Source organism: Ictalurus punctatus, chromosome 12 (assembly GCF_001660625.3).
Source record: "Ictalurus punctatus breed USDA103 chromosome 12, Coco_2.0, whole genome shotgun sequence".
In the NCBI taxonomy this organism is placed as follows: Eukaryota; Metazoa; Chordata; class Actinopteri; order Siluriformes; family Ictaluridae; genus Ictalurus; species Ictalurus punctatus.
Genome location: NC_030427.2, coordinates 31,833,711 through 31,886,931, shown reverse-complemented (window position 1 = coordinate 31,886,931; position 53,221 = coordinate 31,833,711). Strand labels below are relative to the sequence as shown.

At 40.0% G+C, this 53,221-nt stretch overlaps 4 protein-coding genes across 18 annotated transcripts in view; 2 read left to right on the top strand and 2 right to left on the bottom strand.

Moving 5' to 3' along the window:
• Positions 1-2,444: 2,444 nt before the first annotated feature.
• LOC108272973 (uncharacterized) lies at positions 2,445-40,069 on the bottom strand. Of its 8 annotated transcripts, XM_053683934.1 has the most exons (22): positions 39,906-40,068; positions 36,733-36,794; positions 30,652-31,050; positions 27,855-29,493; positions 27,501-27,770; positions 24,332-24,772; positions 22,279-22,719; positions 20,229-20,669; positions 18,182-18,622; positions 15,458-15,898; positions 13,404-13,844; positions 11,889-12,335; positions 10,207-10,653; positions 8,729-9,175; positions 6,336-6,596; positions 5,953-6,204; positions 5,630-5,875; positions 4,619-4,876; positions 3,725-4,027; positions 3,142-3,411; positions 2,946-3,047; positions 2,445-2,816 (listed from the first exon to the last, which is right to left on the bottom strand). In XM_053683934.1, the coding sequence occupies exons 3-22, from the start codon at positions 31,001-31,003 to the stop codon at positions 2,750-2,752; spliced, it is 8,007 nt and encodes a 2,668-aa protein (XP_053539909.1). In that variant the 5' UTR covers positions 31,004-31,050; positions 36,733-36,794; positions 39,906-40,068; the 3' UTR covers positions 2,445-2,749. The 8 variants fall into 8 exon arrangements, with proteins under 8 accessions (XP_053539909.1, XP_053539908.1, XP_053539912.1 ...); XM_053683933.1 differs by lacking the exon at positions 36,733-36,794; XM_053683937.1 differs by lacking the exon at positions 36,733-36,794 and having other exon boundaries at positions 2,946-3,029.
• On the top strand, positions 31,021-34,012 carry LOC128634053 (uncharacterized). The gene is made up of 2 exons (XM_053683985.1): positions 31,021-31,078; positions 32,040-34,012. Exon 2 carries the CDS (start codon positions 32,605-32,607, stop codon positions 33,283-33,285), a length of 681 nt encoding a protein of 226 aa, XP_053539960.1. The 5' UTR covers positions 31,021-31,078; positions 32,040-32,604; the 3' UTR covers positions 33,286-34,012.
• Positions 40,070-41,872: 1,803 nt separating the features above from the next.
• tufm (Tu translation elongation factor, mitochondrial) lies at positions 41,873-46,617 on the top strand. Its single transcript, XM_053683956.1, has 10 exons — positions 41,873-41,962; positions 42,575-42,621; positions 42,784-42,922; positions 43,047-43,213; positions 43,550-43,819; positions 43,944-44,076; positions 44,551-44,655; positions 44,982-45,133; positions 45,331-45,450; positions 45,574-46,617. The coding sequence occupies exons 1-10, from the start codon at positions 41,926-41,928 to the stop codon at positions 45,742-45,744; spliced, it is 1,341 nt and encodes a 446-aa protein (XP_053539931.1). The 5' UTR covers positions 41,873-41,925; the 3' UTR covers positions 45,745-46,617.
• Positions 45,828-53,221, bottom strand: part of LOC108273013 (uncharacterized) — a 12,835-nt gene continuing 5,441 nt past the window's right edge. For all 8 annotated transcript variants that reach the window (XM_053683970.1, XM_053683973.1, XM_053683969.1 and 5 more), the window contains 7 exons: positions 52,342-52,421; positions 51,748-51,831; positions 51,497-51,586; positions 51,269-51,358; positions 51,108-51,161; positions 50,732-50,806; positions 45,828-49,885 (listed from right to left, as the gene is read on the bottom strand). In XM_053683970.1, the coding sequence (XP_053539945.1) occupies positions 49,836-49,885; positions 50,732-50,806; positions 51,108-51,161; positions 51,269-51,358; positions 51,497-51,586; positions 51,748-51,831; positions 52,342-52,421 (523 nt within the window). In that variant the 3' untranslated portion in view covers positions 45,828-49,835. The remainder of the gene's footprint in view (positions 49,886-50,731; positions 50,807-51,107; positions 51,162-51,268; positions 51,359-51,496; positions 51,587-51,747; positions 51,832-52,341; positions 52,422-53,221) is intronic.

Sequence of the window (53,221 nt, the reverse complement as noted above, 5' to 3'; positions counted from 1 at the left end):
CTCTGTATGTTTAGAGGGAAAACTGAGATATTTAAATGTAGTAATTTTTTTCAGCCCTTCTAAGTGCATTTGAGCAGGCAGGACTGAATTATTCTGTAGAGCAGAGGCATTAAACTGTGCGAAGGGATTGCGAGTGAGATGAAAAATACCACAAAGCAAATACGTAAAAGTCGGAATCAGACCTGACCACCTTCAAGCATTCTGACTCAACGGATACGAAATATCACTGAAGAACACACCAAAAAGATCATGAGCACACAAATGGTTCGGAATTGAACTTGATAAGGGATGGACCCACGATGTTCACAGACATCAGAGACGAGATGGTGTGGACGAGAAGAGGTGCACGCTGTGAGCTACAAACGAGATTGATTTTGGAGAAACCCTGCTCAAGCTCCACTGGAGATTGGTGTGGTGTTCACAGTAGCCAACAACTGCCTCAGTTCGTCTGGAACTTTATATTTGAGTCCCTGTTCTTCCTAAAAGCCTGATTGACTGTACTATGAAATTCTGGGCAGTCAGTCACTACTTTCAAAGCCCTGTGCAGGTTGACAACGTTTAGCCTCATAAGCGCTTCTAATTATATGTAATCCACCAATACTGCATACACATATCACGTAGGATTAAAATAGGATATAGTGTTTATTGGGCTATGACTGGGGCCCACTGGGCCGTGTTAAGTTCTTCGTCCGATACCAGTCACAGAACCAGAATTTGGACGCTGCAGTGACTGATTTCCTCTCATCCAAGCTCGTGAAGAAGTCACACCGACACCATTGTTCAGTGAAAGCTTCTTAGTGTAATGATACAGAAAGCATAGTATACATACAAAATATTGATAAAGACTGATAAATGTCCATTGGAGCAGGTAACAGATGAAATCAAAACATCTATTACGTAGGTTCGAGTGATATAAGAACTAAAGACGTCTAGTCTTCCAGATAATAAGAGGAAGAAGTACCAAAAGAGAGAGGGGGTGAAAGGGGGGGGGTGATTAGGAATGCTCAAAACAACACATACCAAGAACAGAAAACAATTTGGTTCCAGCACTTCATGACACAAACTAGAGAGCTTCATAATAGAGATACAGAGATCATGCCTGAAACTTATCACTAAGTGTCAGAATTCAGATCAATATCTCAAGAAATAATAATAATAATAATAATAATAATAATAATAATAATAATAATAATAATATCATATAAAATAGGTGAGGAGCTGAGAGAGAGTTGCCCCTCCCCCACAGGGAAAACAACTGAACATCTTTTCCTGCTGGAGCTCATTCTCTCTCTCACAGCTCCATCTGACTGGAGGAGCAGCAGTTCACAGCTGGACATCAACTCAAGGCAAGTAATGTTTTTTCTCCTTATCTTTACACATAGTTATAAATCTGTTCTGTAGTTTAATTAAATTAAATCGTTAAACAGAGCTTCAGCTATACAGTTTAAAGAGAAGACAGCTAACTAGCGGTTAGCCCTAAGATTAAATCTACCAAAAATTATTTAAACTGAGATGTAGTGAGTAGATACTTCTTTTGAGTAAAATCTAACATGTTAAAGTACAAGGCCAAAGGTTTACTTCTTCCTGTAGACCTTTTTGTTTGTATTTTTACACCCATTTCCCGCCAAAATGTTAGCTTTCTAGCTAACATGCTACTGAGCAGATTATTTTAGTTTAGCACAGCATGAATTTTATTTAACATGAGCTTAAAATAGACATTTTGTCTGTTTTAACGAGTTTCCTGAAAGTTTGTTGGCTTTAAATCACAGCATTTTATTTGAAGTTGTAAATAGCTGATATTTTTGTATGCTTTGTAAAGCTCTCAGTGAACATATATCCCATATATCCCAGTGAACACTAGCTTGCTGCTAGCTGAAGTTCAGTCAGTTAGTTACACAAGATGGTGGATAGTTACACAAGATGGTGCTGTCTGTCTTACCTCAGCGGCTACGAGCGCGCGCGTTACTGCTGCCGATTCAGAGCCGCTTTCTGAGAGAAGTGTTTTATGTGACGTGTTAAGAAGTTGTTTGTCATCAGAATGAGCGTTTTGGCCGTTTAACAGAGAAGGTTTTCTTACCAAATACATTAAATCAGCTCTTCACTTTATTGCTGCGTGCCTCAGTGTGTTAATTCTGAGAGGTATAATTCAGAAAAAATGTTTTTTATGTTTCCAGTCGATGCTAAGTGAGCTGAACTAAGACCTGAAGACACAGTTAAATAAAATACAATACTTTTGCTTGGGAAAGATTGATCTTTGTGTATTTTATATATATATATATATATATATATATATATATATATATATATATTATATATATATTGCTGTGTGCAATGTCAGTCGTGCATTTCTTTCTTTAGTTAATTTCTTTCTAATGAACTGACTGTATAATTATCAACATGTATATTTTAAAACATTAGATTAAGAAAGATGTTGAAGTAAGATATCGAGGTAAACATGTGTATTGTGAAGTCAAAATATCATTAATATTCAGAAAAAAAGAAACCACACACACTTTTCCTTTCCTTCTGACCCCTTCAAAAAAACACTGAAAATAAAATAGAAATTGGTACATACCACGTTAACAAGACATGAAATTTTAAAATAATTGAACTGACAAAAGTTCCAACAGAACCAAAAAATAAATGTTATAAAAAACTAATAGGAGAATAATGAGGACTATTTGTTTAATTCTTTCCTCGTTATACTGTTTAGGGAGAGGTGTGAAAACAGGACACTCATCCACAGTCATCACCAGATCTCGAAGCGCTTGTCTTTTCGGAAAGGCTCAATATCAGTAATTCTGTTGTTGTGGAGTCTGAAGACACAACAAAGATATTCAAACTTTCATTAAACAGGTCAGTCATTACATACACATTACTTCCATACCCATCTATATACATACAGTATATACAGTGTCTGTGTACAAACACATACACAAACCTACCGAACTGTCTGTATGTTCCTGTTAGTAGAAACGACCGTGTAGATTCTTCCAGCTAAACCGTCACCTATGTCATTGTGACTCAGGCTAAGGAAAAGAACAAACCTATAAATACAATGAGCACAGTGTAACTGCAGCTAACACACACACACACACACACACACACACACACACACACACACACACACAGCATACTCACTCCAGGACAGCTGCTTTATGCAGGTGTGGGAACAGCAGCTCTAGGCTGTGATCAGTGAGCTGGCAGTGGCTGAGGTCCAGTTCAGACAGACCTTCAGAAAATTCCAGAAACAATGCTAGTGATCTACAGGCATTGAGGTCCAGAGGGGTCTCACTGAGGTCCATCTCTTCATCCAGCGCCTGGGAGAGGGACATAGCATGCCTCACACAGTCTGACTCATTCACCACATGAAGACGGGCCAGGAACCGGAGCAACAAAGGTTTACTACAGCTGAGTAAGGATGAGAGAAAGAGAGACAGTTAAAACTTTTAATATACAGTCACACATATTCAAGTTAGTAATTAGTCTCAAGTAGTCTCTATGCAATAAAGTGTACAATTTCACTTTAGAGCTCAGTGGCATTAAAATACTGTATGACTTCTACTGGACTGGTTAAAAATAGAAAGTTGATCTTAAACTGTACAACTTGGACAACCTGCCTATGTGACTTAATTGAAAATGCATCTTCTAGCCTGTAGCCACAGTGTCTAGACACAGTAGTTTGTCATTCAGACTTGAGCATTATCCTGTATGTGTGTCTCACCACAGTTTCACACTATGTAGAATGAGGAAGAGCATGTCCACTCCAGTGTCCTCCATCTCACAGTGCACTAGAATGAGCTCTGTATGTTGGAGAGATTTCTGAATGGCAGTGCTGATGTCTCTGCAGTCCTCAGTGGTCAGATGCAGAGTGTTATCCTGTGTTTCTGTGGTCAGATCCAAACCAGTGCTACAAGAGAAGTCCAGTCTGCTCTGCAGAGCAGAGAAAACTGCTGCTACTGCCCCCTGCTGGATCTCAGAGATACTGCAGCAGTGGATCAACTTCAACAACAGGACCCTGTCAACACTGAGAGCAAGGAAAACAAGCATTTTCTTTGTTACACTTATGTATTTTTTAATTAGTGGTGCTTGAAAAGCACTACTATTGTTCTTCGGCATACTTATTATAAATATTATTCTTCTTCTGCCACTTTTTTTTCGGCGCGTAACTAGTCCCGCACCGTTTGTCGGAGATCGACGGGTGAGGTGTCAAATCGATCGGCTTATTGAGTAGAGGTGTGCTATGACTTTTGGTAGCGATTGTAATGTCGGCATTTCCGGTACGGAAGCTCAAAGTCAGAAAATTTCCCATAGACTTGCATTGAGTTTTGAAAGTATTGGCACTCTAAAGAGAAAGCTCTAAAAGTTTTGCCTCCGTACACATTCGGCTCTAAAATGTATTGGCACCTGATCTGTTCGGCACTCAGAAGTATTGGCACCCTATCTGTCCGGCTCTCGAAGGTATTGGCACCCTACGCGGGTCGGCTTTTGAAAGAATTGGCGCCCCGTCCCAGTTTCGCCGCGTCAAGCACCACTCACATTTTCTTCAGGAAATGTACCGGTCTAGTTATTACTGCAATTTCTATTACTCTAAAGTGGATTGTGAACACTGAGTTACCTGAGCTGAGAAACTCTGTTGAACAGAGGGAGAATCTTCACCAGCTCCCCCTCTGGTATGGAGGTCCACAGCAGGCTCAGAGAGACAGAAGTACAGTGTTGGAGGGTGAAGCACAGGGCAGTACAGTGGTAAGAGTCCAGCTCTGTATTGTTCAGGTTGATACAGCTGTGTGTTGAACTCAACAGACTGGACACACAGTGAGCAGAGCCAGTCTCATAGATCTCTCTGATGATTGACAGCACAACACTGGGGTTCAATCTGTAGAGGTTACAATCACATCCATACATAAATTTAACGATAAATATTATTCTTCTGTTAAACCAATACAGGAGAGGCAATTCTTTTTATTTATTCCTTTTCTTTCCACAAGGTTTATTAATTATTAATATTTAACGATATGAGCCTCTGAGTACTGAGTGTGGATATATTATTGTTCAACATTGAAGATATGTCCATTAAATAATGCATTAAGATAATAGTGTATCTGATTATCATAAATGTTTACGTGTGTCATTATTGGTGCATTAATATGTGGTACATTTCTATTCCAGAAACCACACATATAGTAAAAGGTGTCTTTGGAAGCAAGAGTGCCTGATCACATGATGTTTGACTAATAAAGATGATCAGACAGCCATAAGAGTTGCTTCATCTTGAATCAGGCTCACTTTACTCAAACCGGTGTTCATGTGGATGTGACTTCATCTATTCTTTTACATAGCTTTGAGTCTTTGGAACTTAACACAGACTCTGAAAGTGCATTACCAAGCAAAATTCACTATACCTTAGTATTACTGTTATAAAATTATAATTAGTTTCAGTTTCGGAAGGATGTTAATGAGTTATGTACAGTAGGTATCTAATATTGTTCAATAATACATTATTCAAAAGTAAGCAAAGAAACATTTTAGATGTAACCCACCTAATAGTCTTAAATTGCTACTCAACATTTAAAGATTAAGTATGAAAGCAGAAATTCTTTCAAAGGAGATTACATGTGTATCTTCTTACCGTTTAAACTGAATTTCAGACAGTAGAGGAAGAATCTGTCTGGCATGATTATATGTGATTTTGCTCTTTCTGATGTTCGCACTAATGCAGCAAACTCGCTGCTGGAGAAAATAGATAAGCTCCTCCCAACTGAGAGAACAGGAAGTCAGGTCTCCTCCCACCTTCTCCAGGAAAAAGCGGGTCAGTTCCCCATCCTGCACCTCACACAGCAGACTGGTAAACTGCTGGAGAGTCTCTTTCGATAATCTACACACATACATGATGTTTATAAATGAAAAATATTCACCATTTTTATATGATAAAGATGTTCACTGTAAACTGACCTGATCTTTAAATTCCCAGGATGACACATGAGGCTGATGAGAGAGTGAGCCTCCATCCTGCACTCAGTGAGATTCACACAGTGAACAGTCCAGATGTTCAGGAGAGAAGACAAACTGCTCAGAAATGTGAAGATCTCTTTCTTTGGGTTTATGCTGTTAAGCCTCAGACAGAGCTCCTCAATGACCAACGAGCCACCAGCTCTCACTGCTCCAAATGCTCGGACCATCCTCCCTACCACACGGTCACTCAGGCTGACAAGCGTTCACCAAACACATTCATTAAAGGGGATTTCATGGTCCAGCTCAATTTCACTCATGCATACTAAAGCTTAATGAAGTTATATAACCTGGTGTGAAAATTAAGAAACTGATTAATAACATACCAGAGTTTCTGTAGGTGTGTGATGTGTCTGAAGAGAAATCTGGCCCCTCGGAGAGAGATGGCTCGGGGTTTCAGAGTGAGTTTGACTTTGGAGTCTGAGAGACGTAGCACTTTCCTCACAGCCCTGCACTCACGAGTGGTTAAAACCCAGTCTATAACGAAGATGAAGTCCATCGCAGCAAAGAAAGCTCTCACCAACTTTGTATCTTCTGCGCAGTCAACAACTGCTTTACTTAAACGTGGAATGAACTCTTCTTCACATCTAAAACAGACAGGATTAATGTAAAACTATAAATAGGACATCTTCTAACTTATTGTTCTTAAAATTCCATAAATAACATGTTAGAGGTGATGCAGTGCTGCTATAAAGTTTGTGAACCTTTTACATTTTCTGCATTTCTGCATAAATTTGATCTGAAATGTGATCAGATCTTCATCTCAGTCAGAAAACTCAGTAAAGAGCACCCAATTAAATAAACAATGCAAAAACAGAATTTTTTATATTTATTTATTGAGCAAAATTATTAAACATTACATATCTGTGTCGGAAAATGTATGTGATCCTTTGCTTTCAGTAACAGGTGTGACCCTCTTGAGCAGCAATAACTTCAACCAATGGTTTCTGGTCATTGGTGATCAATCCTGCACAATAGGCTGGAAAAATTTTGGCCCATTCATCCTTACAAAACTACTTCAACTCAGTGATGCTGGTGGGTTTCCTTGCATGAACCGCTCTTTTTAGGTCCTTCCACACCACAAAATACGTTAATTCCAATTGCATGCTACATCAATCTAATTAGTATACACACAACATAATAACTACGAAAGCTTAAACTGTGCAAAGAAAGTCCGTTTTTATTCAAAATGAGTAAATGATTGAAACTTGCAAATAACAAACAAAGTTCACCTTAATAAAAAAGTATTTAAAATAAAATTCTAAGACTGCAGTGCAAATAAAAAAGTACACAAACATTGCAATTACTGGGCAAATTACCTTCCTCCTCCCATCAGCTCCCCGCTTCCCCAAAAAGAGCTCCTCATCCAAACATCACACTACTTACTTACTTACTTACTTACTTTCACTCACTCACTCACTCACTCACTCACATTCACACTCACTCTCTCTCTCTCTCTCTCTCTCTCTCTCTCTCTCTCTCACACAGCCACTGTCTGTCCAGAATTAAGAAGCACTTTTCAGAGGTGACAGTGACACTGCTGCTACATTGACACGTCTTCAAATCACAGCGCCCGCTTGGCACAAAATGCTGAATTAAACCAATAAGATACAATGCAGCAACCATTATTTCAACAAATCGATATCTTGTCAAAATTCAACACTTCCTTTTAGTCTTCTCTGCACCAGATTGATAGTGCCGTCTCTTCATTTTCAAACATTAACGCACACAACTGACACAAGCAATTAAATTTATCAAAGTTATTGTTACCAAACGTTACTGTCTGAACCCATGGCATGAGGCCCTCTGGTGGCCATGTGGCCCGATGTACCCACTTATGTCGGTTATTAGGTAGGGCTGGCCCTGGGTGTTACCATAGGGTTCTTTGTGATCTCCCATGATATTTTTCCCAGTGCCCCTGGAGTGATTTTCATTGAACAACCACTTTTGGGGAGAGTAACAGCAGTGCTGACTTCCCTCCACCTGCCTCAACTTTAAAGAACTTTCAAATTTATACTTAAAATCAAATAACATGCTGTAAGACTACAAAATATTTAACTTTTCAAGATGAATGAGAGAAAAATATTAGCAGATTGTTCAACTTAATTTTCCATAGTAATGAGCAACTTAGGACTGTTTCCATTAGGAAAAAAATATTTGGCTTCTGTTTATTAACATGTCTCAGTAAAAAACAAAAAGCATTAACAAGCAAGGGTCTATGGGATGAACTGTGAAGATGCAGCATTCAGATAAAACCTGAGGTGTGAGATTTAATATTGAAACATTTTGGTTCGGGGCAGGTGTCCCAGTAAAGTATTTTGTCTATAAACACAGGGACTTTGTAAACTTACTCTTTAAACCTGGCAAAAATAAATATAAACTATACAGTTAAATTTAATTTGCATTCACTTCAAGAATTGTTAAAAACAAAATTCATTTCATGCATTGTATAATTTTCATCTGCAGTCCCCCACGTAGCTAGGTAAGATAGCTAGCTAGCTAACAATGACAATTCAGATCAATAACAGGGGTTGAATCTCAGGTAATGCCGTATTCATGTGAAGGAACAGCATGTAGCAGCAAACTGATCACAAACAATAGTCCTGTATCCATTAAATGATCAGCAGGTGAACTTTCAGTGCTACATGTTTCCATCACTTGAGTTCATAGCCTGGATCTCATAACTGATATAAACTGATTTTTGACTTTGTAAACTTACTGTTTAAACCTGAGGTGTGAGATGTAGGGCAGACACTGAAGGAAACTCCTCACTTCACTCTCTTCATCTGAGCAGTCTCTCAGCTCCACTGGTTTCTTCTCTGTTTGGAGTTTCAGCAATTCTAGGAGGAGGGAGACTTTTCTCTCTGAGAGGTTTATGTACCAGACTGCAGGACCTGACTGGTAAACTGGCAGCAATGCTGGAAGGACTCTCCTGCCTGTTTCACTCTCATACTGCTTCACACGTGAGTACAGATCCAGCAGGAAATCACTCTGTTCTTCTTGGAATCCATGAAACTCTTCACCAAAAGGGAATGTGTTGTAGCTGCACACTGATGCCAGAAGCTCAGTAAAACTCTCTCCTTTATCAGATTTACAGTCGACTGCTGCGATGCTCAGATTCAGTAACAACTGGATGGATGCAGTGGATTCAGAGTCTGAATCAAACCTAGTTGTATAAAAATATTACATTCCTGAGCAACAATACCACAAATAAAAACATACAGACATTGAAAAAGTGCAAGGCCCACTTAAGTCTCATAGCAGACACCTTAGCAAGGACGTAATGATGATCGTCACCTGACCCAGTTCACTAGTGCATGTGCACCAATAAACAAAGTAGTAAATAATTTCACTTCAAATTCATATTCATTTTGTTTATGAATAATAAACAACCTGCTGATTTAGTCACATTAGTCATCCTAGTCTCTCCCTCCTCATCGTAACGGTAAACTCCCCAACAATTGTTCGTTCTCCCCCTGCTGGCCAGTCTGTGGTGCAGTAACATCACATCACATTTCACACACAGACAACACGAACCAGACAGCACTCTTTCATATCTAGCTGGTATACTCACAGGTGAGCGTTTACCTTGTGTTTTTATTTTTATTTTTCTTGACTCCTGATATAGAAAATGATGATCTACATAACGCAGTAACTTGGGTGACTGATGAAATGTTCTAGATATTTACACGTGGGTCAATCAGACCGGGACTGTTAGTGTCTAGTTACATCGGGGCTTAAGATCTATTAATTAAAAGAGCTAATATTCATTAGCTAGCTAAATCACATGGAAGTGTATTTAGCATAGAGACGTTTTTGTATTAAAGGCACTGCTGATTTGGCAAAAATAAATATAAACTATACAGTTAAATTTAATTTGCATTCACTTCAAGAATTGTTAAAAACAAAATTCATTTCATGCATTGTATAATTTTCATCTGCAGTCCCCCACGTAGCTAGGTAAGATAGCTAGCTAGCTAACAATGACAATTCAGATCAATAACAGGGGTTGAATCTCAGGTAATGCCGTATTCATGTGAAGGAACAGCATGTAGCAGCAAACTGATCACAAACAATAGTCCTGTATCCATTAAATGATCAGCAGGTGAACTTTCAGTGCTACATGTTTCCATCACTTGAGTTCATAGCCTGGATCTCATAACTGATATAAACTGATTTTTGACTTTGTAAACTTACCGTTTAAACCTGAGGTGTGAGATGTAGGGCAGACACTGAAGGAAACTCCTCACTTCACTCTCTTCATCTGAGCAGTCTCTCAGCTCCACTGGTTTCTTCTCTGTTTGGAGTTTCAGCACTTCTAGGAGGAGGGAGACTTTTCTCTCTGAGAGGTTTATGGACCAGACTGCAGGACCTGACTGGTAAACTGGCAGCAATGCTGGAAGGACTCTCCTGCCTGTTTCACTCTCATACTGCTTCACACGTGAGTACAGATCCAGCAGGAAATCACTCTGTTCTTCTTGTAATCCATGACACTCTTCATCAAAAGGGAATGTGTTGTAGCTGCACACTGATGCCAGAAGCTCAGTAAAACTTTCTCCTTTATCTGATTTACAGTCGACTGCTGCGATGCTCAGATTCAGTAACAACTGGATGGATGCAGTGGATTCAGAGTCTGAATAAAACCTAGTTGTATAAAAATATTACATTCCTGAGCAACAATACCACAAATAAAAACATACAGACATTGAAAAAGTGCAAGGCCCACTTAAGTCTCATAGCAGTCACCTTAGCAAGGACGTAATGATGATCGTCACCTGACCCAGTTCACTAGTGCATGTGCACCGATAAACAAAGTAGTAAATCATTTCACTTCAAATTCATATTGATTTTGTTTATGAATAATAAACAACCTGCTGATTTAGTCACATTAGTCATCCTAGTCTCTCCCTCCTCATCGTAACAGTAAACTCCCTAACAATTGTTAGTTCTCCCCCTGCTGGCCAGTCTGTGGTGCAGTAACATCACATCACATTTCACACACAGACAACACGAACCAGACAGCACTCTTTCATATCTAGCTGGTATACTCACAGGTGAGCGTTTACCTTGTGTTTTTATTTTTATTTTTCTTGACTTCTGATATAGAAAATGATTATCTACATAACGCAGTAACTTGGGTGACTGATGAAATGCTCTAGATATTTACACGTGGGTCAATCAGACTGGGACTGTTAGTGTCTAGTTACATCGGGGCTTAAGATCTATTAATTAAAATGCTAATCTACATTAGCTAGCTAAACAACATAGAAGTGTATTTAGCATAGAGAAGTTTTTGTATTAAAGGCACTGCTGATTTGGTAAAAATAAATATAAACTATACAATTAAATTTAATTTGCATTCACTTTAATAACTGTTAAAAACAAAATACTTAAATTAAAAACAAACAAAAAAAGCCAACAATATGCCTTTAACTTGTCTAACATTAGCCAGCTAATAACCAGTGTTAGCAGGTTCAGGGTAAGGTAGGTAGCTAACAATGACAATTCAGATCAATAACAGGGGTTGAATCTCAGGTAATGCCGTATTCATGTGAAGGAACAGCATGTAGCAGCAAACTGATCACAAATAATAGTCCTGTATCCATTAAATGATCAGCAGGTGAACTTTCAGTGCTATATGTTTCCATCACTTGAGTTCATAGCCTGGATCTCATAACTGATATAAACTGATTTCTTTATTTTAATGATTCTGTGTGTGTGATATAAATTACTGTTATGATTTATGTTAAGGCTCCAACATAGGATTCCAACCTCTAGAAAAAGTCTTTAAATACTGATTTAATATTGAACATTTTGGTTCGGGGCAGGTGTCCCAGTAAAGTATTTTGTCTATAAACACAGGGACGTTGTAAACTTACACATTAAAGCTGAGGTGTGAGATGTAGGGCAGACACTGAAGGAAACTCCTCACTTCACTCTCTTCATCTGAGCAGTGTCTCAGGTCCACTGGTTTCTTCTTTTTTTGGAGTTTCAGCACTTCTAGGAGGAGGGAGACTTTTCTCTCTGAGAGGTTTATGGACCAGACTGCAGGACCTGACTGGTAAACTGGCAGCAATGCTGGAAGGACTCTCCTGCCTGTTTCACTCTCATACTGCTTCACACGTGAGTACAGATCCAGCAGGAAATCACTCTGTCTTTCTTGTAATCCATGACACTCTTCACCAAAAGGGAATGTGTTGTAGCTGCACACTGATGCCAGAAGCTCAGTAAAACTCTCTCCTTTATCTGATTTACAGTCGACTGCTGCGATGCTCAGATTCAGTAACAACTGGATGGATGCAGTGGATTCAGAGTCTGAATAAAACCTGTTTGTAAGAAAATATTACATTCCTGAGCAACAATACCACAAATAAAAACATACAGACATTGAAAAAGAACAAGGCCCACTTAAGTCTCATAGCAGACACCTTAGCAAGGACGTAATGATGATCGTCACCTGACCCAGTTCACTAGTGCATGTGCACCAATAAACAAAGTAGTAAATAATTTCACTTCAAATTCATATTCATTTTGTTTATGAATAATAAACAACCTGCTGATTTAGTCACATTAGTCATCCTAGTCTCTCCCTCCTCATCGTAACGGTAAACTCCCCAACAATTGTTAGTTCTCCCCCTGCTGGCCAGTCTGTGGTGCAGTAACATCACATCACATTTCACACACAGACAACACGAACCAGACAGCACTCTTTCATATCTAGCTGGTATACTCACAGGTGAGCGTTTACCTTGTGTTTTTATTTTTATTTTTCTTGACTTCTGATATAGAAAATGATGATCTACATAACGCAGTAACTTGGGTGACTGATGAAATGCTCTAGATATTTACACGTGGGTCAATCAGACCGGGACTGTTAGTGTCTAGTTACATCGGGGCTTAAGATCTATTAATTAAAATGCTAATCTACATTAGCTAGCTAAACAAAATAGAAGTGTATTTAGCATAGAGAAGTTTTTGTATTAAAGGCACTGCTGATTTGGTAAAAATAAATATAAACTATACAGTTAGATTTAATTTGCATTCACTTTAATAACTGTTAAAAACAAAATACTTAAATTAAAAACAAACAAAAAAAGCCAACAATATGCCTTTAACTTGTCTAACATTAGCTTGCTTATAACCAGTGTTAGCAGGTTCAGGGTAAGGTAGGTAGCTAACAATCACAATTCAGATCAATAACAGGGGTTGAATCTCAGGTAATGCCGTATTCATGTGAAGGAACAGCATGTAGCAGCAAACTGATCACAAACAATAGTCCTGTATCCATTAAATGATCAGCAGGTGAACTTTCAGTGCTACATGTTTCCATCACTTCAGTTCATAGCCTGGATCTCATAACTGATATAAACTGATTTTTGACTTTGTAAACTTACTGTTTAAACCTGAGGTGTGAGATGTAGGGCAGACACTGAAGGAAACTCCTCACTTCACTCTCTTCATCTGAGCAGTCTCTCAGGTCCACTGGTTTCTTCTCTGTTTGGAGTTTCAACACTTCTAGGAGGAGGGAAACTTTTCTCTTTGAGAGGTTTATGGACCAGACTGTAGGACCTGACTGGTAAACTGGCAGCAATGCTGGAAGGACTCTCCTGCCTGTTTCACTCTCATACTGCTTCACACGTGAGTACAGATCCAGCAGGAAATCACTCAGTATGTCATAATAATAATAATAGTCTCTATATTCAGTAAATGTGATCACTTTCTCCACTGTCTGCAGGATGTTTTGTGGTTGGTGTAGAGCTGCTTGCAGACACAAATCCAGTAGAAATGTTCTATATCTCTTTTCTGGTTCTTTCTCTCCCTGTTTAGAGTCAAACCTGGAGAAAAGTGAAAGACTCACATTATTACAGTACACAACATGGAGAACATCAGACACACAGAGATTGTAGTCTCTATCTTAAAGTCTCTGAAATGTTAGAAACTAACTGTGATGAGTCACTAAAGTTTCTTTTTCTAGTTGAGTAAAAATATTAAGGATCTATTGCTAGAACACAGAGGGTCTCTTAGAGACACTAAAAGAAACCCTGCTTGGAAAGTAATAATGTAAAGCACTTAAGCAAGTCTGAAGTCACTGCCTTTAAACACAAACACTTGTCTTTAGGGTAGAAAAAAATCCACTTTGTTTATTTTAGCAAGCTGCACTGTGTCCCAGGACTTACAGGTTCAGATCAAATGATAAAAACAAGTTCATAAAAATTACAATAAACAATTGAACAATAAATGGAATTAAATCAAGGACATTTATGGAAGAAAAATCTTAAATTTCAGAATAAAATATCAACTTAAAAATTACTTTGTTCAGTTTCATAACCAAGCATATTTATTGTCTGGGATTTTAATTTAAAATCAAAACTAAACTAAATCCTAAAACCGTGCTTTAATCAGCTGTGACGCACAGAGCACTAAAGTACGTCTGAGGAAACTGCAGAAACTTGCACGTTAAACCTTGATGTACGGAACATCTACATATCCCAGCCCCAGGGATGTGCACAGACATATTGGGGGGCAGGGGCTCATGCACCGATAAACAAAGTAGTAAATCATTTCACTTCAAATTCATATTGATTTTGTTTATGAATAATAAACAACCTGCTGATTTAGTCACATTAGTCATCCTAGTCTCTCCCTCCTCATCGTAACGGTAAACTCCCCAACAATTGTTAGTTCTCCCCCTGCTGGCCAGTCTGTGGTGCAGTAACATCACATCACATTTCACACACAGACAACACGAACCAGACAGCACTCTTTCATATCTAGCTGGTATACTCACAGGTGAGCGTTTACCTTGTGTTTTTATTTTTATTTTTCTTGACTTCTGATATAGAAAATGATGATCTACATAACGCAGTAACTTGGGTGACTGATGAAATGCTCTAGATATTTACACGTGGGTCAATCAGACCGGGACTGTTAGTGTCTAGTTACATCGGGGCTTAAGATCTATTAATTAAAATGCTAATCTACATTAGCTAGCTAAACAAAATAGAAGTGTATTTAGCATAGAGAAGTTTTTGTATTAAAGGCACTGCTGATTTGGTAAAAATAAATATAAACTATACAGTTAGATTTAATTTGCATTCACTTTAATAACTGTTAAAAACAAAATACTTAAATTAAAAACAAACAAAAAAAGCCAACAATATGCCTTTAACTTGTCTAACATTAGCTTGCTTATAACCAGTGTTAGCAGGTTCAGGGTAAGGTAGGTAGCTAACAATCACAATTCAGATCAATAACAGGGGTTGAATCTCAGGTAATGCCGTATTCATGTGAAGGAACAGCATGTAGCAGCAAACTGATCACAAACAATAGTCCTGTATCCATTAAATGATCAGCAGGTGAACTTTCAGTGCTACATGTTTCCATCACTTGAGTTCATAGCCTGGATCTCATAACTGATATAAACTGATTTTTGACTTTGTAAACTTACTGTTTAAACCTGAGGTGTGAGATGTAGGGCAGACACTGAAGGAAACTCCTCACTTCACTCTCTTCATCTGAGCAGTCTCTCAGCACCACTGGTTTCTTCTTTGTTTGGAGTTTCAACACTTCTAGGAGGAGGGAGACTTTTCTCTCTGAGAGGTTTATGGACCAGACTGTAGGAACTGACTGGTAAACTGGCAGCAATGCTGGAAGGACTCTCCTGCCTGTTTCACTCTCATACTGCTTCACACGTGAGTACAGATCCAGCAGGAAATCACTCAGTATGTCATAATAATAATAATAGTCTCTATATTCAGTAAATGTGATCACTTTCTCCACTGTCTGCAGGATGTTTTGTGGTTGGTGTAGAGCTGCTTGCAGACACAAATCCAGTAGAAATGTTCTATATCTCTTTTCTGGTTCTTTCTCTCCCTGTTTAGAGTCAAACCTGGAGAAAAGTGAAAGACTCACATTATTACAGTACACAACATGGAGAACATCAGACACACAGAGATTGTAGTCTCTATCTTAAAGTCTCTGAAATGTTAGAAACTAACTGTGATGAGTCACTAAAGTTTCTTCTTCTAGTTGAGTAAAAATATTAAGGAGCTATTGCTAGAACACAGAGGGTCTCTTAGAGACACTAAAAGAAACCCTGCTTGGAAAGTAATAATGTAAAGCACTTAAGCAAGTCTGAAGTCACTGCCTTTAAACACAAACACTTGTCTTTAGGGTAGAAAAAAATCCACTTTGTTTATTTTAGCAAGCTGCACTGTGTCCCAGGACTTACAGGTTCAGATCAAATGATAAAAACAAGTTCATAAAAATTACAATAAACAATTGAACAATAAATGGAATTAAATCAAGGACATTTATGGAAGAAAAATCTTAAATTTCAGAATAAAATATCAACTTAAAAATTACTTTGTTCAGTTTCATAACCAAGCATATTTATTGTCTGGGATTTTAATTTAAAATCAAAACTAAACTAAATCCTAAAACCGTGCTTTAATCAGCTGTGACGCACAGAGCACTAAAGTACGTCTGAGGAAACTGCAGAAACTTGCACGTTAAACCTTGATGTACGGAACATCTACATATCCCAGCCCCAGGGATGTGCACAGACATATTGGGGGGCAGGGGCTCAAGCAGAAAAAAGGGCACTTCTCATAATTATTTATTTTAAAATCTTTTTTATACAAAACATTAAATATATAAACACCACTCTGACTTCCTTACCAACTTATTTTAATTCCCTCACACACACCCAGTTGTTTCAGACTCAACAGATTTCTACAAAATAATCAGTTCACTCAGAGACCATGGTCTTCTTTAATATTCACTCTCTCACACACACACACACACACACACACACACACACACACACACACACACACACACAATAACTGATGGTGACAAGGACTTAGTTTCACATTTGATGGAGGGCTGTCTGTATCATGTAAAGATCTCTCAGCATATAACAACCTAACAGATCTGATAGTTGTTAAATAAGGAGCGTACGATCAAAATGAAGAAGTTACGGTTTAAGGCAGGACACTTTTTTCATGTAGTGGTCAATTTTGAGATTTCGGTCTATTTTGCTTCCATGTCTTGTTTTATTCTAATGGAAAGAAAACTTCCAAAATACACATTTAGATGGTGTTTATTCTAACTATTATCCTCTGTCTGTTTGCATCTGTAGATTTCTTCTAAATTAACCAAAACAAACTAATCTGCATATTTAAACATAACTTTTCAGGGGAAAAGTCTCCTGATGCAAGTCATTAACTGGGGAAGTTCTGTAGTGATGTGCTTTAGTTATTTTGTTTATCCTATTCACCTGTGCTTTGTTAAATGTATACAAATTAGCGCATTTGAATTAGTTAACACCTGAGTTGAATATTAATGTGGCGATTGTGATGAAGTTATTAGACAAATTTTACTGTATTCACCTGTAGTGTGTCCATTAAGTACAGTACATTAGCCTGCATGACCATGATCTATTGCCTTAGCTAAACTTTAGCTAACTTATTACATTAACTAGTAGCTCATGAGTCATGCATGTTAGCAAGACACAAGGTAACTATATTGGTCTTTTGGCTAATTGGCTGTAAAGTGGAGGCACTGGTAGCTTAATCTTTTGTTCATCACCACTCACATCGACAAAGCCAAGAAAAACACAATCGGGATAGGAGCTGGGAGGAGCTGCTGCTTGCCTGTCTGTCTGTGTGTCTGCCTGTCTGTGTGCTTGTCTGTTCAGTAAATATATCTGTTTGACAGGGAAGCTGTGCATAAAGAGGACTATATTATACGTACACACACAGAGAGAGAGAGAGAGATTCATTTATTTTAAATAAAATAAATAAAAAGCACCCCAGAAAAAAGGGCTCTTTCTCTTGAGGAAGAAAAAGGGCAGGTGCTCAAGCCCCCTTTGATGTCTGTGTATGCACGTGCCTGCCCAGCCATCTGACCCCGGCGAGCCTGTCGCCAACCCATCACCTGCTTCCTGCCAGTAGGCCCCATGTCTGCTCCCCAGCTCCTCTGGAAGGAACCAGCTCCAAAGATAATACCTTCCTCAGGACTTTGGATCATGTGTTGACAGTTTGCCTAGGGGGTGGAGGGCATGGAGGTGGCTACAATAATGTTTCAATTAATATTGAAACATTTTAGTTCGGGGCAGGTGTCCCAGTAAAGTATTTTGTCTATAAACACAGCGACTTTGTAAACTTACTTATTAAACATGAGGTGTGAGATGTAGGGCAGACACTGAAGGAAACTCCTCACTTCACTCTCTTCATCTGAGCAGTGTCTCAGGTCCACTGGTTTCTTCTCTGTTTGGAGTTTCAACACTTCTAGGAGGAGGGAGACTTTTCTCTCTGAGAGGTTTATGGACCAGACTGCAGGAACTGACTGGTAAACTGGCAGCAATGCTGGAAGGACTCTCCTGCCTGTTTCACTCTCATACTGCTTCACACGTGAGTACAGATCCAGCAGGAAATCACTCAGTATGTCATAATAATAATAATAGTCTCCATATTCAGTAAATGTGATCACTTTCTGCACTGTCTGCAGGATGTTATGTGGTTGGTGTAGAGCTGCTTGCAGACACAAATCCAGTAGAAATGTTCTACATCTCTTTTCTGGTTCTTTCTCTCCCTGTTTAGAGTCAAACCTGGAGAAAAGTGAAAGACTCACATTATTACAGTACACAATATAGAGAACATCAGACACACACACACACACACACACACACACACACACACACACACACACACACACACACACACACTTTCTCCTGGACTCATGTATTTGATAAATTTTTTATATATATTTACATTTATGGCATTTGACAGATGTGCACAGAGACGCACAGAAGTGTTCTGTAGTCTCTGTCTTAAAGCCTCTGAAATGTTAGAAACTGTAACTGTGACAAGTCACTAAAGTATATTTTCTCGTTGAGTAAAAATATTAAGGAGCTGTTACGAGAACACAGAGGGTGTCTTAGGGACACTAAAAGAAAGCCTACAGTACTTGGCTAGTAGTAATGTTTATGCTCCATCATGTGTTTTCTTCCTGATATTGAAGGAAACACAGATATTTACTCAATGATAGACAATCATCTCTGTACCATTACTGCATAAATATCATATATTGTGAGCAGGGCCGTTATCTGGACTGGTCATCATCCGGGGTTGAGCCCAGAGTCCTAATAGACTTCTGAATAGACTGTTTGCATCCATTTCAGGACACAGAACTTACTCATAGGGGTGTAACGATGCATCGTGATGCGAAAATGTGACGATGTGTATCGCTGAAATGTTCAAATCACATCATGGAAATCAGCTTTCTATTAATTACACATCTAACACATTTGACTGTTTGAACAGCAGAGGTCCTAATCTGCACAACTCATAGAGTTCAATTATATAGCGAGCACGCTGGTCACATTATCACATTCTTTACTGGAGAGTCTGCACCATTAATCAGGAAATAGACTTTGGAGCTGTATTTATGGTTAAACTGATGCCTTGGGCTCTGTAACGGAGCTCATTGTGTTTCAGTCGATCAGAGACTGTGTCAGAGTCTTTATTTATTCAGTCAAATTTTGGGGAGAATTTATAAATGTATTGCTTTATATTAAGATATGGTGAATCTATAGTACATTTTCTTTACAATATTAAACCTCTGTTTATAGCCATTTTTTGTTTTATTCAGACAATCATGCACATTTTGCATTGTTTATGATCCAGACATAAAAAAAATGTTTTTTTTCAGTCGTCATTTTTCTTCTTTCAAATTTTGGTCATAATATTTTGAGAACTGAATTGAATCATGAAACTAGCACCACGAATGGAATTGAATCGTGATCATTACACCCCAGTTTAATAACAATGAATGGAAGTATATATTTGGCCTTTTTTTTTCTTTTTGCATTCCCTTTGTTCACTTTGCCTGCTTCAGCAAGGTGCACTGTATCCCAACACTTCAGGAATTAGCAGATTTTAGTAGAAAAAAAATAGTGTTCAAAATTGGATTGGACAAGTTAACAATAAATAGAATTAAGTCAGGGTTTGAACTGATTGTTCACATTCCAGGACTGACAACATAAAAGTTTAAACTCAGGCTCATTTTGTTCCTTTTCAGAACCAGATATTTTATTCTACAAATGGTGATATTTTTATCTGCAGGAATATTTGATTTTAAAACAAAAACAGTGCTTTTATCAGCTGTGGTGCACAGAGCACTAAAGCACGTCTGAGAAAACTGTAGCTACTTACTCTTTAAAGCTGAGGTGTGAGATGTAGGGCAGACACTGAAGGAAACTCCTCACTTCACTCTCTTCATCTGAGCAGTCTCTCAGCACCACTGGTTTCTTCTCTGTTTGGAGTTTCAGCACTTCTAGGAGGAGGGAGACTTTTCTCTCTGAGAGGTTTATGGACCAGACTGCAGGACCTGACTGGTAAACTGGCAGCAATGCTGGAAGGACTCTCCTGCCTGTTTCACTCTCATACTGCTTCACACGTGAGTACAGATCCAGCAGGAAATCACTCAGTATGTCATAATAATAATAATAGTCTCCATATTCAGTGAATGTGATCACTTTCTCCACTGTCTGCAGGATGTTATGTGGTTGGTGTAGAGCTGCTTGCAGACACAAATCCAGTAGAAATGTTCTACATCTCTTTTCTGGTTCTTTCTCTCCCTGTATATAGTAAAACCTGGAGAAAAGTGAAAGACTCACATTATTACAGTACACAATATAGAGAACATCAGACACACACACACACACACACACACACACACACACACACACACACACACACACACACACACACTTTCTCCTGGACTCATGTATTTGATAAAAATTTTTTATATATATTTACATTTATGGCATTTGACAGATGTGCACAGAGACGCACAGAAGTGTTCTGTAGTCTCTGTCTTAAAGCCTCTGAAATGTTAGAAACTGTAACTGTGACGAGTCACTAAAGTATATTTTCTCGTTGAGTAAAAATATTAAGGAGCTGTTACGAGAACACAGAGGGTGTCTTAGGGACACTAAAAGAAAGCCTACAGTACTTGGCTAGTAGTAATGTTTATGCTCCATCATGTGTTTTCTTCCTGATATTGAAGGAAACACAGATATTTACTCAATGATAGACAATCATCTCTGTACCATTACTGCATAAATATCATATATTGTGAGCAGGGCCGTTATCTGGACTGGTCATCATCCGGGGTTGAGCCCAGAGTCCTAATAGACTTCTGAATAGACTGTTTGCATCCATTTCAGGACACAGAACTTACTCATAGGGGTGTAACGATGCATCGTGATGCGAAAATGTGACGATGTGTATCGCTGAAATGTTCAAATCACATCATGGAAATCAGCTTTCTATTAATTACACATCTAACACATTTGACTGTTTGAACAGCAGAGGTCCTAATCTGCACAACTCATAGAGTTCAATTATATAGCGAGCACGCTGGTCACATTATCACATTCTTTACTGGAGAGTCTGCACCATTAATCAGGAAATAGACTTTGGAGCTGTATTTATGGTTAAACTGATGCCTTGGGCTCTGTAACGGAGCTCATTGTGTTTCAGTCGATCAGAGACTGTGTCAGAGTCTTTATTTATTCAGTCAAATTTTGGGGAGAATTTATAAATGTATTGCTTTATATTAAGATATGGTGAATCTATAGTACATTTTCTTTACAATATTAAACCTCTGTTTATAGCCATTTTTTGTTTTATTCAGACAATCATGCACATTTTGCATTGTTTATGATCCAGACATAAAAAAAAATGTTTTTTTTCAGTCGTCATGTTTCTTCTTTCAAATTTTGCTCAAAATATTTTGAGAACTGAATTGAATCATGAAACTAGCACCACGAATGGAATTGAATCGTGATCATTACACCCCAGTTTAATAACAATGAATGGAAGTATATATTTGGCCTTTTTTTTCCTTTTTGCATTCCCTTTGTTCACTTTGCCTGCTACAGCAAGGTGCACTGTATCCCAACACTTCAGGAATTAGCAGATTTTAGTAGAAAAAAAATAGTGTTCAAAATTGGATTGGACAAGTTAACAATAAATAGAATTAAGTCAGGGTTTGAACTGATTGTTCACATTCCAGGACTGACAACATAAAAGTTTAAACTCAGGCTCATTTTGTTCCTTTTCAGAACCAGATATTTTATTCTACAAATGGTGATATTTTTATCTACAGGAATATTTGATTTTAAAACAAAAACAGTGCTTTTATCAGCTGTGGTGCACAGAGCACTAAAGCACGTCTGAGAAAACTGTAGCTACTTACTCTTTAAAGCTGAGGTGTGAGATGTAGGGCAGACACTGAAGGAAACTCCTCACTTCACTCTCTTCATCTGAGCAGTCTCTCAGCACCACTGGTTTCTTCTCTGTTTGGAGTTTCAGCACTTCTAGGAGGAGGGAGACTTTTCTCTCTGAGAGGTTTATGGACCAGACTGCAGGACCTGACTGGTAAACTGGCAGCAATGCTGGAAGGACTCTCCTGCCTGTTTCACTCTCATACTGCTTCACACGTGAGTACAGATCCAGCAGGAAATCACTCAGTATGTCATAATAATAATAATAGTCTCCATATTCAGTGAATGTGATCACTTTCTCCACTGTCTGCAGGATGTTATGTGGTTGGTGTAGAGCTGCTTGCAGACACAAATCCAGTAGAAATGTTCTACATCTCTTTTCTTGTTCCATCTCTCCCTGTATATAGTAAAACCTGGAGAAAAGTGAAAGACTCACATTATTACAGTACACAATATAGAGAACATCAGACACACACACACACACACACACACACACACACACACACACACACACACACACACACACACACACACACTTTCTCCTGGACTCATGTATTTGATAAAAATTTTTTATATATATTTACATTTATGGCATTTGACAGATGTGCACAGAGACGCACAGAAGTGTTCTGTAGTCTCTGTCTTAAAGCCTCTGAAATGTTAGAAACTGTAACTGTGACGAGTCACTAAAGTATATTTTCTCGTTGAGTAAAAATATTAAGGAGCTGTTACGAGAACACAGAGGGTGTCTTAGGGACACTAAAAGAAAGCCTACAGTACTTGGCTAGTAGTAATGTTTATGCTCCATCATGTGTTTTCTTCCTGATATTGAAGGAAACACAGATATTTACTCAATGATAGACAATCATCTCTGTACCATTACTGCATAAATATCATATATTGTGAGAAGGGCCGTTATCTGGACTGGTCATCATCCGGGGTTGAGCCCAGAGTCCTAATAGACTTCTGAATAGACTGTTTGCATCCATTTCAGGACACAGAACTTACTCATAGGGGTGTAACGATGCATCGTGATGCGAAAATGTGACGATGTGTATCGCTGAAATGTTCAAATCACATCATGGAAATCAGCTTTCTATTAATTACACATCTAACACATTTGACTGTTTGAACAGCAGAGGTCCTAATCTGCACAACTCATAGAGTTCAATTATATAGCGAGCACGCTGGTCACATTATCACATTCTTTACTGGAGAGTCTGCACCATTAATCAGGAAATAGACTTTGGAGCTGTATTTATGGTTAAACTGATGCCTTGGGCTCTGTAACGGAGCTCATTGTGTTTCAGTCGATCAGAGACTGTGTCAGAGTCTTTATTTATTCAGTCAAATTTTGGGGAGAATTTATAAATGTATTGCTTTATATTAAGATATGGTGAATCTATAGTACATTTTCTTTACAATATTAAACCTCTGTTTATAGCCATTTTTTGTTTTATTCAGACAATCATGCACATTTTGCATTGTTTATGATCCAGACATAAAAAAAAATTTTTTTCAGTCGTCATGTTTCTTCTTTCAAATTTTGCTCAAAATATTTTGAGAACTGAATTGAATCATGAAACTAGCACCACGAATGGAATTGAATCGTGATCATTACACCCCAGTTTAATAACAATGAATGGAAGTATATATTTGGCCTTTTTTTTCCTTTTTGCATTCCCTTTGTTCACTTTGCCTGCTTCAGCAAGGTGCACTGTATCCCAACACTTCAGGAATTAGCAGATTTTAGTAGAAAAAAAATAGTGTTCAAAATTGGATTGGACAAGTTAACAATAAATAGAATTAAGTCAGGGTTTGAACTGATTGTTCACATTCCAGGACTGACAACATAAAAGTTTAAACTCAGGCTCATTTTGTTCCTTTTCAGAACCAGATATTTTATTCTACAAATGGTGATATTTTTATCTGCAGGAATATTTGATTTTAAAACAAAAACAGTGCTTTTATCAGCTGTGGTGCACAGAGCACTAAAGCACGTCTGAGAAAACTGTAGCTACTTACTCTTTAAAGCTGAGGTGTGAGATGTAGGGCAGACACTGAAGGAAACTCCTCACTTCACTCTCTTCATCTGAGCAGTCTCTCAGCACCACTGGTTTCTTCTCTGTTTGGAGTTTCAACACTTCTAGGAGGAGGGAGACTTTTCTCTCTGAGAGCTTTATGGACCAGACTGCAGGAACTGACTGGTAAACTGGCAGCAATGCTGGAAGGACTCTCCTGCCTGTTTCACTCTCGTACTGCTTCACACGTGAGTACAGATCCAGCAGGAAATCACTCAGTATGTCATAATAATAATAATAGTCTCCATATTCAGTAAATGTGATCATTTTCTCCACTGTCTGCAGGATGTTATGTGGTTGGTGTAGAGCTGCTTGCAGAAACAAATCCAGTAGAAATGTTCTACATCTCTCTTCTCGTTCTTTCTCTCCCTGTTTAGAGTCAAACCTGGAGAAAAGTGAAAGACTCACATTATTACAGTACACAACATGGAGAACATCAGACACACACACACACACACACACACACACACACAAACTTTCTCCAGGTTTTCTAACTCTGTCTAGGCAGCTCGTTACCAAGCTTAATCTAAGAGGTGCATATAGTCCAGAATTAGAGAGGGGAAACAGTACTGAATACCACAAATACTAGATCATGCCTCATGGACTGTGTGGCAGTGCGTGTATGGTGTCGGTCTGAACCTCCAGGTAAGTAGTGATTATTTTCAACTACGCTTTGCAAAATTAAGCCATCCTCAAATTATATAATTAGCAGCATTTGTACTCTGAAACCTCTGTGATGCTGCTGCAGCCCATCACTTCCTTAGCTGCAACCACTCCCACCATCCAGCATGTGTCATTCCCCTTAATTGCTGTTGGGGGAAGCCCAGTTTGGTGCCCAGCGGCTACCCTCAACAATGCAGCTGGAGCTTAAGCTCACCAAGCTAGGTAGTGTGTTCAACTTTACATAACAGCTAAAGAAAACCTATTGTCAGTGATCCAAATGGCTTCAATTCATAACTATATTCAAAACCATTATTTTCTGTAGCATCTCAAAAATGTTTATGTAAAATATTTAATTACATAGTCACTGAATGGTCAAGTTACCACGATATAAATGACTGTTCTTTCACAGTTTGTTGGCATGTTTTAAGTCTCTGTAGAGAAATTCAGGGTACAAATTTTAAATTTATAAATTTATCCCTAATGAGCAAGCCAGAGGCGATAATGGCAAGGAAAAATTCCCTGAAACGATATGAGGAAAATTTCTTAGAGGAACCAGACTCAAAATGGAATAAATCATCACCTGGGTGACACAGAACAGTGCAATTTTATATAATTCCCTTCTATAACTGTGTACTATATGGTCAAAAGTGCAATTATGTAACCAGGAAATTCTTTATAGTTTTCACATGAAGTCTATTTTTGTTGAAGTAATTAACTGTTCACTGGAGACTGTTTCTGGCAATTGCAGTCCTAAAGCTATCATAGCAATTGTAGTTCTAAGCCATCATTGCAAAACTGTTCGAAGTCCTTTAAGTCCTGGAAATTGAGCTCTGGGGAATTTGGAGGCCAAATTCTTTGTTCCTCAAGCCATTCCTAAAGTCTGGTGTTTTCAGTCAATGGGATGACGTGTGAGTGAGTCACAAAAGAGCTAGGGTAACTTCTAAGTAACTGAAGGTTACTCTCATGTTAGCTAATATCAATGTTCATGAGTCCACCATCAGGAGAACACTGAACAACAATGATGTTCCTGTCAGGGTTGCAAGGAGGAATTCACTGCTCTTCAAAAAGAACATTGCTGTCCTTCTGCAGTTTGCTAAAGATCACGTGGATGAGCCAGAAGGCTATTGGAAAAATGTTTTGTTTATAGATGAGACCCAAATGGAGTTTTTGGTTTAAATGAGAAGCATTATGTTTGGAGAAAGGAAAACATTACATTCCAGCATAAGAACTTTATCCCATCTGTGAAACATGTTGGTGGTAGTGTCATGGTTTGGACCATGGGTGTAACCACGCATTCTTTTCGGGGGTCGTGTCCCAACCCCCATGTTAAGGAAATACCAATCTGTCCCCCCAATATACAGTACAAAATATTTCTATATGTACCCATTTAATGAACCCTGCCAACGGATCTGTCTTTTCTTCACCTATTCTATTTATTTATGTTTATTCCTTTTTAACATATTTCCATTTATTAAGGAAAATAGGTGTGTGCCCCCCCTCCAATTGTATACTTGGTTGAACCCATACTCAACGCAAGTTCGTTGATATATTTGAGCAGCTCAGTCTGTAAGAAATGGAGACAGCAGCCAAGTGTAGAAAACTGCAGCAGAACATACGAGCTTTTTTCAGACAGTCAGTAACTAGATACCTAAATAGTAGGTAAACTTAGTATAGAAGGCATCATACCATGGCTTGGTTTGTTCTTTAGATCGTCAATTAACTTTTGATATTTGCACACCCACGAAGTACGCTAGGCTAACGTCAGTTCCAGTTTTTGACCATTAACGTTACATTCACTTGTAGATCCTCCTGCGAAGTTCACTGTGAACCCTCACGCTGTGACGGACTGTTATAAATGCGAGTGAAAGTGAGGAAAGTTGCACAGCATTTCGTTCCTTTACACTACATTTGGGCTAAGGACAACTAAGTGATTTTACAGATATAAGCATAACGCTGAGGTGTGCTAGCCTGGCAACGACAGATATGGAACTAACGTCTGAGTTGTGGCCATATTGCACTTATCCATTTAGAACTAGTGATGGCAGTTTGTCTTTAGAATTAAGAACAGAAAACTCCAGGACCCTTAACATAGCTAACGTTCAGGTTACTGCTATATATTGTTGTCCACTTTGTACACTTATTACATAGCAAGCTAAACAGCATTATGACACATTTTAACACCAATGTGCAGACTTTTTATATCCATTGTAACTAGTTTAGCTTAAGTAATCCATAAACAATCAGTTTTACAAAGTTCATAGTAACTAACTTGGACTCTGAACTTGGTTAGATCCTAACCTAACTTTCTGTTATACCCCCTGCTGATGACTATCGTACTCATCCTCCAGTCATGCCTGAAGGTAGGATGACACTGCTGCATTAAGCAGATTTAATTGTACATACATTTTGGAAATTAGATTTAGTAGATATCTGTTGCATGAGTTACTTACTGGAGAGAGCGGATGCGTGGCAGCCACAGGAGCACTGTGTCGCACAGAACAGGTGTCAGCTGGTGTGGGTCGTTATCACAGTGTAGATAGAGATTTATTTGTTCTGCACTCTGGGTTATGATTTTTCCAGCTTTCTCAAGCACACCTGTCTCAGTGCTCATCAGGAGGTGAATCTCATTCCCCAGTAAATGCAGGAGCTGTATCAAGTAATCTAACTGCTCTTGTTTCAAGGAAATTGTCCACACCTGACAGAGTGTTGTTGATAAATCCCTGAGGGTCATAAAACACAATCTGTAAGTAAATTATATCATTTTCATTTAACATAGTACATTATATATATTGAATTATTAATACCTTAGATATTGTGAATGTTCGAGAATTGTCTTCAGCCCTGAGAGTGACACAGCAATGTTCTCCAAATCAAGATGAACCTGTTTGTTTCTGGATTGGCTGATTACATAGGACACAGCACAGCATGCATAAGGGTCAAGATGTTCTTCACTCAAATCTAGATGATAGTTTATTCTCTCCAGAAATGACCAGCAGGCTTCAGGCGACTTAAATTCATACAGACACTGACATATGAAGGCAACGTCAACAATTTCATCATCTGGTTGATCACAGAAAAAAGTCTTTAAGACTTTCTCAAAAAAACCATGAGTACTTCCCTTGACATTGTTCAATGGAAAGAGACACTTCAGAAGAGGAATGTTGGTCTGTGATTGAAGTCCACAGAGGAAAGGAATTACATATTTCATGTGGATACTGTCTTCATTCTTACACTGATGGAGAATCTCAAGTATTTCTGTTTTTCCTAGAAGCCAGAGAGCAGAAAAGAATTCCTGCATTGTGTTGTGATGAAATGCACAAAATGTCTCGGCAAATGCTGGTGACACGGCTGAGACTGTCGTCAAGAAAGCACCAGCAATGCCTGTCTCATCATAATAAAAGTCCAGGTTGATAGTTTTTAACTTGGTTGCATTGAAAGCACTCTCTGCTAAAGATAAGATCTTGTCTTTGCACTTTATAATGTGTCCATCTAAGTGCAGCAATTCCTTTTTTCCATGTCTCTGAAGACAGTGGCGAAAAATTCGTATGTACAGCTCACTAACTGTGCACTGTTTCTTTGCTTCTTCAGAAGTGTAGTATGAAATGCAGGCTGCCACCATAAAAGCATACATAGGGACATGGCAGAGACTGAAGAGTGCAGGATTGTTTATCACACTGTCTACTATCTCTGGATCATTACCTGACATTTTCCTAAAAAAATCATAAATTGACTCTTCACTGAATCCTTGAACATAGACTTTACATGTTGTCCAGTCAGAGAACTCGTACTCTACTTCAGGCCTGCATGTGGCCACAACCTTTGCTTCAGGCAGAAGGTCATGTTTCATGATTTCCAGCAAAATCAGGTTGTCCTGAAAATCTTTGATTCCATCAAAAACAATAGTGACTTTTTCAGAATATTCTTGAAGATAGTGCAAAAATTCTTCAACATTATCTTTAAGCTGTGGATTTGACATTAAAACTTTGCTAAGCAGAAGATGTTCTAAGCCAACTATAGTTGAGATATTTGACAGTGTGTTTTCATCAAAGTAAAACATGAAGTCAAGGTTTGGGTCATGTCTCTCTGCCCAGTGATGCAACATTTGTTGAACAACTGTTGTCTTCCCAATTCCAGGTTTTCCTACTATTAGGATACTTTTCTCCCTGCTATTAAGCAAATCTTCAGGGGATTTTCTCTGTGTGTCTCTTGGTATGTAGGCCCTCATCTTTTTTGAACGGGATTTTTTAGATTTCTTCCTCTTGAGTGCGATTTTGTTATGGGGTGTATTAGTTTCTGTGTCTGTATCCAACACCAGAGGAATAAAGGTGAAGTTTTCTTGTACTTTTCCTCCATAGAACTGCTGGCTCTTCCTCCACTGTTCACCTAGAAATTGTTTTGTTTTTGTCTTCAAAATCTTTTGCAGCTGATGACATGAGACAGGTCCTAAAATAACAGGTAGAGTTTTATATAAGCTAAGGTTGCAGATGTAACCTTTACCACAATTTTTTAAATACTTCTTGTAGCATGTGTATTATACACTAGGGATATCACGAGAACCGATAGTTCGGTACCAAGTTGATACCAACATTCTCAAAACGTGACGGTACTTGTTTTTCTGGAGTAGCGTTTGAACCGTTTCTAATGGAGGTACCGAGGTTGCAATTCTTCCGGAACTGATGGAGGCAGCAAATACACGCAAGCATTTTAGTCGGTCCACAAGTGTTGAAGAAGAAGAAGAACAACAACAACAACAACTACAAGTACATGGGGAAAAACTGCAGAAGTTTAGCTCCGCTGCGTCTCATTGAGAGGAAATGTGGTATGGAATATGGAAATACTTCGCAGTCGAGGTGGATGACAACAAACATATAATTGATGCTGTGAAGCCAGTGTGCAACCGATGCTATCGTTAATTTCAAACAAAGCGAGGAAACATCTGGAATTTAGCAAAGCACCTGAAAGACGGGTCCTATATTATGTTTGTTTGAGACAGCTGGCGTTGTAGCCGTGAAACCAGCTAACGTTACGCTCCATGTGATGTTAGCGATAGCCGGTTATTTGTTAACGATGCAAACACATTGCAGTGTTATAAACTACCTCCTAATGGGCCACCATGCAGCCCGTGTCCTGTCAGCTAAATGTAGCCTAATGTCACTAATAATTATTCACGTTCATGCTTTTAATAAATCTTTTTGGCCTGCCACCATATCAGTGAATTTAAACTAATGCTTGCATTCAGAGTATAAGTTGTGTATATGTGTGTGTGTGTGTGTGTGTGTGTGTGTGTGTGTGCGCGTGTTTAGTAGTGCTGCACCTCCACTGTACTTTCCACTCATTGTCAGATAATGTTTGATAACTAAAATCTCTCTCTCTTTTTTGCCAGTATCAGCCAGAGGAGTATGTCCTCCAGGAGAGTTTTTGATTAAATTTTTTAAATTTTATTTTTATACCACGCCGTGGCGTCGACTTTGGTATCGAGTATCATGTACTTTTGGTGGTATCGGTACCAACTACTAGATTTTTGGTATCGTGACATCCCTATTATACACACAGAGAACATGTGTTATTAGTTATTCATGTGCATATATCAGGCATTCTTACCTTCAATATAATCATCTTCAGGCTCATCTCTAAAGAACAAGCAGATCCATGTACGTAAATCAGTAGTCAGGCCAGAGGAATCTGACTTTGGCAAGACTGATTTCCTCTCACGATCCAGTATTCTGAGAAATTTATAGCAGGCCTCCTCACCCTTGTTAAAGACCCAGTCCAGTATCTTCCTGGTTTTGTTGTACTTTTCTGGTTCTGCCTCAATTTCACTAACTTCATTGGCATTGAAGACATTCTGTTGATGAAGTTTTTCAACAATAAGAGGCAGGTTTAGTAACCGTCCAACCAGGTTTTGACGAGCGTTTTTGACATAATCTCTTGCAGACTGATTTGAAGAAGCCATACTGATGCTGTCAGTTCTTCATCTTCATGAACCCATCCATCACTGATCTGACAAGAAATACACCTATTAGTAAATGTACAGTATTTCATTCATTACAATATAATGCATTCTGAATTCATATTGTTGGTCAAATAAGTTTGGTTAACTAAGGCAATGTCTTAAAATATGCACAGACATTTGACAACATCTGTCATGTAACAGGGATTGGATATGTATTCAAGTGCAGTTTAAGCTTTTATTTATTTGAGACAGGTAGAAAAATCCCTAACGTGGGGAAAAAACAGGCGAACGGGCATAAACGAGGAATGTCAAAGCACAGAACGAGAAACTAGGGACAAGATCAAGAACCGGAAATGAGAAACTGTAAACATATGCCTCAGCTGATGGAAGATTTAATGCTCACTTATTATTATCAATATTAAATATTTTACAAATACACACACACCGACTGTTGAGGTCTCCCCTGGTCCTTTACCAGACATTCAACCCCATATCATAATTGAGTAGAAATTTGATTCTTCAGGCAGTTTTTTTTTTTTTATATGTTTTCTTACAACCCGCTAATCTTTGGGACGGGAAGTTTTTTTTGTGTACTATGACATATTTTGTGTGCAGGTCCAAACTCCCTCGCAGAGTTTCCAGCCTGCCCTAAGCCTGCCTTGCTCCCGCCTCCCCAGATGATGTCACTAATTGACAACACGATTTAAAAAGGAAGAAGAGTGAGAATGGTGTGGGATGTTGGAGTTGGTTATGTGTGATTTCTTGTTAGGAGATTGTTTGGTTTGTGTTACTTGCCCTTGTGGTTATCAAATTCTGTATGTTCTGGTTTTGACTCTTGCCTGGTTTTTGACTTAGAGTTTGGTTGTCCCTGTATATGTTTATGTATATTCTTCACTATTGTATATATGATTAACTTGGTTCACCATCAGTAGGGTTGTGGCTGCCATTTCTTTTGGTAGAGGGTACTTTTGTCTCTGTTTTTGGCTTAGGTAGTTAGGGAAGTATCCTTGTATTTTCTTTGTTATTTTCCTTTTAGGTAAGCTGGCTACCTAACAAAAAATTCTCTTGTTTATTATTTTGGCCTTGGCCCACCCTGAAGGTATGTCGGGTGTTTGGTTCTTTGTATAGTTGTATGTATATATCCATCCATCCATCCATCCATCTTATACCGCTTGTTCCTTCTTCAGGGTCGCGGGGAACCTGGAGCCTATCCCAGGGAGCATCAGGCACAAGGCGGGGTACACCCTGGACAGGGTGCCAGTCCATCGCAGGGCACAATGGTATGAATGGGTGTATGTATATAATTGTTACAATATACCAGAACTTTTTAACACAAACCTGGTTGTGTTATTAAATTCAAATTCTATTGAATCCTGAGCTGTTTATTCTGTGCGGCCTAACCTAGACTGGGCCATAACAGATTAATTAGAATGGTGCCAGACGGATCAAATTCGGTGTTCGATGGAGTAAGACGCGAAGTTGGAGGCTCCTGCTGATTTCGATTAAAATTGTAATTAATTAGCGCTTTTTAGTCATGTAATATATTTTGACTTATTCTACTTCTTTCCTTCTTTGCACTTTGAACTTTGTGGCACGTTAAGATGTCTGGAAAGAACACGAAAACCCGTGGTAGCATTCAGACACGACTGAGACCTAGTGTGCACGCCGTGAGCGAGTCCCCTTCCCCCCCTGAATCCGCGTCCCCGAGCGGTGACCCTCACTTCGCCGCTTTCAAGCTTGAGTTGTTGGCTTCACTGAGGAAGGACATTGCCGATGTTTTTAAAAAGGAGTTTCAGGCGATGTTCAGGGATGCGCTGTCTACTATCCAGCTTGACCTGCAGTCCGTGAAAACACAGCAGGCTGGTGATAAAGTCGCTACCGAGGCTACAATATCAACACTGAAAGGTACTGTTGGGGAAATAGGGCACGCTCTCTTCACTTGCACCGATGACATAGTTTACATGAAGACTACTATCGAGTCTCTCACTGCGACCGTGACTCAATTAGAGAATAAATGTGAAGATTTGGAGTCGAGGTCACGGCGCAATAACGTTAGGATAGTCGGAGTTCCAGAGGGCGCTGACACCTGTACAACCGCTGCTGTAGCGGCCTTGTTAAAGGAGGCGTTTGGTCTGGAGAAGGAGCCGGTTCTGGACCGGTCCCACTGGACCCTTCAGCCGAAGCCCAAGCCTGGTGAACGACCACGAGCTATTGTGTGCAGATTCCACTATCACAGTGACTGTGTTGATATTTTACGCCGTGCAAGAGAGATATCAGGGTGAACTGCATCACCTATATTTTTTCACTTTTCTTTTATTATTTTCTTGCACTCGGCCTTCCAGCTCTACAGAATTCGGATTCTTATTGAAGATATTGTCGGTGCATTACTTCGTCTAGATTTTGTGGACTCGCTCCTCTTAAATTTACTTCTGTATTGATGTGCTTCTCTGTTTTTATGCTCTGACTGGGTTAGAGTTTATTTCATTTTATTAGTGTTGTTTCCTCATCTTTACATGCTTCACTGGGTTATATTATTAGTTACAAGTCTTTAAAAGGTAAGGACATTATATTTGTTGAAGTGCGCAGACTATTTATCAGATTTGAAGTCAGTAGGGGACTTTTCTCTTACTGGAATTTTTTTGTTTAAGTAATTTAGTTGGTTTTCACATTGTGGACAACTCTTGGTGGGAAATACTGCTGTCTCCCTTTGTTTTATGGAGACTTTGGGTGTGTTGGGGGAGGGGGGGTCCCACTCCGGCTGGGACAGGCACGCCTTTAAGATTTATTTGTTGGAACGTCAGAGGTAATCCTGTCAAGAGATCTAAGGTTTTTACATATTTGAAATGTCTTCCACTTGAACTTTAATTTGAAAGTAGGAGGGGTCACTATTTTAATTGACAAAAGGTTACAGTTTTCGTCCACTAATGTTATCGCTGATGCGATATCTATCACTGATGAGAGATATATTATAGTTGCTGGTACTCTAATGCAAAGACAGGTATTGTAAATGTATACGCTCCTAACTTAGATGATTTTTATTTATATATATATATATATATATATATATATATATATATATATATATATATATAAATGGCAACCCTTTATTGTATACTTTTTGGAGTTACAGACACTTCCCACTTAAATTTTTGTGCCTGTTCTTGGGTTTTATAATATTTATATAACCAGCGACAGTTATTGAGTAGCCATGATGAGGGGGGGGGTGGTACTTTTAATTTTGTTTTCCTTTGTTAGTATAACAAGAAAAAAGGCCTGTGAATGTTTACTGCTGTGTTGCTCAATTTGTTTTTTTTTTTCCTTCTTCTCAATGAAATATTTGTGAAAGGGAAGGGAGGAGAGAAGAGAAAAGGTAAATGAATCACATGAAAATGAATCACATGTAAATGAATCACATGAAAATGAATAAATAAATTAAAACACCAAAAAAAAGAAGAAGAATGGCACCAGACAAAAGTTCCAGCATCATCTCCTTGGCCAGATTCATGATTCATCACTGAATATCACTTTCATCCACAGTCCATGATTGATTCTCTTTAGCCCAGTGTAATCTTGTTTTCCTTTTAGAACCTTCCCATTTTGTTTATACTTGCACCAAATTTTAGACACAGCTGACTGGGAACAACCATCATCTTTTTCCACACTCCATGTTGTATTTCCTTCTTGAAGGAGTTTTATAATCCATTTCATTGTTTCAATTTACCACACTCTTGTTGGGGCCATATTTCCTTTCAAAAAGACCAAGGTAAGGTCCGTAAGCATTTTTAAAGATCTGTAAGTGCTCCACGTCCCCAGAGCCAGACTCTGCCGTCCGAGTCTGGAACGTCGAGGCCCCTGACCTTAAATGACACCCATTGAGCAGTGCATTCGATCCCCACGGTTCGCCCCACCAGTGGTGGGCCCATAGGATGGAGAGGGGGGTGCCACGTTGCTTTTTTGGGGTTTGCCCGGCTGGGCAACCACGCCACCAGGGGGGTGCCCCTCTAGGCCCGGCTCCAGGCAGGGGCCCCGGGCTTCCTCCGGGCAGGGTAACAGGGTAACTAGGTAGAAGGTCGATGATCGATTTTGTAATTGTATCATCTGATCTGAGGCAGCATGTTCTGGACACTCGGGTGAAGAGAGGGGTAGAGCTGTCAACTGATCACCATCTGGTGGTGAGTTGGGTCAAGGGGTGGGGGAAGACTCTGGACAGACCTGGAAAGCCCAAACGGGTGAGTATGGGGTGAGGAGTTCCCTTCTTAGGGCTATCCAATCGCTGTATGCCCAAAGTTATAGCTGTGTCCGGATTCTGGCAAAAAGTTGGACTGGTTCCAGGTAGGGATTGGTCTCCGCCAGGGCTGCGATTTGTCACCAATCCTGTTTGTGATATTCATGGACAGAATATCGAGGCGTAGACTTGGTGAGGAGGGATTGCGGTTTGGTGGCCTGATAATCTCATCGCTGCTTTTTGCAGATGATATGGTCCTGATGGCTTCATCGGTCCATGACCTTCAGCACTCACTGGATCATTTTGCAGCTGAGTGTGAAGTGGCTGGGATGAGGATTACCACCTCTAAATCTGAGGCCATGGTTCTCAGCAGGAAACTGATGGCGTGCCTACTCTGGGTAGGGAATGAGTACTTAACCCAAGTGTAGGAGTTCAAGTACCTTGGGGTCTTGTTCACGAGTGAGGAGATATTGGAGCCATTGACATTGGAGCCTCTTGGCCGGAGAATCGGAGCAGCGGGAGCGGTATTGCAATCGCCTTACCACACCGTTGTGATGAAAAGAGAGCTGAGCTGGAAGGCAAAGCTCTCGATCTACTGGGTAATTTTCGTTCCTACCCTCACTTATGGGCATGAAGGTACAAGCGGCCAAAAAGGGTTTTCTTAGGAGGGTGGCTGGCCTCTCCCTTAGAGATAGGGTGAGAAGCTCAGCTATCTGAGAGGAACTCAGAGTAGAGCCGCTGATCCTTTGCATTGAAAGGAGCCAGTTGAGGTCGTTCGGGCATCTGGTAAGGATGCCCCCTGGGCGCCACCCTAGAGAGGTTTTCCAGGCATGTCCAGCTGGGAGGAGACCTCGGGGAAGACCTAGGACTAGGTGGAGAGATTATATCTCCACACTGGCCTGGGAATGCCTCGGGATCCCCCAGTCAGAACTGGTTAAAGTGGCTTGGGAAAGGGAAGTTTGGGGTCCCCTACTGGAGCTGCTGCCCCCACGACCCGATAACGGATAAGTGGTTGAGGATGGATGGATGTAAGTGCTCTATTTTGGCTGTGGATGAATTTGCATTTTTAGACTTGTGCTAGTATTTGTTTTAGAAATACAAATTATGAGGTAATCCAATATTTATCTTGGAAAAAAATGTCATTAATTAAAATAATTACTTTTTATTTGTTTGAGGTATATTTTATGAAGCCTGAATATTCAGTTATTTAAAAAAAGTCCAGGTGAACATCCTCCAAGTGTGGTGATTCCATCACTTTTACCAGGAGCTGTACGATCAATGTATTGAAGTATTTTGAGTAGTTTTTCAGTTTGTATATTAGAGATATTATTCCTCTTATACCACACTGATTTGTGAATGATTGAAATTTTTTGTTTATCAATGAACAATACACTGCACTTTATAACTGTTTATTGTTGTGAATCATCCACAAGACGTAATGTACATGAAATGTGCATAAAGAATTTTTCATTGTGGAAATGGATTTTTCTGACTTCAGCCCCACCTTTTAGCTTTTCTTGTGCTCCAGGTCAGAATTCTGTTAACAAAGTTGTTCATTTTTAAATACTGAAAAGAAAAGAAAAATCAATGAAAAAGTGCAAATAGTGACACTGGCAGTCAGTCTGCTTTCTATATTTTATTAGCAATAAATATTGTAAGACTGGTGGTAAGATGTCTGAACCTGGAGAGAACTGCTCTCTGAGCAAAAAGGACTCTCACGAGAACTAACACTCGAACTCGTAACATAATGCTGAATGTGATTCTTTCTTCTTATTATTAATAGTAGTATTGGATTTTGATGTGTTCATACCTGGTTAAATAAATTCTTAGACTTGATTATATTCTGACTTATTCTGAAATTATTGTCTCTAATGAATTACATTAACTCCTTGTTATCACAAATCTGCAACGAGGTTAGTGCAGGCTAAAATCCAGGTTTAGTTGGAGCATTGGGGCACGCCAACTGAGATTTTCAAGTCCAGACTAACAACTTGGCATTAAGTTAAGTGTACTTAGAGTGTACAAGCTCAATAGGAAATACCCGTTTAGGACAACATGAAGTTGATGGACCAAGTCTAAACCTCTGGTTATTGTAATATCTCTCTAGTTAATGTGTACATAGGAAACTATGGCATGATTATATACAGCTAATTTTACTCAGATATTATTGGTCTATCTCTGTGGCTCAAGTGGTATAGCGGGGTGTCCACTAATTGTAGGGTTGGTAGTTCGATTCCCGGCCCACGTGACCCAAGATACCAAAGTGTCCTGAACCCAAAGTTGCTCCCGAATGGCAAGTTAGTGCCTTGCATTACAGCTCTGCTACCATTGGTGTGTGTGAATGGGTGAATGAGACACAGTGTAAAGCACTTTGGATAAAAGCACTATGTAAGTGCAGACCATTTTACCATTACCATTTTAGTGGTTATGACCTCTGCTAGAAATAACGTTACTATAATTAAGTGTTACTATCTAAGGGGACTATATAAAGTACTATTTAGGAAAGGGCAAGCATGAGCAACCATCTAAATAGTATTACTCAATTACCTCTGGCTAATGACCAAGACTGGCAAGTTTGTGGCTGCGAGATCCGCGTACACAGCTGGCGCAAGCCTCTGAGCGACATGGAATCCGAATGAACGAGCAGAATTTAAAGTATAGAATAAACTAGAAGTAATCAAATGTGAAAGATCAAAAGTATCAATATACAAACAACTAGGAAACCAATACAACATTGATGTTTTTATAATTGGTAAAATGGTAAATGGCACACTTATATAGCGCTTTTATCCTAAGCGCTTTACACTGTGTCTCATTCAGCCATTCACACACCAATGGTAGCAGGAGCTGCCATGCAAGGCGCTAGCTTACCATCAGGAGCAACTTGGGGTACAGTGTCTTGCCCAAGGACACTTCAACATGTGGAGTCATGTGGGCCAAGAATCGAACCGCCAACCCTACGATTAGTGGACAACCCGCTCTACCAACTGAGCCACAGCCTCCCCGTCAGATTTAATTGGAGTCAGATTTAATTTAAGAGAGAGTCAAACAGAATTGGAATGACAAATTTAAAAATCTAAATGTATTCACATCGCTTTGAAAATACAGAAACACGTGGGAATCCTTCTACCACATCATCGCATTCCGTCGTTGGATCAGTGAGTGGACCCTTACATTGGGTATCTCTGAAAGGGCACTTTCCTTCCTTCTCTATTGGGGAAAATAAATTTTGCTAGGGTTCACCTCCAAAGGTCTCCTTGGATTCGGTGTAGAAATGTTCATCGGAGCATCAGAAGGATCAGGAGTGGAAGCAGCAGAATCATGGGCAGACAGTGCATTAATCTTAGGTGTAGCACCGCCTGATGAAGCACTTTTAAGTTTCGCCATATTAAAGACATCAGCAAAAATTCCATCAAACAACACTATTAAGCTCAGTTGCACAATAAACTCAAATAGTCATAGTTGAGTTAATGACACAAGAAGGACGGGTAGAAACAATAAGTTTGGGATAATTAAACTAGCACACCGTATGCATGGATTACTTTGATGTGGCGTCATTGTTTTCACAGATTCCCATTTTTATATGTTTACACGGAGATGATAACGGCATCGTTTTCAAAAACTTCCACTTTGAAACCCATTTTCAAAAGTTTGCATGTTCAGGCCCCAAAACACTGTTGTCGTGTAAACGAACAGCCAAACCACATAAAAAGTTTTCCACTTTTAGTTGAAAACGTTTTCATGTAAACGGCCCCTTAAAGTGAAAGAAAAAAGAGAGGCTGGTGAGGGAACAACTGTATAAAGTTTCTATAATATCCATAACAGAAATGAATTTCCCTTTAGGAAAATCTACTGAATTCACAAAGACTCATCCGATAAATGCTAAATGAATGTCTCATAACTTCACCATGTCAACAATTGTATGCTTTTTGTAAACAACACATTTTTAGTTGTTATTATTAGCCTTAAATTGTGTGGAGCACCCACCCTAAAAGTTCTTGTGAATGAGCTGTTACTATAGAAACAATAACGTACTAGAACGTATCATAAATGCTACAGTCATAAGGACTGTCCACACTTAATCCACACTTTCTGATACAGGAATTTAACCGCACTTATATCACTGTAATCAACACATTCTCGGTTTTTAAAAAAAATATCTACTGACCATAATTGAGGTGTGACATCACAGCGGATGCCACATGTATGCTGCTTACAATTCAAGTGAAGTCATGATCCCTCTCTGTAGGCATTCGTATTTTCAGCAGGAATGTTAGATAGTCAGCCTAGGCTAGGGGTCTAAATTATTTCCAGTCTATAACAATTTACCCATATTCCTACCCTTCAAAATTTGCAGAATCAATCATTTTCAATGTTACATTTCCATTTTTGTATTTTATGGTTTAAACACATTCTTTTTCTTCTTGTAAATCACAAAATGATAGTGTGCCCTATTTCTACATGAATAAACTCTTATATAAAATAAGTATTTTCAGCAGATGTAAGAAAACAAAAGTAAAGGATCATCCAAGCATAACGCGTGTCAGAAAAGTGTCACGATTCATTTCGTGAGCAATAAATGTACAAAAAAAAAAAGTACAAATGAATGTAAACTCCACAAAGAACAATGGATCGGAAAAATACACAGGAAGTGTGACAAAACCGGATAACACTTACCCACTCTCCGTTCACATGCACTCTGAAAAAGGTTTAGAGAATATAAAACTGGATGTTGTCCTGCTTGGTTCAGATCTCCACGGCTGGATCACAGAAAAGTGTACTGTGTTAAACATTAAATGAAGATCTAGAAATCCGGGAAAAACAGACCGTTAGTCACCCGACCGCCTGTGGGAGGGTTTATATGCATCAGTCTGAGTTCAGACTGTAGTCAAAATGAAACTAGGTTTGACTGTGCTGATGTTTAATGTCTTTAGTTAACTCTAAAATGTAAACATTTGTGTGTACAGCGAACTTACGAATTTAGCGAACTTGCCATATTGCACTTTATCGGTTTATCTTTATTTATTTATTTATTTATTTATTTATTTATTTACACGTGCAGACTTTAACCTGTATATTTAGAATCTGTGAATACACACTACAGACTACTTGGTCACCTTAAAGTTAATAATGTTAATTTCTGTAAATGAACGCATTCAACTGTGGACTGTGTTTCTGTGTAGTTGTGTACACGTAGCTCTTGTAAGGTAATAAGAAAGCACGGGTGTGATGGGTACAGCTGTAACAGCTGTTATAACCTCACAGTAGTATCTTGCTTCAGAGGCTCTCAAAAGACAGAAAAGACACACGCACTAATTCCTAGCCCCGAAAACGGATGGAATCTTTCATTCATTGCATGTAATCAAAAACATGAACAAAATCCTTCTACAGTGAGCATTATACGCAAAAAAAAAAAATCTTTGATTAGTCAATAGCATTAGTTATTTTTGCCATTCCAGTGAGACATCAAGAAGAGTATAGCGTAAAACTACACATTTTCCTAAATGGTCTAATTTCCTGTACACAATTCTGGATGATCTAGAAGGATGATCTGAAATGTAAAATAAATATCCATTGTTTCTAATCCCTGGTGGAAAGTATGAAGTCTGTAATTTAATCACTGAGTAATTTAACTCAATGGAAGATTGAGTTAAATTACTCATATCGGCAACTGTGAATGATTTACAGTGAACAATTATCCGAATAAGATCTTCACACTGGTAAATTCTTCACATGTGTGAATTATGTGGAATATTAACATGTGACAGCAGAGGGCGCCACTGACATAATACAATAATGTGAATCACTCTGGATATTTGTGATTGCAATCTTCCAAGAAAAATGTTACATACCTAGGGCAGAGATACTCTGAAATTACAATAGAAATTTACATGTTACACACACACACACACACACACACACACACACACACACACACACACACACACACTAGCATGCCTCCTTTTAACGGCTCATTTTTTAAATGGAACTGAAACACATCAGATAACAAAAACAAGATTCTCTGATTAATAACGATTTTATTATTTACTTGAACCGTGTGGGACATCAGTGAGATTTTACAGTCAGGTTCAGGGCTTCAGCTAAACTCTACAGAGACGCAGGAAATAAATTACACACAAGTGATCCAAACCTAGATGATTTTAATCTTACTGCATGTTACAAACAGGAACTAATGGCTTTCACTCAGGAAAAGGGATTGGCTGTAGAGAAACACAGACAAATAAAAGTAGTTACAGTGCTCATCATCATCTTCATCTTCCTCATCATCATCACAGGCAGTTAAACTGCATCATTAAAGGTTATCGTCCATTTTTTCTTCCAATTTTTTTCCTGTATTTATGGTAAATGTATATAATTTATAGGTCATGTGAAGCATTACTTTGTTATCTTAAATATAAAAATCTGCCGTGCATTCGATCCCCTATCTAAACCATGTATTTTTAATCACGGATGACTTTATAATCTTATTTAATATCTGGTATGTTTTAACAGCTTTATTTGTTTCTTTTCAGTTTACTCAGAGCAAAAAGCAATAACATTGTGTTTAGCAGCTGTTACTAGACTTGTGGATATAAACAACCCTCTTTGCTGTCCGTCACTGACGCGTCGCATGTTGATGACGTTGTAGTTATTATCCGCGCATGCGCCGTGTGTGTCTTTCCGTAAGTAATCCAACATGGCTGCGCTCGTGGGTATCCGTGCATGCCTCTCCGGTAAGTTGGACAGTTTGTGTTCATGACTGTAGCTGTGCGGTGTCTTTAACGCTTTTGCGGTGTGGAGGAGATAAAGCCGGAGGTTTAACGGGGTTTAGTCTCAGGCACAGGGGGAATGACGTAACGTGGTTATGCGTTTCCGGAGGCTCGCGCTGGTAAAGCAAGGTCAAGCCCCATCCATGTACCGGTGAGATGTGAGGGGACTGATATTACTGCCGGTTCATCATAATTAAACAACAATCAGTGGAAATGCATCAGTGCAGAACGGGTTTAAGTGATCCTGAATTATCCCTGAGTAACACCCCCCCCCCCCCCCCCCCCCCCCCCGCTGCACATCTGTAACAGTGGATAAATATGCAGATGTCAATATGTAAATGCACTTATTTGCATATTCCTGTTGCCAAATTAAGACTCAAGTAGACCCAGCTTCGTATTTTACACTGTGGCTTTTTTCTTTGCTATGAATGATGTAAATGAGTGCTATATAAATGCATAAATGAGAGGAGAGGAGGATGGTGTTCATGTTTATCTCATGTTTATCTCATGTTTATCTCATGTTTATCTCATGTTTATCTCATGTTTCTCATGTTTTGTTCTCTTGGTGTTCTTCAGCGCTCCAGCTCTCCTCCCCGAGTCTCCTGCACAGCTCCTACAAACTGGTGAGTTCACCGAAGAACATCGAACAATCAATCTGAATGATATAGAAATAGATGAGGTCTCCAGATAGATCAGTGTATGTTCTGTTTATAGTATTTGTACAGTGTTAATGAAAATGATCAGGAGAAATGAATGTAGGTAATCGGTCGGTCGTTGTGTCTCAGTGTGCCGTTCCTCTCAGTCGGAGGAATTTCGCTGCAGAGGCAAAGAGGGTGTTCTCCCGCGACAAACCTCACGTGAACATCGGTACCATCGGTCACGTGGACCACGGGAAGACCACGCTCACCGCCGCCATCACCAAAGGTAACACACACACACACACACACAGGGGTGACACTATAACTGTGCTGTAGCTGAGGATACCTGTAGCTGAGGTGTGTGTGTGTGTGTGTGTGTGTGTGTGTGTGTGTGTGTGTGTGTGTGTCAGTGCTTGCCGAGGCTGGGGGAGCACGCTATAAGAAGTATGAGGACATTGATAACGCTCCCGAGGAGAAAGCCAGAGGAATCACAATCAACGCCTCGCATGTGGAGTACACAACCGCTAACAGGCACTATGCTCACACCGACTGTCCCGGGCACGCTGACTACGTCAAGGTACACACACACACGCACACACACACACACACACACACACACACACACACACACTGCTCAAACAGATGGAGAGATGCACCTGGACAAAGGCAGGAAGTCAGACACTTACACCGGCAGATGGATGGATACAGACAGGTAGATGAGCAGAGAGACAGACAGGTAGATGAGCAGAGAGACAGATGTCAGTGATTGGTTCAAAAAAAATGTTGATCAAGGAATATGTCATATTTACAGAACTGAACTGATTTCGGTCTGTGTTCCTGCACAAAACATGTAGTCTAACCCAGACTCTGTGTGTGTGTGTGTGTGTGTGTGTGTGTGTGTGTGTGTGTGTAGAACATGATCACGGGCACGGCTCAGCTGGACGGCTGTATCCTGGTGGTGGCAGCGACCGACGGTCAGATGCCGCAGACGCGTGAGCACCTGCTGCTGGCTCGGCAGATCGGCGTGCAGCACGTGGTGGTGTACGTGAACAAAGCGGACGCCGTGGATGACCCTGAACTCCTGCAACTGGTCGAACTCGAGATCCGAGAGCTGCTCAGCGAGTTCGGCTACGACGGAGACAACACGCCCGTCATCTGTGGCTCCGCTCTCTGCGCCTTGGAGGTACTGATGGAGAGAGACTGGGGACGTGGAGAGAGTGTGTGATCCTGTAACACTCGGAGCTCATTATTATTATTATTATTATTATTATTATTATTATTGTGTGTGTGTGTGTGTGTGTGTGTAGAACCGGCAGCCTGAGCTGGGAGTGAACTCCATAATGAAGCTGTTGGAGGTGGTGGATGAGTACATCCCTCTACCCAGGAGAGATCTGGATAGACCCTTCCTGTTGCCCATTGAGGGAGTCTACTCCATACCAGGTGTGTGTGTATATGAGTGTGTATGTGTATATGTGTGTGTAGTGTATGGGTATCATCAGTTTTCAAAATTGACTGTGCGACACTCCCAACACAACTGACTCGGTAACATGATTCTTTAGACTGATTGATAAAGCAGCGAATCAGTTTACAGATTCAGAGAGTCATTTTGATTAATTATTTTAAATGAATCAGAGCGATATGTCACTTAATTCAACTGGTTCTAATCGAATAAAAGCCGTTTATAAAGTCAATTCTTTGATTTGATTCGTGACCGAGACTCTTGTGAAACTCGATCACGGACGCTCCATCCCAGACCGTCTCTGATTGGCTGAGACGTTATTACTTCATAATATATGCAGAGTCTGTGATTTCCGTGTTGCAAGGATGGTGTTGCACTGTGTGTGTGTGTGTGTGTGTGTGAGGGACGCAGTGTTTATGGAGTGTGTGTGTAACACAATGTGTGTGTGCGCGCAGGCCGGGGTACGGTGGTGACGGGCACTCTGGAGAGAGGAGTGATTAAAAAAGGAGATGAGTGTGAGTTTGTGGGACACAACCGCTCTGCCAAGTCAGTTGTCACAGGTGAGTGTGTGTGTGTGTGTGTGTGTGCGCGTGCGAGAGAGTGTGAGAATGTGTGGCTCCCTCAAGAACAGGCAAGAATAGTGATGTTTTATTCTGTGCTGACCTGAAAGTGTTCGAGGAGACAAAATGTGCGCACCTACTTGATGGAAATTTTGTCCATTACTACTTCCTGTTCATGGCCACGCCCCCTTATTTTTTGCCCCCGTGTTTCTGTTCAGAAAGCCTATAAACATCTCGGTTCATGATCATTTTTGAGCAAACATAAACCAGCCTAAAGTGCGTGTGTGTGTGTGTGTGTGTGCGCGTGTGTGTGCGCATGTGCGTAGGTATCGAGATGTTCCATCAGTCTCTGGACCGTGCTGAGGCGGGGGATAACCTGGGCGCGCTGGTGCGTGGTATGAAGAGGGAGGACATGAGGCGAGGTGTGGTGATGTGTAAACCCGGCTCCGTCCAGCCTCATCAGAAAATCAAAGCTCAGGTGTGTGTGTGTGTGTGTGTGTGTGTGTGTGTGTGAGAGAGAGAGAGAGAGCGCGAAAGTTTATACCACACAAGTAGGGTTCACTGTATAATGTAGGGTTCTTGGTGTCCAAAAAAGGGTTCTGCTTGGAACTCTTGTTTGATAGGAAAACACTCTGTTAAAGGGTTGTGTGTGTCTGTGTGTGTGTGTGCACGCAGGTGTACATACTGAGTAAAGAGGAAGGCGGCAGACACAAGCCGTTCGTCACCAACTTCATGCCCGTCATGTTCTCTCTCACCTGGGACATGGCCTGCAGGATCCAGCTCCCCGAGGGCAAGGTAACACACACGCGCACACACTTGCACACTTCTGTGTCACACTGTAATATGCATTGTCCTCATCTCTGTGTGTGTGTGTGTGTGTGTGTGTGTGTGTGTGTGTGTGTGTGTGTGTGTGTGTAGGAGATGGTGATGCCGGGTGAAGACACGTCCCTCACTCTGACCCTCAGACAGCCCATGGTGTTGGAGAAAGGTCAGAGGTTCACGCTGAGGGACGGGAACAAGACCATCGGCACGGGGCTCGTCACCGACATCCTGCCAACTACACCTGAAGACCAGCACAACTGGGGCTGAGACCGAGAGAGGAGGGGAGAGGAGGGGGAGGGTAGGCGGGGAATCGGTGGGGCAGGGCATGGGTGGGGCAGGAAGTCATCCAACCTCTTGACTCATCCATACTTTACATTAGTATAAACGTCCACAGTTTACTGTTTCCTGCTCTCTTTCTCTCTCACACACACACATACACAGACTCTTGTGTTCCAATACTATGCCCTCGTCCACTTCCGCTAATCACTCTGAAGTGTGTAGGGCGCAGTGAGTGATCTAGGGGTTAATTTTGGTTCTCCTGTCAGCTGATTCAGCTAACTAGCTATCATGTTTTAGTGCTAGCAGAGTCCTTTATCTCACCTAGACTTGCTAGCCGAGCACCGCTCATTTCATCATCTCGGTAATCGCTTAGCTAAGTAGCTTGCACACGCTCTGCTAACATGCTAGCAGAGCATCTGGTATAATTTTGTTTTTTTTTTTTTTTTTTTTTTTTTGTTTTTTTTTTTGGGGGGCATGCTTGCAGAGCATGAGTCATCCTGGAGAAACACCGAATTGTTTATTGGGCCTCGGATGATAAATAGCCCTCTGATGCTAGCTTAGCAGAGTATGTTCATGCTAATACGGTAATGGAACGGCACGTATAGAGTGTGTGAGAGCAGGAACACAGTAAACTGATGTGGAACCTTCAGATTTGTCTGATTTAATCAATCTGGTCTGAATCAAATGTGGAGGCACCTTATTTTCAGGGTAAGAGGATGGAGGTGGAGAGCCTGCATCATGTTCACACACACACACACACACACTGTTTTGGGGTTCCGTACTTATACTGTCTGCTTTTTGCTTATGAAATGTCTAAGTGATGATGAATATGTGGCTGATGTAATAAATGTATTTAATACAGCTCCTGACTCCGCCCACTGTTTTCCGCTTTTCTCTATTAAACCCGGATCTGAGGTATGCGTAAAGAAAAAACCACTGCTGAGTGACGGGGTGTTTGTGGTGCTATGACCAAAGCTGCAATGATCATGACACATTAATGAATTTATAAAAAAATGGGTCCTTGATATCCTCCAGTGACTTTTTGAGCACACGTTAGCTATACACACCTTGTAGTTGTGAGGTCTGGCTGATCTTTATTATTAGTTCTGAGACTATTGATTACTTTTTGGTTTTGCCCTGGTGTCTGCTTCTCGTGTGGATTCTCGGCTCTATGACTCTCTGATTAGTATTGGATACTGTGTCTTTGATCCAGCACATGGAGAACAGACCCTCCTCTCCGGAGTCTCTGTTGTAACTAAGGCCCAGTTGTTCAGAAGTTATCAGATCGGGATTTTGGCTATCGGATTGGATCTAATCTTCAAACCGGTTTGTTCAAAAGGAGAAAAGGAAAAAAAGGATTCTGAAATCAGATTAGATCATGTAATCTGATTTTGCGTTTGATCTGGATCAAACCTTCAGTATGAGTTTGTTCAAAACGTTTTAGTTGGACTGGGATTATCCTGATCCCAGCAGGAACAAAATGCAATAAAACATTAAAACCGGTCAAATAGTACAATGTATCATGTAGTATATACATTAATTTATATTTTACACTTGATTAACCGTGTAATAGATAAAGTATACGTCAGTATAAAGTATAAATCCCCCAAATGTCCCCATAAATAGTCCCCCAAACAGCTGTCAATATCAAACTAAAATAATATACTTAATTCTAACTGTTATTGATCACTGTATATTAAATACAATGACACAATCCTCAGAGACGAACCAGTCAGAAGTAGTTTCTAACAAATGTGTCACTTATCACTCTCCACACATGAAGAACTTCATTCTTATTTCGTTAACTGTTTGGACATTTAGACTTTTTATGATTTCAAACCTGTGTTCAAAACATCCCCAATGTATTTGTGAGTAACGTAGAGTTGTTTGTTTGTAGGAACAGGATGTTTACATGCTGGATAATCTACCTGTTGTTAATCTACCTGTAGCTAGTAGCCTGCACTAGTCATCCTGGAAGGTTTGGACCTGGATTAGGGTGATCCAATCCAGTGCTGCTGTGAAAAACCGTCACTAAAGTAAGATGGGTTACTTGATCCTGGACGGCAAAGCATGGGATTTTCAAATCCGGAACATTCTGATCCGGATTACATTTATTTTGACCTTGGAATATTTGACCTCTAGGGGGCAATCATTAGTCTTTTTAATCTGCGTGATGTTTTCAAACAGCATTAAAATGGCCAGTCAAAGCAATGTGGGGGTTTTGTTCTTAGTACTCTGGAAAGATCCTATTCTATTGTATAAAATGTCTCATTTTCCTCTAGAAATTAAAGTCCAGGGAACGGTTTAAGGGGTTAAAACGTCTCGGTCCAACACAATGTCTCCATGCTGTGAAAGAGCGGGTCTTCCTTCAGCAGTACGATTGTGTTCCCGCCTGACCTAAAGCCTTCTTCACAGCAATTATATTCTATTAAACATAAGACCACATTCTGATGTATAACATGTCAGATATGAGTTAACACCCAGAGTGCTGTTGACCTTTATCTGTGGAAGTATTCTCTGGACTATTTTCAAAACTAATGGCAAATTGTATTTCTGTTAAGTAAACAGATTGTGATGTTGTTGCAAATTGTATTTGTGTACACAGAAATTGTGACATAATTCAAACGAAAATGCAAGTTGTGCATTACCGTTTTCATTTTTACATATTTACACAAATGTACAATGTCAAATGGAAAAGCAAAGTCCTGCTGCAGTGGCATTTCCCATGTCCAACACGGCTTTGTGGCTTAGTGGTTAGCACGTTTACCTCACACCTCACCACAAGACGAGCACAAGATGAGTCCAGTGCTTTGTTGACTTTTATTTCTTCTTACAGTGTGGCAAATTGTCTACAATTTTTTACAAAAAACACAAAAGTAGAATTGCGAAGGCAGGACAACTAGAGTACACTGTACACGTCACATTGCTTATGAAACAAGAAGTAATCAATTTAAAGTCATACAACAGAATCATGATATTTTACAAAATTACAGCAGGATGTATAATAAAACTAAAATAAAACACAGCTAATTCCTGAGTGGATTCTTAGCTAGCACTAGCCTGAACAGAAGTCGAATATTTTATTCATTTTACATCACACCAGTAGAGGGCAGAATTTCTCTTCACTCACGTTGCACAGGAACGTTACACTCGGGAGCTACGTTTCCATCCACGTCTTTTTAAATGAATTTTGGGATTCGGCGTAAAAATAAAATAAAGAAAACACTGTACGGAAACACCAGATGCGAATAAAATCTCCAAAATGCGCATAAGAAAACGCGTGCGCTCAACTGACGCGGATCGTTTTTTTATTTGATAAGAAGACGTGCGCGTACACTACGATGGAAACACGTTTATCGAATAAATTCCTTTATGCGTGTCAAAAAAGTCATGTGACTTTCCCTCAGCAAATCATGTGATTGGATAATTGGCTGATGTGACTGGATATTCAGCGCATGTGGCCAGTTTATACAGCTCAACGGCTGTATAATGCATTTTTATCGTTTGTTATATAGGAAAAAAGGTCCATTTGTAGTGATACTTCGTGCCAGTTTCCCCACAAGTGACGATTTTGTTCCCTTGAACACACAGGATGGAAACGGTGCTTTATTCGCAAGTGCATTATGCGATATTCCGATTTTTCACACAAACTAAACTCGCAGCTTGGATGGAAAGGCAGCTATTGAGGACATTCTGAAGTTCGTAGTAATCTAGATGATCAGATGTGTCTGCACCACATTACAGAACGGGTTACTGAATCTCTACCCCACATTCTCAATGGCTGCTCTGCTTAGCGTATCACCATAAATCTCATAACAGGTTACTGCCGTTAGCCACGCCTAGAAGGAGAGCTAAACCGCTAGCATAATACTGTTCATACCGCTATCACTGGCAGCGTCATATATGGAGAAGGAGCTGCTTTATATATACATGATAATCTTGATACAGTTCATGTTTTAACTGTAAGAGCATGTCTTTTTCTAAGTGAATATATATATATTATATATATATATATATGTGTGTGTGTGTGTGTGTGTGTGTGTGTGTGTGTCCTTTTACCGCCTCGCTCATATAATATATTATGTATGTCTCTCGACTCTTTGTCTTCTGTCCATGCACTCATACCAGCCTGAAACACACACACACACACACACACACATTCTTTAGAATGTGCAGCTTTGGGACATATTTATGCAAACACACACACACACACACACACACACACACACACACACAGTGTCTACGTTTACATGCAACCAAGTAATCCGATAGTAATCGGATTGACGGCTCGATCGGACTGAAAAGCCTTCAACACCTTTATCGATCCGATTGCGCTTGATCCGAATGAAATTTCAATCAGATTGGAAGGGGTGGTTTATTCCTTATCTAATCCGATCGACGGGGATTTTTTTAAAAAAAAATTTTAAGTAAACGCTTGAATGCTATTATTTTCTCGATCTTGTTCAAAAATACATCTTACGTTTTAAATATGGCGTCCGGTGGAAAGAACCGGTCGATGGAGGAGACAGAGTATTTGTTGAACATACTAAAAGACAAAAAGATTGTCGAGAGACTGAACGAAAGAAAAGTCTGTAATTACGATCAGTTCAGAGATGTGTTTGAGGGAATGCAGTTCGGAGGATTCAGTCGGTCAGTAGAACTAATTAACATGCGTAAGATTTGGGGGGGGGGGGGGGGGGGGGGGGCGTTGCTGATATATGTTTCTATAAATCCTATTAGGTCATTTGGTGTCACGTCCATGTCTTTCTTTCTGCGCTGTTGTACGGTTGGCATGACGACAGACGCCGTACTCTGTGCTTTGTTCGGAATACATATAATGCACATGTACAGGAATGTTTGAATCGGATTGCACCGTTTAGTGAAGATATAAAGAGATCTGCAACCGGGCCGAATTCGTTCGGATGGAGGAAAATGGGTGCGTGTAAACATAACCGCTCACACACTCGCGTCTCACCTTCATCCACAGTGTGTGTGTTGGTGTGTGCTTGTGCGTTGGGACATGCCGAGCCAGCCATGTTCTCATAGGACTCTGAGAATGTACGATGGAGAGAGAGAGAGACAGAGAGAGAGAGAGAGAGAGCGATTTGTATCAGTTTAGTAAACATGAAGAAAAGCTGATGCCTCACACACACACACACACATACACACACACACACACACGCACGCACTCACGCATGCACTAATGCACACACACGCACGCACTCATGCACACACACACACACACACAGATACATACACACACGCACTCACGCACACACACACGCACGCACTCACGCATACACACACACACACACACACACACACACACGCACGCATGCACGCACACACACCTGTGTCTGTCTGTTCCAGGTTGTGTTTGTTCTCTTCATCAGGGTTAATATAATCTACAGACACACAGAGTAAAGCACAGTTTATACTGTAAATATATACATGTAGAGTGTGTGTGTGTGTGTGTGTGTGTGTGTGTGTGTGTGTGGTAAGTATAGACTACCATCATCCTCAGTGCTGATTGCATTCCTTAGTGTGGATTGGCGAGGATGAGCGTACACACACCCTTCCATGTTTTCATACGACTCTCCATCTACAGAGAGAGAAAGAGCGAGAGAGAATGAGTAGTGTGTGTGTATGTGTGTGTATGTGTGTGTGTATGCGTGTATGTGTGTGTGTGTGTGTGTGTGGGTGGGTGTGTGTATGTGTGTGTGTGTGTCTGTGTGTATACCGGTGTCTGTAAGGTTGCGAGGTGCTTGAAGGTAGGTGGTGTTGTTGGTTTCTGTCACTTTGTCTGCCACTGCATCAGGAGTGAGATAATCTAAACCAGAGACAGTGGACAAATAAAATCAATACATCATAAATAATAAATGCTGCAAAGTGCTGAGAGTGACGGAGGGATGAAAGAACGATTTTTCCAAAAAGTATGAGGAACGCCAATACTCTGAAGAAACAAAAGAAAGAAAGAAAGAGTATATTAACCATCATCTGGAAGGACGCAGTAGTTGACTTTATCCTCATTACTGTAGATTACCGCTGTAACGTTCTCATAAGACTGGGCTTCTTCTGTAGTAACACACACACACACACTCCTGAAGACTTTCCCATGTCAGAAAATTAACTGACTGCTCCAAAGTTCTAACACTGGAGACTCCTTCCATAAACATTTAATAAACATCCGCCATACAAATCCCTGTAAATCAGCTGTTACTATAGAAACCATATGTATTCCAACAGTGGTCACCAACCCTGTTCCTGGAGGTCTACCTTCCTGAAGATTTATCTCCAACCATAATCAAGCCCACCTGATCATCTAATCACTAGTAGCCTTAAGAAGTTCTTGATCATCTAAAACACGCATGTGAGACGTTGGTTAGAGATGAAAATTTCAGGAAGGTAGATCTCAAGGAAGAGGGTTGGTGACCACTGATTTAGAGCGAGCACATTAATATAAACCTGTGCGACTGTCAGAGCTGCTGTTATAGATAAGTAATCAACACCTTCTGACCAATCACAGTCCAGAGTCCGACATCGCTGTGATTTCAATCACTTAATACGCAATGAGAAATATTTTACGTTTTGTAAGGTTTCCTTGAGTTTTGCTGGAGTTGTGCAGTTTGCTTGAGTCCTTATTTGCTGTTCCCATGGGTCCTTGACTGCAAAACACACACACACACACACACACACACACACACACACACACACACACACGCACAGACATCACCAAACACTCTGACATTTTTCCAATTTTTCAAATACATTCTTAGCACAAATGAGCAAAAACACAAAAAATGAAAGTCAAAGCATGTTTGGAGTTTATTCATTTTGAAAAGGGTTGAATTTGAACAAGGTGGTGGTTATGACACGATTCCAGGGGAGTGTTTTACCAGCTTGAGGTTCTGCAATGCTGGAATATGTTCCCTCCTCAGACTGAGCCAGAATGTAATCTTGTCTTAATACACCGGCAGGGCTTATCCATCAGTATGGCATGGCAGATCTCAAATTCTCCCTCGGCCTGGGGCTCCATGCAAGATCTCACCTCGTGGAGTTGCAACGATCATGAGAACAGTGAGGAATCAGCCCAGAACTACACGGGAGGATCTTGTCAATGATCTCAAGGCAGCTGGGACCATAGTCACCAAGAAAACAATTGGTAACACACTACGCCGTGAAGGACTGAAATTCTGCAGCGCGCGCAAGGTCCGCTGCTCAAGAAAGCACATATACATGCCCGTCTGAAGTTTGCCAATGAACATCTGAATGATTCAGAGGACAACTGGGTGAAAGTGTTGAGGTCAGATGAGACCAAAATGGAGCTCTTTGGCATCAACTCAACTCGCCGTGTTTGGAGGAGGAGGAATGCTGCCTATGACCCCTGGAACACCATCCCCACCGTCAAACATGGAGGTGGAAACATTATGCTTTGGGGGTGTTTTTCTGCTAAGGGGACAGGACA

What these genes read in the sequence shown, in the direction of transcription:
- LOC108272973 (XM_053683934.1), bottom strand. Translation starts at nt 31,003, where the DNA reads ATGGCTTCTTCAAATCAGTCTGCAAGAGATTATGTCAAAAACGCTCGT. An exon ending in TCACACCTCAGCTTTAAAGA is followed by an intron (nt 20,670 to 22,278) that starts GTAAGTAGCTAC and finishes ACTTTTCTCCAG; the next exon opens with GTTTTACTATATACAGGGAG. An exon ending in ACACACCTACAGAAACTCTG is followed by an intron (nt 6,205 to 6,335) that starts GTATGTTATTAA and finishes AACGCTTGTCAG; the next exon opens with CCTGAGTGACCGTGTGGTAG.
- LOC128634053 (XM_053683985.1), top strand. Translation starts at nt 32,605, where the DNA reads ATGTCTGGAAAGAACACGAAAACCCGTGGTAGCATTCAGACACGACTG.
- tufm (XM_053683956.1), top strand. Translation starts at nt 41,926, where the DNA reads ATGGCTGCGCTCGTGGGTATCCGTGCATGCCTCTCCG. An exon ending in GGCACGCTGACTACGTCAAG is followed by an intron (nt 43,214 to 43,549) that starts GTACACACACAC and finishes GTGTGTGTGTAG; the next exon opens with AACATGATCACGGGCACGGC. An exon ending in TGCCAAGTCAGTTGTCACAG is followed by an intron (nt 44,656 to 44,981) that starts GTGAGTGTGTGT and finishes GCATGTGCGTAG; the next exon opens with GTATCGAGATGTTCCATCAG.